Below are 72089 nucleotides of genomic sequence, written 5' to 3' on the forward strand. Positions count from 1 at the left end.
GACTTAGAACTTTTAGATGAAAAATTAAGCGAGAATACCCAATTTAACGAACACATAATATTGAATACTAGTTTAAATAAATTGAACCTTAAAACTCCTCAAATCAGTTGATTTGATTGAGGGATTATGATTCAAGGATGAAGAATTACAGAAAAACAATTATCACATTACTAGAAAATGATTTAAGGATGAAGAACAAGACACAAGTTTGACAAAGTATGCAAATAACCATTTTAAAGTCTGAATTCGTGAAAGATTAATGAATTGCGGTTCGTAAACAAGAGAGCATAAGCTTATGTCGTTGGCATATATAATAATTGAAGTATGACAACTTAATTCGTTAATTATGGGTTTTGGGGTAAAACCCTAACATGGAGAGAAATTGTAGGTGTATATTACAAAACATATATAATAATTAATAATAAAAAACATTAAAATGCGGTCAACATTTACAGTCTGGTCTAGTTACATATGGCCGGTTGCCAGTATAAACCGCGAACCAACCGTTCACTACGTTTTGAAAATTTTGAAACCGACCAACAAACCGAAAGTAAAAAAAGAAAAAGAAAAAAGAAGTTAAACCAATGACCGGTTTAAACGATTTCAAGGTTTTAACCGAACCATAAACACTTATATTTATTACGTGATTAACAAATTCAAACACCCGCTGCATCGCGCGGACACCCGTATAGTATATAAAAGAAAAGGTAAAAAGTAAAAACAAAGTCTAGTTTCAACTTTATTAATTTTTCCCTCTAGTCTCCCTTAATCATCTCCGGCGTAACAGATCGCCGGAGTCCGATCAACGGCTACTAGATACAACCGCTATGCAATTTATTGACCAAACTTCTCAATTTCAGGTATCGCTTTCTATTTATTCACACTCTAATTCATATCATTTTGCTTTTGTTCTTATATTACAGAAGAATAATAAGTAGATTGAGGTATCGTTTCATTTCTGGTGAATATTACGTTGCTTAATTAACTGTCACATGATTACTCGTCAATTACAAAGGAGCTTTTATTCAATTAGAGTTTGAAGCTTAATTAGGAATTAGGTTTTCTTCGTCAGCTTACCAAGTAATGTGTAATATCATATGTCCATAAGTTAGAACGTGTCATTTTGACCTATAGCTATTGATTTCCTTCATATGTTTGATGCTAAAGCAATCTACACTTCATTTTGAGTCATAAGATGATCTTTTCATGTACGCCTGCCAATTTCTGACACCGAGTTAAACACGTTTGGGTTTGTGCTTAACAGGTTTCGTGTCTAAATGTTCCCGAGTCTCATTTAATGAGGGGAGGGGAAGGAAAAGAGAGGAAAATATAAAAAATTCATGTTCCAGAGATTTTTTAAGAAAGGGAGGGGAGGGGGAAGAAGGGAAAATGCTAGAATATTTAAGCATATTATCATCCTCCCAAATTGGAGAGATCAGGAGAGAAAATATTTATGTCTAATTATAACTTTTGTCAGTTCCTAAATTACCCTTATATCTAACTTCATGTAATGGTTTACTTAAAGGGTATAATAGGAAAATGTATCTTTCTTTTCTTTTCCTCTTAACTCGGGAACACCTAAAATGTTTAATTTCTCTCCCTTTCCTTTCCTTTTCATTAAACTCGGGAACACGAAATAAAATCACATATTTTTCTTCCCCTGCCTTTCTTTCCTGTCATAATTCCCCTTCCTTCCCCTCCCCTCGTTAAATGAGACTCGGGGTTATATCTTTTATTTAAAAAACATAAAATAAAAATATGCCCAAAGTTCATGTTATGATTTGATTTTAGACTTTTATGGATTTTTTATTCAAATATGTTTTATGTATTAAGACTTTATTAACTTTTGGCAACTTTTGTTTCACTGCATATGTGATATTTATCGTGTCGGTCGTGTCGTGTACCCTGTCTCTTAACAGGTTCGTGTTCGTGTTTGGAAAAAAAGTGACACAGTTAGTTATACTGTGGTGTTCATATCTTATCGTGTCATGTCTGACACTCTGACCTGTTATGTCATCCCTATTTACCTGATAACGGGAAGCATAATTGCCAAATTTCATGCTAGATTTCAGTCTTATATACCTAGAGTGATCAAAGTTTACTTGCAGCAAAAAGATTAAAACAGTTGTAACTGTAACCTCACTGACCTTATACAGATTATGGCACATTCTGAACCTGTAAGAGGAGTAAGTGATGCAATGCAGGTGACTAATGCTTCTAGAAGGCCTCGAATTCTGTTAGCTGCAAGTGGAAGCGTGGCTGCTATAAAATTTGGGAATCTTTGCAACTGTTTTTCAGATTGGGCCGATGTGAAAGCGGTTGTAACACAGTCGGCTTTACATTTTATTGATCAGTCAACACTCCCAAAAGATGTGATTCTGTATGCTGATGAGCACGAATGGTCAACTTGGTCAAAGATTGGAGATAGAGTGCTTCATATTGAGCTCCGTCAATGGGCTGATATCATGGTTATCGCCCCGTTGTCTGCGAATACACTCGCTAAGGTAACATATAGTTGGGTCAAAAAGAGTCAAACCGGTATGAGCTGGAACTGGTTCGGATTGGAACCAATTTGAAGAAAGTCAAAGATCTGGTTTGACTGACTTGAAACCGGGTTTTGACGGAGTTGGTTTGGGTTTGACTGGCTTCAACCCATATGGGTACAACCTGGTTTCAAACCTGTGGTTGTATGGTTGTATCCGGTGGGTTGTGCAACGGGTTAAAATGGGTAATTATTATACGCTTCGGGTTGACTTGAAACATTTTGCACATTTTTCTGTTTTATAATAAATAAACTGTGTGTTAAATCTGAAAGTATGAACTAAACATTGTTATGAACTTATGACAATAATCAATTTTGTTGAATAGAGCATTTTAGACACGAATGTCGAAGTGCGTGCATTAAAAATACACTTTGTGACTTTTGATCTGTCATACCTGTTCAATCCGCAAGACTATATTACTATGATGATAATTTATAACCTTTGAAGTAAATGATAAAGAAGTTGTTATGATTTGAATACATTTTGGGATAAGGTTTAACTTGTTAGCCGCTAAACTACTAAGGCATAACCTAAGTTGACCGGTTGACCCATTTGTATATAATGAGTCAAATTGCCATTATTCTTCAGAATCATGATAAGAATTGCTTTAATATGCTAAAACATAACCTGAATTGACCCGTTTGCATATAGACGGGCCAAAGTTACAAAAGATCAAAATTCTTTTGATATGCTAAAACATAACCTTAATCAACCCATTTGTATATAAACGGGTCAAAATTGCGTTGATATTCTAAAACATAACCTTAATCGACCCATTTGTATATAAACAGGTCAAAATTGCGTTGATATGCTAAAGCATAACCTTAATCGACCCAATTGTATATAAACGGGTCCAAATTCCCATTATTCTTCAGAATCATGATCAGAATTGATTTCATATGCTAAAACAGTAAAACATAACTTGAATCGACCCATTTGTATATAAACAGATCAAACTTGATCTGCAAAAGCATAACCTAAATCGACCTATTTGTATCTAAACGGGTCACAATTACCATTATTTAAAAAAATCATGATAATAATCAGTTTTAATATGCTGAACCAGATTGCTAGTGGACTATGTGATAACTTGTTGACGAGCATAATACGAGCATGGGATTATGAAAAACCGATATTTGTGGCACCGGCTATGAATACTTATATGTGGACCAATCCTTTCACAGAAAAACACCTTATGATGGTTGATGAACTTGGAATCAACCTTATACCCCCGGTGTCGAAAAGGCTTGCTTGTGGGGACTATGGGACAGGTGCCATGGCTGAGCCCTCAATCATCTTTGGTACCGTAAGACTCTTCATGGAATCTAGACAAATTCCTAAGGATCTTTAAAATGTTTTATGAAAGATTAAGGACAAATGTTTGATTATTGATGTTTGCAATATTTGTAAATTGACCATCCCAAGATGAGTATGTTGGCGCCGAATTGATTTGCCTGGAAGAGATTATTTGAATATAGTTGGAGAACAATGCTTATGGGTTTGTGATCATAAATGACAAATGATATCTAATTGGGTAGTTTGAATTAAATTGGACCTCATTGTAGTCAAATATGTTTTAATAGTGGTAAGCAATTGAGTTCTTCTAGTAGAGGCCTTAGGTGTGAATCTAGTTTTTACTGGTTCTGTCTTTTACAGTTAAGCCCTTTTGTAGGCCACATGCCCCGCACAAGAACGCGTTTCATCTGATTCCACGTTGCTTAGTAAGTGGGGTAATGTGAGTTTTCTGATATCAAGTTTTCATGTTGTATAGTGATCATTGTCGTTTCTACCATGTAGGAGCGGGATTAAAAGATCACACTTAAATGTCATAATCCTTGTTTTTGTACTGTGTTCATAGATTACAAGATCATACTCAAATGTCATGATCTTTGTTTATGTGTTTGCACACCCTGCACATGGGCCGGCCGACCCTGTCTTTCAGTTTTGCCTTATCTACTTCCCTGTAGAAAAATGTTTGGTTAAACTTCGAGTGTAGAAAAATGTTTGGTTAAACTTCGAGTGACGTTTAATACAAATCAGTTAAGTAGAATCATATAATGACATGTATTTGTGCATGGTTGGACAGAGAAATAGACACTCATGCAGTAAGCACACGCGTTTATAGTTCGATTTGAAACCTCGCAAGCTAGTCATTGCCTATTCGATTTGGCTTCAAGATTAGTTTTTTTTTAACATTGATAGGTCACTTTAGAATTTTCACATAGTAGTGAAACTTTTGGGGTGTGTGAAACATTGATAGAACGGTGATTGACTCAAAAGTAACATAATATTAGATTCGAAACTGATAACATAACAAACACACCAAAAACATAACCTAAATTACACCATCAAAAGATGCACAAACGGCCATAGAAAACCATTCTCATGGTAGCTCGTGCATCTTTTGAGTTCATCCACTAATTATATCTACAACACCTCGACGATTCGATCCGCTGCAACTGTTGCCGACACTTGATTTTGCTCTTTTGAAACCATCTTCTTCATCTTGATCAACCACTTGAACAAACTGACCCCATAATCATACATATTAAGAGCAATGTACACCCCGATCCCTCCTATAATCCCGTTCGAGATCGAATACGTTAAAGGCATGAGCAAAATGGTTACAAATGCAGGCACACCATCCTTGATGTTGTTCCAATCTATATCTTTAATCACCTTCATCATTAAAGCCCCAACAATCACTAAAGATAGGCCAATGGCCCATGGTGGCACACTAGTAAATATTGGTATGAAAAATATAGACAAAAGGAAATAGAATCCGACAAAGATCGCGGTTAATCCTGTCCGTCCACCTTCTCGAATCCCAGCTGAGGATTCTACGAAGGTGGCAATTGGAGAGGCCCCGATTGCGGACCCCACAATCGAGGATGATGCATCAACCATGTATGCTACATACTCCCCTTGGAACCCACCTTTTCCGTCTGTAAAACCGCCTAGCTCTGCCATAGTGTATAGCGTGCCAGTCGTGGCGAGTATGTCTACATATAGTAATGTAAATAAGGCTACCCAAACTTCACTTCGGTTAAAGTTAGTGAAGCTTATTGCACCCAAAGTGGGCCCCATTTTATGAAAATCCACCACTTTTTTGAAGTATTCGTACTTCGTATCGCCTACTGGCGTGTCGGGGAAAACAGTCACTGATGTGTGTCGGACCCATGATATCAGGGTTACGAACGAAATACCCAATACCATGCTTCCTATAACATCTTTCATTAGCCCATAACATGTGATCAAGAACCCGACAAAGCCCAACCAGAAGGTTGGGCTTTGCATGATCCCATGTGTGCATGCACCCGTTATATTATCTTTACGCGTGCATGCAGCAAGAGTAACCAAGGTGTCAGGATTCGGCCCTACCAGACCAACACCTTGGTTACCCTGCAAACCCACAAACGCAATAAAAAGCCCAATCCCCGCCGCGCTGGCTAAGCGCACAGAGCGCGGCATAAACTGCGCTATCTTGGCACGCAGCCCGAACGCTGCGATGACAAGAAAAATACAAGCCTCAACCAACACAATGGCCATGGCGGTTTCATAAGAAATGGGGCCAGACCCATGAAAGCCCACCAAGTTGTAAGCCAGATAAGCATTTGGCCCCATACCCGGGGCCAACGATAATGGCAACTTGGCGAAAATGCCCATGGCTAATGACCCGATCATTGATGACAAGGCGGTGGCAACTATGAGGTCATTTTTAATATTGGAAACACATTGGTCATAACCTATGTTGGGTTTGAACTTGCAGTTGGAATCATGTGGTGGTGTGCAGTCGGAGACGGTGCACGTGCCACCGGAATCCGATAGAATGGTGGCGTTGACGGTGATGATGTAGACCATGGTGAGGAATGTTGCGGTGGCGGCCCGAAGCTCCGTGGTGAAACATGTCTTTCTAGCTTGTAGTTTGAAGTACTTACCAATCTTGCTTTTTGAAATTGAATCATTCATGTTTGACTTCATGTTTGCACAAACACTAGTTCCTAATAATATTCTTGAACACAACTTACCTTCTCCCATTTTTAACTCTCTATGTATATCTATATGTGTTCACTTGTGTTAATGTGTGATATATATGAGTCTCTTTTTATTGGGCATGGTGGATGTTAACTTGAGGTTTAAATAATGAAATATGACTTGTGCATTGTTTTGTAACTTTTGAGGTTGAGGTGGTTCTTGAGTTTGTGAAAGTTTATGTTTTTTAGTTTGTGAAATGATTGGTTTTTTCACTTTTTAGTAGGACATATAAATGTGTAGTCATGTGACTTGTTGACAAAACAGATTTTGCCTTTTAAGGTTATGTGCCAAACATGTGATAGATTTATCTATTTAAGAAAGGGACTGTAACATGGTCGTATAAACTAATCAAGGGTATGTGTGTGTTGTTTTATTATTATATTAATATTATTATTAAAAGTAGTGTTTTGATTTATGGGAATGAGTTTTTATTTTATTGCTTCTTATTCTTTCATATTTTTTAATCTCCCACTACTTTCATAGCTAAGCATGTTTATGTGAAAATTGTATTAAGATAGGTGATCTTTTGAGAAGTCTCTATCGAGTTAACGCATATTCGTGATCAGAAACAAAGCAGACAATATTGATGATGCGAGGGGCAGATGTTACAAAACGCGCGATCATCCACATCCCTACTCTCATCCTTTACCCTTCTCCCATTGATTACAAGAATCTCTCTCATCCATGGGTGAAGCTTATATTGAGACCCGAGGGATTCCAACCCCTTGTTTTGCTGCTCATGAGTGTAACCAAAAATTTTAAGCCCCCTTTATTTGTGTTTTTGTTCAAATTTCACCACGAATCTCATACCCTCCACCGTCAATTCATCCCGTCTAATTACTATTCATTCATATATGAAATTGAAGCCTCAAAGAATAAAAGTGAAGCTAAATTGAAAGATAGCACAGATAAATGACGATTAGAAGATATTTAATATTTTTTTTGTTACTTATGTTACTTTTAAGTTATTCTAAGGCATGACCGTATTTGAGGCATGGCAGGGTAGTCGACGGCCATAGGCCCGACACCCAGCTAGGCCCGAATTTTTTTTTTTCAAAAAAAATATATGTATTTTTTTCAAAAACATGTGTATAATCAATGTTTCAACTCAATTACATAACCACTAGTTTGGTTTAATGGTAAAAGGGTATGACATCTAACCAAAATGTTGTGAGTTCTAGTCTTATTTGAGACAATTTTAAGCTTATTTTTATATACAATTTTTTACACAACTTAAATCATAATCAAATAAGCTCATTTATAATTAAATGGTTTAAACCCAACAAAATGTTTCTTTTACTTAAGACCTAAAAAAATTTCGCCTTTGGCCCAATTTTTTTTTCGACTTTTCGGAGCTGGCCCTGTTCTAAGGCTGAGTGTTATGGGATGTGATGGGATGCGCGAAGTGTGGTTAGGATCAATTATTCGGTTGTGGTTCTAAATGTGAGTTTCAATGCTACTATGGTATGGTCATGGAAGTGTAGATGACCATAAACTAAAAGCATTTTAATGCTACTGTACTAAGAGGAGTTTTTTTTTCTAATATAGTATTTGTGGAAAAAATATTTATTAAAATGGTGTTGGTTTAAAAGTATTTATTAAAATAGTGTTTCAGTCATTTAATTCTCCCTCTTAATTTTATTGGATTGTATTAATTAAATAACTATTACTTAATTATTTTTAAGTCAATAGTTTATAACTCAACTTTTATCATATCTTAACACTAATATTTTTTACTTTAACATGGATAAAAGAATAACAATTATTTAGTCAATATTTTTTAGAGCATCCACAATGCTAAAGCAAAGTGGATGACCTAGTCACCATTTCTCTATCCTCTCTCTACTTTTCACTTTTCTCTCTCTACTTTTTATCAACTCCTCACTCACAAACTTATCCAAACTCATACACTTTTTTAAACATCATACACTCTCTCTCATATATTTCTCTCTCATCTCACATCCAACTCATTTGCCACCTAGACCGGATGACAAACTAAATATATGGTTGGAGATGCTCTTAGTTTTACACTCTTCTTTTTATGCATACTAATACGAAATAAGTAAAATTCCCAAATGTGCCATAAATTGCTATATAATTAAAAACTAATAGTTAACTTGTTATAAATTTTATAGTTTGTAGATATGACAAAGCTCACAATATTTTTAATTTAAATGTGAATTTTATACGAATATGTATAAACGATTATGTTTATACTTGTAAAGCACGGTTATAATTTCTCTTCTTCTAGTGTATTTTAGCACCGTAGGTTTAACTAGGACAAAAACATATTTTTTAAAAACTTTTTATCAAAGTAAACTTGTACATCTCATGTTATATTTATATCACGTTAGAAATATGCGCTCCTAATTAGGTTTATCAAGTTTGATGCTTGCATGTTAGGAATACGGGCTCCTAGTTTGGTTTATTGTTGAATATTATCTAGAGATATAGTAATATACAGTTTGTTTAAAATATAACAATTTTTTATCAAAATTTTTGTTGCACACAACGAACCGATAATGATTTTTCTAATAAGCTGCCATATCATTACAAAGTAAGAACTTAAAAATACTAAAAGAAAATTCATATCTTAAAACTAGAGATTTATAATATATATGATGTACTTTTATTTTACTTATATAGTTATATAATAGTAATATTTATGAAGTAAATGTATTTTCATGAAACAATGAAAAGAATCATACGAATAAATAATACGGAGTACTGATTAACAAGAGAGATGTTTTGTTCCAGGTACAATTTTAATATTGGGACACCATGTCATAAATAATAATCTAATTTACTTTATAATTAACTCAATAGTCATTAATTAGTTGACATTAACCAATAACATTAGGAGAGAGAAACTAACATATAATTAAATCACTAATTTGGTAAATATTTTTCATTCAACACCATTTTAGTAAATATTTTTTCCATAAACTCTAGTTTGGGAAAAAACTCGTACTAAGAGTTCTAAATTTTAACTCTACATGTATAAATGGCAATAAATGCAGCCATTTATAAATGGCAATAAACTGCTTTCAGTTAGTTTTTCTATGCACAAACTGTAGCCATGAACATGTGGTTCTATCTGAGAGTTGAGGCTGCGACATTTTCTGAATAGGCAATGATTCAATACACCGTTAATTTGCAGCTAATTCTTTGGAAAATATGATATATATCACATTTTTTGGACAAGTATATGCCTTCAACTGAATAGAATGTAATAACAAATTTCACATTTTAACATGTAGTGATTCAATAAACCTTTCTGAAATTTTAATACGTTGTGTATATTTACACGTTTTTATTTGAAAATTTGCTCCATCATATCGTCTTATGCATCATTCTATGATTTCTATCACTAATGGATTATTTTCCAAACTATAACATGGTATCGCATTCTTGTGAGTTTAATAAAACAAAATAACCTTTTAAATATTGTGACTTTAATAACTGATTTATATTAATCTTGAATTTAAAATAAATGGAGTATTACTGACTATGAGTAATGCGCATGCAACTGGTTGTGATTAGGCTCACCGGGTCTTGTTTGCTATAGGCTTTATCGGGGACATGTTAATTAAATTATTTTAGTTGTCGAGCTCTTTATTATCATTTCCCCCCTTAAAATATGACGTTTAACGGCAATATTTATGTTTTTTATAAGATAAATTATTTTATTACTGCATGCGTAAAGATACCATTGTATTTTTCTCAAAGTACGTAATTAAGGTTCATCTTTTGAGAAATTAGTGAATATTTTGTGATTTTAATGGAAACTATGCTTTGAATAATAGCTTTTTAATCATTACTTTGTATCCATTTTTGGAAAAGCCGAAATTAGTTTTTTTTAGTTATTATTTTGTTTTTTGTTTTTTATTTCATAGGTTGAATATGTATTAGAGTATAGCAACAGACCGGGTCCAGAACTTAAATAACTTGTTTTGCAAATTGTAGGGGAAATCATAATATGAACTATTTGCCTAGAATTTAAGTGAATGAAAAAAAATAAATAATGATTATTGCATAAAGAGATTTGTTGGAGTTATTCTGTCTACTGAAAATATTATTCACTAATTATCCTCCCATTTATCGCTTATAATTAGTTCTAGCTTATCACTTGATAAATTAAATAATCATAGAAATGATACTCCCAAACTTAAACAAAAAATGAATTTTAGATTAATGAGACTTTATATAAAAAGTTGTGAAGAAACACTAACCGGACCCCGGGCAGATTACTGGTAACCTGGGGGTTGGAGAGATGTTTCCCACGAGGGGTTAGACCCTTGGAAGATGGTTCTTCTGATAACCTGCAAAACAGACACCGTGAGCTCGTCACTGAGAAGGGGGGGGGTTCCTCCTTGTGACCACCCTCCGGCGTGAGAATCAGACTAGATTGCTCTTTAAATATAAAAGTATATTAAGAGATTGCTAGAGCAGATATCAGGTATAATATGATGATAATGTAGTAAGATATGTTGTGTTTAGATGATCATACCATTTGGGGTATTTATAGCCGGATGTAGGTTTCCAAGGAGGTATGGCCGGCTGCAACAGTGTTCCTGTTCATCAACAGTAGCCTACGCACGTGCCCTGCTGGTAGTTGGTGGGTAGGCAGCGGCTGATAGCGACCAGGCCTGCTGTATACTATTCCCTTTCCACCAACTGCCGGCTACGCACGTGGTATGACAGTAGTTGGTGAGTAGGCAGCGGCTTAATAGTGATACAGTACAGGAGCATGCTGCTCGCCATACTGTATCAGTGAGCTGTCGTATCCCTGATCAGATCTTTCGCCCATACCTCGTCAGGTACAGTAAAAGGTCCTTCAGTATACAGACTGGCTTATTTGGGCGGGAGTATTTCCCCTCCCGCCTCTGTGCGGGATTGCTCCCGGCTTTGCTCATTCCTTCAGGTGACACTGAATGATCGAGAGCTAAGTACCTAGTGCGTGTAGCCATGCTGCGCGGGTGGCCTTCCCTCATGGCTTGTATCCGAGGCTGCGGGAACAGGCGGAGTCCTTCACCATGGGAGGCATTTCCTGCGGGACCAGCTTGCATACTGCGCGTAAGGACGTCACGTCTCTGAGCATGGTTGGTCCTGCGGATCCAGTTGGTCTCTGCGCAGACGTCCCTGTTTAAGGTGAGTCTTGCGGGTCCAACTGGGCTCTGCTGGGACCTACCTCTTCAAGTCCCCCCAGTCCAATGTTCTTCTCATGCGTGTTTAATAAAGTGAGGTGAACTTTTGGACTTAAGCAAAGGGTTTTGAAAAGGGTTTTGTAAGGTTTTCCATGGGAAGTCCTTGTCACTTGCAGAAATGCCCGAGTTTCCTGCTTGGTCTTTGGGTATGATGCGGGTAGGTCTGTAACCTCCTCGCAAGTCAGGAGCATTGAGTCCTAGTTGTGTGGATTCTCCATGAGGTTTTGGTAGTTTTGAACATAGTGATCAATTATGTTAAAACCACCAATTCCATCCTGGAGCTTCAAACAATGTAGTTCTCAACGTTCCCGCTATGCGGGGATGTTATTTCCGTTTCCGCAAGCATTGCCCAGAAGATCCTTCCTGGTTTCAATTCCCAGCGGAGCGCTAGGTATGTAAAGGGTTTTGCCTTAACACTGTACCAGCGCTCGTCTTACGGTTACTTTACTTCCAAGGTATTCCTAGCGTCAATTCCCTGCAGGTGCTAGGTATGTGAAGGGTTTTGCCTTTACACTGTACCCGCACCTGTCTTATAGTTACTTGGTTGCCGAGGAATATTTGGCTTCAATTCCCTGCGGGTGCTAGGTATGTGAAGGGTTTTGCCTTTACACTGTACCCGCATCCGTCTAACGGTTACTTGTTCGCCAAGGTTTACTTGGCTTCAATTCCCTGCGGGTGCTAGGTATGTGAAGGATTTTGCCTTTACATTGTATCCGCATCCGTCTAACGGTTACTTGTTCGCCAAGGTTTACTTGGCTTCAATTTCCTGCGGGTGCTAGGTATGTGAAGGGTTTTGCCTTTACACTGTACCCGCATCCGTCTAACGGTTACTTGTTTGCCAAGGGGTAAGGGGTATTTTCCCGCTTACTTTTTAATATTTTTACATTTTGAATTTTGAAATTCGAAGAGTTGGTGGAAAGATAAGAACAGTCCAAACCTCTGAAACGTCGTGCGACGGTTTCTTCTGACTGTGTCAGGACGTGCAGGAAGTTATGGTGACGTGACAGAACATGGTCATTCCAGACGCTTTTCCTGGCGCGTGGGCACGATTTTTCGGGCGCGTGGCCGCGAAATTACTGGCACGCGTCCTGTCAACAGCTGTTGCCAGCCTGCTTTTTGCCACGTGTCATAGTTTCATTGCACCTTCGATTTCTCTCTCCTCCGCATTAAATTCACCGCATTAATTGCGATTAGTATATAAAGGGGGAGAGGCCCCTTTGTAATCCACACTTTCACCTCTCTTCTTTTTCTTCTTAGTGATTTCCGGCAAATACTCCCCTTTTTCAGGCAAGCATTTTCCCGAAATCACTCTTCTTTCTGCAAAAATGTCTTCTCATGATGCTGAAGCTGTAGCCGACGATAGGAGTACTGCTGGCGAGTGCCAGTGTGCTCTACCTCTCGATCAGTACCAGTACATAGTCAGGAAGTTCATGCTCGAGTCTCTCGAGCCTGAGTTTCCTGAATCCCACCAGACTGTGTACGATGCCCCCAGTGGCAAGATCGGGGTATATGCTGCATTCTTTGTTTATGGGAACCTTAGGTTTCCATTGACAAAGTTTATGTATCGTGTCCTGGAGAGGCACGGTGTGCACCTGACCGAGGTGCATCCGATGGCGATTGCCAAGGTCCGGCACTTCGAGTGGGTGTGCCGGATTCTGGGTATTGAGCCCTATGTGGACCGCCTGATGACCTTCTATACTTGGAGGTGCGTCCAGGGGTGGTACACCCTGACAACCCGTATTAAGGGTTTGAAGATCTGCGTGACCGAGCGCAGTCTCCGATCGTGGAAGCGGGAGTTCTTCTACATCTCTGCCCGCGCCATCCCCATTGCTATGAAGTTCAAGAAGGGTCAAGCGCTTCCGAGCCTTCATGCTTCCAGTTACCAGGAGGCGGAATGGTTCGCGAAGATATCCCGGGTCCAATCTCCGGTTTACCGGTTTGCGGAGTCCGGGATGGTGCTGCTGGGGATGAGCCGGGTATGGAAGGATGCGTCCCGGTTTCCTATCCTTCTCGAATACGGTTTGAACTCTATTCCTTATGGTATGTCTTGTCTTTCTTGCTGATATTAGTTTATTTTCTAACTGTTTCTTTTCTTTTAGAGGGGAATAATTTGGGGTCGCTCCTGTTCCCGCGGGAGGCTGACAGTCCCGTGCGGGTGGGCACTCGTGCTCTGGACGACAATGAGTTGCCCATCCTGGAGCAAACGGCGGATAGGTTTGTGGAGGTCTATCCGCCGGGCCAAGAGATCCTGAGCCACCGGCGGCCAGGTAAGGAGATATTCTATCCTGAACCCCTCAATGCTGTACCCGTTGCTGGAAATCCTTACATCCTGTCTTCTTCTGAGGAATCCGCAGATGGTCCTCCCCTTGTGCGGAAGAAGAAGGCTGCTGCCGGCGTGAAGGGGAAGGAGAAGGCCTCCACAGCTGATCCAGTGGTTCTCTCTGACTCGGAGTCAGATAGTGAAGAGGTGGCGGGGAAGCCCGGTGGTGAGAAGAGCACTGCTCCGGAGGCTACGACCGTTACCTCCGGAGAACCAATGAAGACGACGGTGACCGGTACCAAGAGGCCGGCTCCATCGGGTTCCTCCCCGCCCGTCCGTACGTTCAGGGTCAAGAAAACCCGTAAGTATAATCATAATGTCTGCAGATTTATCACTATAAATTTAACACTTTCTTCTTTGTGCAGGCGTGGGTGTTGACGCATTCCGGGGTGAACCGCAGGGGAATACCTCCCCGCCAATGACGGTAGGCTCGGTCAGCCTTCCTGAGGCGTCGACCCAGGCGCCTGCGTCTGCATCCGCTGGTCCAGTTGCTCATTCCTTTGAGCCAGCTGTTCCGGTAGTGATGACGTCACCGCCGGCCGTGAGTGCGATTTTTACAGCATCCTTCACGGAACCGGCGGTTACTGCTGCTTTTAAGGAGGCGGCGACCGCGGCGGAGACAACGACGGCGACCACGGCGGCTGCCACCATGCCCGCGCCACCGGCACCGATGGCCGGACCATCAGGTACGCGCAGGGCTTCACGCCGATCTTTGCCACCTTCCCGTCTGCCTGACCTGTTGGATGGATTTCCTTTAGGTTCAGGTGATGGGTTTGGCGGCTATCGGCCTGTCATTGACCCTACAGGTGCGTAGGGTTCCTTTCTTTTTCCCTTATGTTTTTCATCATCTTTTCCTTACTGCTTTTGTTTCTTTTGCAGTGTCGGATTCCAATGAAGTGTATGTTCCTCGATGGAACATACGCCGAGGAACAACCCTTCGCACACCCGTGGAGTGCGTGGACTGGGCTCGCCACGCTGCTCCTCCGGGCGCGTTGGGGGAAGCCATGGTTAGCTACCAGGAGGGTAGGCTAACTAATGAGCTTCGGGTTCTCCAGGCCCGGATGCAGCCGCGCGTCGAGTTGCTTTGTCGTGAAAACGACAAGTTGAAAGCAGCTCACGCCAAGGACATATCTGAGGCGCGTGCTCTTCGGGAGGAGAACCAACAGCTGGCGGCAGCTGCCGCCGACAAGGAGAAGGCCTTCAAGGCCCTCGAGGTTGAAGTTCAGGCGCGACTCGAGGCCCGCTCCAAGGCTGCCCAAGCTGTGAATGAACAGCTTCGGCTGGCCAGGGAGACTGCGCGAAATGCAACCTAGAGGGCTGCCAAGGCTGAAGCCGTTGCTGAGCCTTTGCGTGTGGAGAATGAGGAGCTCAAGGCCAAATTAGAGGCTCTCCAACGCGCTCATGATGCCTTGGCAATGGAAGATGCCAAGAAACTCCAGGAAATCCTGGACCAAAGGGGGGTGCTTGACCAGACCCAGCGGAAGCTTAAGGGCGTCGAAGAGGCTGCCGCTAAGGAAGTTTTACTTGCCAACCTTAACAAGAGCGAAGCCGAACGCGCCCATACCGAAGCTCAAGCTGCCCTCCGATGGCTTCTTCGAGAAGCGTTGCCTCAGGTATGTTTAGATTTATCTTCACGCATTTCTTTTGTAAGAAAAGGTTCTAATACTTGTGTTTTCTTTGTAGGTTGTGCGTCGGGTCTTTTCAGAGACCTCTTACGATGATGCTATGACCGCAGCCCTCAACGCTTCTCATGATGATGGGGAAAAGGCCGGCTTCATGCTTGGTCTAGGGTTTGTTGAGAAAGGCGTCCCGCCTTCCAACTTCCCTTTGTTCAATGTGGATACTGAAGCCATTTATGACCAAGCATTGAACCAATACGCCGCCTTCCCGCATCCAGTGGTGGAGAAGGTGGACGAAGTAGCTGCTGCTGATGATGGGTTAGCTGTCCTCAAAGCGTTCCTCGAACCACCCCGTTCTTCTGACGGAGCGGGTCCAAGTGGAAGCGGCCCTGAGGCTTGATCCTGAAGATCCCTTCCCATTGCTAAGACTTGTATAGTTTTTTATTTTTTCTTTTAGGCGGGTAGTTACCCGGCCATTCTTGTAATATATTCTTGAAATATTAATCTTTTTGCGTATAAGATTGTTATTTCCTTCTTTGGGTTCCTTGCTTTATAAACTTATGACTTGCATACTTAGTTTAAATTAGCAATTTTCCAAGTGTTTAGAATAAGAACCTTTGAACGTGGTTGATAGTGGGTTAAAGTTTCGCTTCCTCCTTCGTGATTGTGCGGGTAGAACCGTCACTTGCACTTGGTAGGATGGCTAAACTTTAACTTTTATCTAACCTGCGTGTAGGTTTTTCTTACTTTTTGAGGATAAGTTAACCTTTGAACGTGGTTGATAATAGGTGTGAAGTTTTGCTTCCTCTTTCGTGATTGTGCGGGTAGAACCGTCACTTGCACTTAGTAGGATGGCAAAACTTTACCCTTATCTGACCTGCGTGTAGGTTTTTCTTGCCTTTTGAGGATAAGTTAACCTTTGAACGTGGTTGATAATAGGTGTGAAGTTTTGCTTCCTCTTTCGTGATTGTGCGGGTAGAACCGTCACTTGCACTTAGTAGGATGGCAAAACTTTACCCATACCTGACCTGCGTGTAGGTTTTTCTTGCCTTTTGAGGATAAGTTAACCTTTGAACGTGGTTGATAATAGGTGTGAAGTTTTGCTTCCTCTTTCGTGATTGTGCGGGTAGAACCGTCACTTGCACTTAGTAGGATGGCAAAACTTTACCCATACCTGACCTGCGTGTAGGTTTTTCTTACCTTTTGAGGATAAGTTAACCTTTGAACGTGGTTGATAATAGGTGTGAAGTTTTGCTTCCTCTTTCGTGATTGTGCGGGTAGAACCGTCACTTGCACTTAGTAGGATGGCAAAACTTTACCCATACCTGACCTGCGTGTAGGTTTTTCTTACCTTTTTAAGAATTTTGTTTTGAACCGTTCGACGCGCGGTTGTCGATAGGTTAGTGTTCATTTTCCTTTCATGATTCATGCGGATAGACCGGCACTTTCATTTAATGGAATAATTGAACTCTTCTCCTTCAACTGACCTGCGTGAAGGTTTGCCACGTTATTGGGTTCGTGCGGGTAAGACCGCCTTCCCACGCAACGACTTCACGTAATGTGAATGCCGTCACCAGTGTTGGATAGTTTTAACCGTTCGACGCGCGGTTGTTGATAGGTTATTATTTAGTTTCGTTAATGATTCATGCGGATAGACCGGCACTTTCATTTTTGGGTGCTGAACTTTTTCCCCTTCAACTGACCTGCGTGAAGGTTTGTCACGTTATTGGGTTCGTGCGGGTAGGACCGCCTTCCCATGCAATGACTTCACGTAATTATGCGGTGAAAACCGGCATATTAGTGTCCAGAAAAGTATTAAATGTAAAATCATCAGCTTCGATATTCTTAAGAGAATCATTTCCATTAGAAGTGGCTCTTGGCCTTTTCTTTACAAATTGGAATTGATTTACATGCAAACTGTGTAAATGAGCTCCCTTCCTTGTTGGGATGGGAGTGCCATCGAGCCGATACGCACCTGGTTCGGGATCTCGTTCTTTACGCAGCATGTAGTCTCGATTTTGAAGCTGGAATTGATTCGTGTTTTCCCCAGCTGGGGTTCTATACGCACCCGCCTGCTCAGCCTTTATTACGCCACGAGGTGCGCGAGCGTCCCATCTCTGACAAATGCTTCGACCATATCTTTTACATCTATGCATTCTTCAGTGTTGTGGCCCTTTGTCTTGTGAAAGTCACAGTATTTGCTCCGATCTGCATCGTGACGATGTCGGATTATTGGCGGTTTTGGCCATGGGAGCCCTTCAGTGGCGAATATCTCAGTGACGCTTTTGGTGAGTGGCGTCCATCTGGAGTTCCGGTGCGACTGTACATTATCCCTTCCGCCCAACCGATTTTGCAAGCCGGATGAGGTGTCAAAGTTTACCCTTGACTGCCAGATGCCTAGCTTTCGTTTTTTATTTAATCGGGCGGTGAGGACGTTGTCTTCTCTCGTCCTCTGGGTGTAGAGGTTTGTGCTCTGTGGGTTGACTTGAAGAGGTAGGTCCCAGCAGAGCCCAGTTGGACCCGCAAGACTCACCTTAAACAGGGACGTCTGCGCAGAGACCGCCTTCCCACGCAACGACTTCACGTAATGTGAATGCCGTCACCAGTGTTGGATAGTTTTAACCGTTCGACGCGCGGTTGTTGATAGGTTATTATTCAGTTTCGTTAATGATTCATGCGGATAGACCGGCACTTTCATTTTTGGGTGCTGAACTTTTTCCCCTTCAACTGACCTGCGTGAAGGTTTGTCACGTTATTGGGTTCGTGCGGGTAGGACCGCCTTCCCATGCAATGACTTCACGTAATTATGCGGTGAAAACCGGCATATTAGTGTCCAGAAAAGTATTAAATGTAAAATCATCAGCTTCGATATTCTTAAGAGAATCATTTCCATTAGAAGTGGCTCTTGGCCTTTTCTTTACAAATTGGAATTGATTTACATGCAAACTGTGTAAATGAGCTCCCTTCCTTGTTGGGATGGGAGTGCCATCGAGCCGATACGCACCTGGTTCGGGATCTCGTTCTTTACGCAGCATGTAGTCTCGATTTTGAAGCTGGAATTGATTCGTGTTTTCCCCAGCTGGGGTTCTATACGCACCCGCCTGCTCAGCCTTTATTACGCCACGAGGTGCGCGAGCGTCCCATCTCTGACAAATGCTTCGACCATATCTTTTACATCTATGCATTCTTCAGTGTTGTGGCCCTTTGTCTTGTGAAAGTCACAGTATTTGCTCCGATCTGCATCGTGACGATGTCGGATTATTGGCGGTTTTGGCCATGGGAGCCCTTCAGTGGCGAATATCTCAGTGACGCTTTTGGTGAGTGGCGTCCATCTGGAGTTCCGGTGCGACTGTACATTATCCCTTCCGCCCAACCGATTTTGCAAGCCGGATGAGGTGTCAAAGTTTACCCTTGACTGCCAGATGCCTAGCTTTCGTTTTTTATTTAATCGGGCGGTGAGGACGTTGTCTTCTCTCGTCCTCTGGGTGTAGAGGTTTGTGCTCTGTGGGAGATCTCTGCGGGTAAGACCGCCTTCCCACGCAACGACTTCACGTAATGTGAATGCCGTCACCAGTGTTGGATAGTTTTAACCGTTCGACGCGCGGTTGTTGATAGGTTATTATTCAGTTTCGTTAATGATTCATGCGGATAGACCGGCACTTTCATTTTTGGGTGCTGAACTTTTTCCCCTTCAACTGACCTGCGTGAAGGTTTGTCACGTTATTGGGTTCGTGCGGGTAGGACCGCCTTCCCATGCAATGACTTCACGTAATTATGCGGTGAAAACCGGCATATTAGTGTCCAGAAAAGTATTAAATATAAAATCATCAGCTTCGATATTCTTAAGAGAATCATTTCCATTAGAAGTGGCTCTTGGCCTTTTCTTTACAAATTGGAATTGATTTACATGCAAACTGTGTAAATGAGCTCCCTTCCTTGTTGGGATGGGAGTGCCATCGAGCCGATACGCACCTGGTTCGGGATCTCGTTCTTTACGCAGCATGTAGTCTCGATTTTGAAGCTGGAATTGATTCGTGTTTTCCCCAGCTGGGGTTCTATACGCACCCGCCTGCTCAGCCTTTATTACGCCACGAGGTGCGCGAGCGTCCCATCTCTGACAAATGCTTCGACCATATCTTTTACATCTATGCATTCTTCAGTGTTGTGGCCCTTTGTCTTGTGAAAGTCACAGTATTTGCTCCGATCTGCATCGTGACGATGTCGGATTATTGGCGGTTTTGGCCATGGGAGCCCTTCAGTGGCGAATATCTCAGTGACGCTTTTGGTGAGTGGCGTCCATCTGGAGTTCCGGTGCGACTGTACATTATCCCTTCCGCCCAACCGATTTTGCAAGCCGGATGAGGTGTCAAAGTTTACCCTTGACTGCCAGATGCCTAGCTTTCGTTTTTTATTTAATCGGGCGGTGAGGACGTTGTCTTCTCTCGTCCTCTGGGTGTAGAGGTTTGTGCTCTGTGGGAGATCTCTACCCAGTTGTTTCTCTGTTTCCGCATAGCGTTTTGCTGCTGTCATGATGCCATCCCATGTGGATGGCATGCCATCTTTACCCGTTAGGGTGCGGATGAGCTCTGGGTCATGTGCGCCCTGGATGAAGGCAGCGCGAACAAGATCTTCACTGATATTGCCCAAACTTAGCTTCTTTGAGTTGAAGCGAGTGATGAAGTTTGGCAGAGATTCGTCTTCCTCTCGTATGCATTTGAGGATTGTCCATTGCTCCTCGGTATACTTCCGTTGCTGGCTGAAGTGTTGGCTAAACTTTTGTTGGAAGTCTGCCCAGTCGTAGATGTGGTTGACCGGTAGACGATCGAACCATGCTCTAGCAGCCCCAACCAGCGTCATTTGGAACATGTAACACCACGTTGGTTCCGTCCAATTGCTGACGGTTGCCCCTGCTATGAACCTGTTCAAATGATCGTCTGGATCAGATATACCGTCATATGTGCCTATGTTGGGCATTTGTTTGGCACTCTTTGGGGCGATTGCTTCAGCAATGTCCCTTGCAAATTTGGACGTTCCTGCATTTGCAACGTTTGGTCTGAACGTTTTAGAGAAGTCTCGTGGACTTCCACCTGTGCTTTTTGGTTTGAAGGCTTGTCCAAAATGCCTTTTCGGTTGGGATTCCGTTTCCTTATGCTTCCCTTTTGCCCTATGGCGAGGGTTCGCGTCGGAGTCGGATTCCTCCGAGTCATCCTCCCAGTATTCGAATTCGTCGGCCTGTTGCACGGAACGCAAGCGTTCGTCCAACTCAGCCTGGAATTCCTTTTGTCGTGCCTCCGCCCATGCCTTAACTTCATCGAGAGTTTGGCGGGGGAGTCTTCGTTTCTCAACCTGGGTATCAGTGGATCCCAGTAGGCGATCATTTACTGCACTTGCCCCAGCTTTGGTAAGTGGGGTAGTGTTCGTAAAATTTACTTCACTTGCCCCGGCTTCGGTAGCCGGGGTAGTGTTCGTAAAAACTGTGTTGCCGGTATTCCCCCTAGTAGCAGGGGTTATGGTTACCGGAATTTCTCTAACCATATTTGTAGATGTTTGAAAAAACTGGAGAAAAATAAAGTTCTAGCTTTATGCACGGATGGCGCCAATGAAGAAACACTAACCGGACCCCGGGCAGATTACTGGTAACCTGGGGGTTGGAGAGATGTTTCCCACGAGGGGTTAGACCCTTGGAAGATGGTTCTTCTGATAACCTGCAAAACAGACACCGTGAGCTCGTCACTGAGAAGGGGGGGGGGTTCCTCCTTGTGACCACCCTCCGGCGTGAGAATCAGACTAGATTGCTCTTTAAATATAAAAGTATATTAAGAGATTGCTAGAGCAGATATCAGGTATAATATGATGATAATGTAGTAAGATATGTTGTGTTTAGATGATCATACCATTTGGGATATTTATAGCCGGATGTAGGTTTCCAAGGAGGTATGGCCGGCTGCAACAGTGTTCCTGTTCATCAACAGTAGCCTACGCACGTGCCCTGCTGGTAGTTGGTGGGTAGGCAGCGGCTGATAGCGACCAGGCCTGCTGTATACTATTCCCTTTCCACCAACTGCCGGCTACGCACGTGGTATGACAGTAGTTGGTGAGTAGGCAGCGGCTTAATAGTGATACAGTACAGGAGCATGCTGCTCGCCATACTGTATCAGTGAGCTGTCGTATCCCTGATCAGATCTTTCGCCCATACCTCGTCAGGTACAGTAAAAGGTCCTTCAGTATACAGACTGGCTTATTTGGGCGGGAGTATTCCCCCTCCCGCCTCTGTGCGGGATTGCTCCCGGCTTTGCTCATTCCTTCAGGTGACACTGAATGATCGAGAGCTAAGTACCTAGTGCGTGTAGCCATGCTGCGCGGGTGGCCTTCCCTCATGGCTTGTATCCGAGGCTGCGGGAACAGGCGGAGTCCTTCACCATGGGAGGCATTTCCTGCGGGACCAGCTTGCATACTGCGCGTAAGGACGTCACGTCTCTGAGCATGGTTGGTCCTGCGGATCCAGTTGGTCTCTGCGCAGACGTCCCTGTTTAAGGTGAGTCTTGCGGGTCCAACTGGGCTCTGCTGGGACCTACCTCTTCAAGTTGTGAATTTTAAATGAACTAAAGGAACTAGAAATTAAATATGTTATTAAAATTGTTTCCTAAAAAAATTAACAAATAACTTAAGAATAAAAAAAAAAGAAACAATTTATATTAGGTACACAACTTAATTGAATAAACATTAATTAGAAAGTATAAATATGTCTTTAACATCTTTCTTGATCAAACTGAATTAGGCTTTAGTACCTTTTGAAATAATTGAATTTTGTCCTTTTCAATTGTGCTTCTTGTTACACCATTTGATTTTATGTTATTTGGTCATATGATCACATGCACTAGTTGTTACAATAACGACCATAGCGCGATTAAACCATGCCGTTCATATCTGTTATGCTTAATGAACATTCAGTCACATTTTATTATGGATCAGTCCTATGATATATTTACATTGTTTACATAGACGTATGAAACGATGCTAGGATATTATCTAATTACTATTTAATGCAAGCACAAACTCTATACACTTTCATTTGGTTATCATATATTGTTCTGTCATGAGAACAACTGATATACACAAATTGTTCCTTTACAATTGGATTACATATATGGCACGATCATGCGAGCTCGTCGATAACGAAGAAATATAAACAAATTATGCAGCAAACCAATAACCCATTGTAAGCGACGAAGAAGAACGAATCAGGGGAACTAACTACAAACAGTAGACATATCAGAACAAGATTTGGAAACGAAAACCAATGATAATGGCGATCGATTAGCTCATGAGCTCCGAGATATATGGCAGCAAGGAAAACCAGTAACAATAAAGGACCCAGGTTGATCTCGGGCGCCATCTTTGAACGGATTTTGGTAAGATTTCTAAGTGAATTTGAAAGATGTTGTATGTTAGTTCATTGAGGTTAAATTATTGATAGAGGTAATCTAACTCAACAGTTATTAATCAAACTCTTTGATAATGATTTCAATTGATTTCTTTAGATTTGGATGTGTGTAAATTAATTATTGTTCTTCTTTACCTTCTTTTTCAAATCAAGCAACCCAAATAGTGGGAAGAAGTTGGTAGGGAACGATGGGCATAGTTGTAAAAATCTCGACCAGGTGCTGATGAATCGTTAGTCTCTAGTTAACCGCCTGACTAGCGATTACAAGACTGACAATGGGCATATTAAAGCCTTTTAATTTGTCTTACGTCGCATAAAGTTGAAAACTTTTAGGAGAAACAAAACCACGTTAACCGTAAAATGGTTAAGATTTGATGAAATGACATTCCAAACGTGCAAAAGTTAAGGCCTGGATAATTGCTTTTAATCAAATAGGGCATCTTAATTTTAATTTGAAGTTGTCGATTAACGATCAGTAGCATGTCACACGAGCAAAGAAGTCTAGATAACAAATGTGATGATTGTCCTAGTAACCAACATTTACCATTTATTTGACTTTTCATGTATCTTAAACGAGATCATGTAATAAAGCGTATGGTTTTTATGCAATGCTAAAAATGAGATCAAATCTGTTGGCATTGACCAAACCAAAATTTTCGCACCCTAGTTAGTAGTTAGTACATACAAGATATCAATGTTATGTCTCTCAAGAGTGGGTCCCACACAATTAACCTTCAATCGACTGTCCAGTACAAATCATATCAAAACTTGGGGATTTAGGTACTCAGTTGAATGTATCATAATGTTCCCACTCTTGAATAGTATCATATAATACATGAGCTTCACCTGCAACGATTTAGAATTAATTACACGACTGGTCCATGTGGTATGCATTGACTTTGGTCCCTAAGTTTAAAATATTACACCTTTGGATCAATAATTTGCGCAAACGTAACAGTTTTGGTCCCTAAGTAGACAAAGGTTAACTTTATTATTATTATTATTATTTTAAATAACCAGAATACCCCTTACTATTGAATATAAGAAAAATAAAAAACCTAAATCCTTTGGGGCGTTTGGTAAAAAAAATGCGCTAAATTCCAACAACAAATTTCTTCCAATTTTTAGTCTGGCACTTTCATTTTTATAAAATTATTAGCTCAAAACTTACCAACTAAGACGGCTTTTTCTTTAGATTCGGTTTTGAGATGCGCCTTAATACTTGCGTCCCCTTTCTCATTTCTCTGCAACATCACAAGTATAACCAGTTGTATTATTACTATAATTAAAAGAAAAGTTAAACGAGACTAGACCGTCAGTCGCACCTTTGGTACAAAAACACCATGATATAAAAGATGGGGAGCAGCATGAGAATTAATATTGATATAGCCAAGTAGAAAATGTTGGTATGTTTCTGCAAAAAAATAATATAATTAATCAGTTATACAAAATAAATATTTATACAGTGTGCATGACTTTGCTTTGCCATGTTAACCTTTTAGATTTGAGATAAACGCAACCCAAATTGACCCATACATCATTACACGGGTCAGAATTTTCACTCTTAAGCATATAACGTATGCTCATTGTGACCATTCTATAACATTTAGAATTCTAATGTCTAACATTTGGTAGACCTTGTTCATTAAACAAAACATATTAAATATATATTAAGGACAGATACAGTTTTGTCCTTTATGTATAAGGTAACTTGCAGATCGTGTCCTTTAACTTCAATAAGTACTAAATATGTCCCTGGAGTTCATATATTGTCACACTTTTTGTAATTTCCACCAACTATGGTTAAGATTTTCTGTTAGATTTTTTTAAATTAACCAACCATTTTGTCTTTACAACTATAGGACAATCGGTTCAAAACAATTCGCAACGGTAATTCTTTTATAAACATATATAAAAAGAATAAAAAAATGAAAATTACGCATTTTGCCCTTTAAATGTAAAGGTAAAACGGTCATTTTTTTCCAAAAAAAAAAACTAACAGGAAAAGCTATGTGGAAAGAACGAAAAGTGTGACAACAGATGAACTTCACATTCTGCAAGTTACACCATACATAAAGAAAGAAAACTGTAATTTACCCTAAATAATATAACAGTGAATGCTTAGTTTCTTACCCTTCCACCTCTAGCAAAAGGCTTGACGTTGCGTGAACAAGTATGCGCGTCACAAAATTGGCGCAAAAATAGTTCTGCAAGTAAATCATAAGGTCTTATTTAATGTAAATGGTAAAACAACATAAATATTTATATATACTAGAGGCAGCAAAATGGGGCGGTTGGGTAACGGGTCCAAACCGGGTCAAACCAATACGCTTTAGTATGATCGGGTGTGTCTCGTTTTGAGCTCTATTTCTAAAGCTCTAGCTCGATTAGTTTATTATTTAGTTATTAAGTTATATAACTTATTATTAATTTTTGTATTTGTTTAGTAACGATTTTTATACATAATATATATTATCTATTATTTTATCATAATATATGCATAATAATTAATATATAAATATGCATAAATCAAATAACAATTATATAAGTAATTAGCTCGTTAATGCTCACGAGCCATATCAAGCTTGATAAGTAAAGCCGGTGGCTCGGACTTGGCTCGCTTACTAAACTAGCTTGTTTTTAGGCTCGGCATTTAAGCTCGATTTGAGCTTTTAGTGAGACGATCTCGAGTAGCTCACAAGCGGCCTGGCTCGTTTAACCATTTCAATAAAATCTAATTTTTGAGTGAAATGATTTAGCAACGTTTGACATGTTTGACCCATTAGAGCTAAACGTTAAATGGTTACCATGAAGTCGACTTGCCGATGGACCCTGATGAACAGGAAAACAGCTGTCTGCAAGACTCTGTATTAAAATAAAACAACTAGTAATGTTAATCATAAACTTTTGTAATAAAAATTATATAAAATTAAGCAACTAACAACCTCACATAAGTGGCGGTTTCTTGCTGCAGCTGCAGGGTTGCATTTTGTTTTGGGAACAACAGAATTTCCTGCATGATCACAATGCAATGCGCCACATAGATCCGCCAAGCAATTATTATGACTCTGCGATTTTATAAAATATATATATGTTAGGATTAAACGCACACACGAAACTGAACACACACACGAAAGCAATAAACGAACACGAGGATTTAACGTGGTTCAGTCTAAACTGACCTACGTCCACGGGTGGCAACTAGGTATATCTTTATTGAGTGACAAATATTACAAGTACATAATGTTGTTTATATAGAGACTGAACTAGGGTTAGTAAATTATTATGCAAGAAATCTAAACCGGGCCGGGCTTGGGCCCGACCGCCCACACCCGTCTCCTCTTTTGACTTCATATAATAAACCGGGCCAACAAGGCCTACGAACCCAACAATCTCCCACTCGGAGGCCTTGAGTACTCTCGTCTGCACTCCTGATTGTACTTCTGTAATCTGAACATTAAACTTCTTCTAGTTGCCACCGCCTTCTCATCAATTAACCAGAAGGCCCGTTGAAGCTCCCCGGAGCTCCAACACGTCAGTCATGGCTGAAACTGCCCCTGACCCGTTCTTTGTCCCTACCGGCTCCCACTGTAACGAACTACCGGATCCTGAGATAACCTGAGAACAAACACTCTCCATATTCAGCAAGTAATTCATTGGAGAGACTTTTACAGCTGGAATACTGGTTTTCTTAATCCACTGTCGACCTGGAACTGTAACTGAAACACGACCTGTGCTCCCACTGTCACGATGTCCCCCAACTGATTTAACCTTCCTAGCTCGTTCATCCTGAATCTTCACTTTGGCTCTGGGTTTGTTACTTGCAAAACGAACCTTCTTCTGCCCACGAGATTCTGTGAACCGGACTTTGTCTTTCACCAAAACTGGATCCACTCCTTTCGGTGACATATCGACCATATACAACGAACCCATTTTCTTGCCACGAGCAACCACGAGATTCCCTTTGACTACTTTCCACTGCCCATTCCCGAACTTAACATCGTGCCCTTGGTCATCCAACTGCCCAACTGAAATCAAACGTTTCTTCAAACTTGGAATAACCCTCACGTCTTTCAAAGTCCAAGAAGTACCGGCTGAAGTTATCAAATCAACGTCTCCCATACCTGTAACCTCTAAAATATCATCATTCGCTAGTCGAACCTTTCCAAAATCCCCAAATTTAAGATTCTTCATCGTTTCACTACAGTGAGTGGCATGAAACGATGCACCAGAATCCATCACCCAAGCATCAACGCTACTCTCAACACTACAAACCAAAGCCTCATCACTACTGACCCCGTCATCTGTGTCGTCTTCTGTAACGTTCACCTCTTTCTTACCATTCGGACACTGATTCCTGAAGTGTCCTTTCTCTTTACAACCCCAACATTCAATATCCTTACGAGTCTTAGACTGACTCCTCTTCCTGCTCCCACTGCCTCGCTGTTTTCCCCTACCTCTACCTTCTGTGACTAGCATATTGCCTGATGATTCACCTGAACTTCTGCGTCTTGAATCTTCTCCCAGAATCAGATCTCGAATCCCATCGAAAGTAATATTTGTAGACGAACTACAAACTGCAGTCACTGTTTGCGACCAACTGTCGGGCAAAGAGGATAATAACAAGAGGCCTTGAACTTCATCATCAAACTTAATGTCAACTGACACTAAGCGGGACAAGATCGAATTAAGATTATTGATATGAGTTGTAACTGACCCACCCTCTTTCATTCTTGTTGTCACTAGCTCTCGGATAAGATAGACTTTATTCGCTGCCGAAGGCTTCTCATACATGTTGGATAGTGCGTCCATCATACCACGGGCTGTGGTTTCTTTCATGACGTTAAACGCCACATCTTCCGACAACGACAATGTAATACAAGCCCTAGCTTTCTTGTCTAACTTCTTCCAATCTGCTTCTGACAACTTTTCTGGTTTTTCATCCTCAAGCACTACATCCAAGTCTTTCTGACAAAGTAGTGCCTCAATCTGCATCTTCCACCAACCGAACTTCTGTATCGAAACCTTTCCGTCTTCTGCCATGGCAATGACTAAAACGAAAAACTGGATAAAACAGAGACAGACACAGCAACACGAGCCTGAACTTAACGATTGTTCTACTGAACTCTGTTAAAAAATCAACCTATTTATACGCAGCGGAATATCGAACTGAAAATCAGAAACTGAAACTTTAAACTGAAACGATAAAACCTGACAAACGCGGTTGGCACTGGTTCTCCGTTTCTTTAACGCTTCTTCTGACTTAAAACTGTTCTTCAACGAAAAATAGGATCTTTATTCAACTATTCTTGACTCGTACTTTGCAAAATAGAATCTCGACCCTTGCTTAAATGGATCTCGGGCCCAACAAAATAAACAAGCTAGACCCTCTCAAAAAATTAAACAATCTGGATAAAGTTGGTGGCCATTGAACTCCCTTGTCAACAAAATAATATTGTTTTTCCTTGTCTTTTCCTAGTCTGGCATGAATCTCAAGAGAAAAATAATAATACAAACCCTTCTTTTCTTCTCTGTTCAAACGCCACTAGCGGAAACAAAAGAGACAACCTGGAATCGAACAATACGATGCTTACAGCTTTCAAACGGAACCAACAAAAAAACGCAGATCGCGCGGGCTGGGTTTAGTAGCGGCGAAACGACGGCGGAAACCCTAACGGCGATCGGAAAACCGTAGGCGGCGGCGGAACCCTAGCGCAGTAGGGTGGCGGCGGCTGGATGGTTTGGCGGCGACTCGGCTGGTTCCCGTGTTCTTCGTGTGATCTCGAACCTAAGCTCTAGATACCACTTGTTAGGATTAAACGCACACACGAAACTGAACACACACACGAAAGCAATAAACGAACACGAGGATTTAACGTGGTTCGGTCTAAACTGACCTACGTCCACGGGTGGCAACTAGGTATATCTTTATTGAGTGACAAATATTACAAGTACATAATGTTGTTTATATAGAGACTGAACTAGGGTTAGTAAATTATTATGCAAGAAATCTAAACCGGGCCGGGCTTGGGCCCGACCGCCCACACCCGTCTCCTCTTTTGACTTCATATAATAAACCGGGCCAACAAGGCCTACGAACCCAACAATATATTTATTTCTGATGCAACAATCTAGTAAAAACAAGTTTTACCAAGCCCGCAGATACCCAAATAACAGCCATGGAAGGACTATTCAGTGAAGAATTAAAAACAATTACAACGCTGATGTGGCGGTCTTAACAGGTTACGGGACAGTGTTGACCAAAACCAAATTTTGTCAAGATTTTTTTCAAAGTATTTGAGAGTCTCTAATAGGGATGTGCATGAAACTAATCGAAAAAACCGAACCCAATCAAAAACAGACAATTTGGATTTTTATTTTCCTGTAAAAACCAAACTATCGGTTTGGTTTCGATCTTGCGTGTAATTAAAAGCGAACAAAGCAAACGGACCGAATTTATGGACTTTCATTTTAATTTTGAATTTTAACTAATTTATAAGAATTCCCAAATGTATAATAATTAATTAACTATTAGTTAACAAAAAGATTCAGGCACACAATGTTATGTCCAAATTCATTTATTTTGAACCAATTTTTTTTCCGTCCCAAAATTTTAAGCTCATATGGTTTTAAAAAACTCAAAAAAAAAACTTTCGGTTTGAGCCCAAAACCGACCCATGCACATTCATAGTCAGTCTCAAATATGATTACAAAACTTACAGAACTGCATTTACAAGTTAACTTTTGAACAAAATAGGTTTATGCATATAAATACATTTCGAGCAAAAAATTATAAAAGTTTTGATATGACAGATTGCACATACAACATTTAGAAGATTGTTGTGCCTGTTGTCAAAATGCTGATCAAGAAATTTCTCTGCACGAAAGCTTTTCTTACAATATCCACACCGCCATTCATTTACATCCACATGAATCTTGTGTTCTTCTTGATCCCTAAATATGTCATTATTGGGATGAAGCTTACACTTATGTGACATCTGGTAATTTTCTTGTTCCACAAATGGAATCAAATACTGCAAAATAAAATAAAGTAAGAAGAATATGCTTACTCATTTAAATTAAATGATCAAAACATAGTTCACTTGTGAATATTGATCACGGTCAATATCAATAGCAGATGCCATCTGAATGTAAATAATTATTGATGGTGAAATAGTAAATAGTTATATACCTCCTCTATAATTTTGTGTGCAGTTCTACTTCTTTCTCTAGAACAATGGACTTCATCAGCATGTTCTTCTGAACTCTGGAGCAAAGAAAATTTTATTGAAACTAATAAGCGGAATGGCTTAAGTTGTGATTGATGTTTTGAAATCAATGACACATGCATGTTCCACATATATACAATAAAACAACACACGTACCCAATATAAATCATACTCATAGCAGAGATACTGACAGGGTCTAGAGAGGGTGTGATGGGCAAACCTTCTTTTTTACGTGAACGATATAGAGTCTAGTAATCCAGATGACATAAAATGAACCTAAGAGAATCCGAGCAAACAACCATACGAAAGTACTGATAGTGGAAAAGTGCACTACCAGTTACATACAGCAATGAACGTACTATAGAAGCTACAGATAACAAAGAAATGAGATAGAAAAAATAACCACTAACCCTTATGCAAGTACCTTATACACTCTCCTAAAAAGGTTTATACATCGAGACTAAACTAAGATAAATGATAAAATACAGGAAAAGCTAAAGCCCCAAGACAAATCCAAGACGGGACTATACACTCCCAAAAAAGTCCATAACCCTAATACTTAATCTCCAAGAGCTCCTATCCCAGATCATGTCCTTAGATTGCAAATCCTGTCTAATCCACTCATGTCAGTTTGGGCCTGCCTCTGCTCCTCCCCCCATCTATTGTGAGGGTTTTCATGGTTCTTACTGAAGTTGTAATTTGTCTCCTCTTCACATGCCTAAACCATCTCGATCTCCACTCTCTTATCTTATACAAGATACATGCTACATATATGCATACAAGAAAAGGACCAAAAAAGATCATCACCAACTCATTTTTCTTGTTTCTACCGAAGTGACAAAAATATCAAAATTCAATACTTTCATCCTGAAAATGCTCAAAGTCACATGCTTCACATAGCTATCTTATTCGAGGCGTTTAGGCTCCTCAATATCCTAATTCTCAACAACTTTAAATCTGATGAAATTCAAACTAAACCTATCAACTTTATGTTGTCTTTATAAACTCCATAAAGTGCAGATTTTTCCAAATAAAAGCTATTGCTTCTTAACAACAATGAGTTCCAAATACAAAACCCTAATAAAATTATATATAATAAAAATCTATTAACAGAAAACAACCATAAGATCTCCTATAATACCATCAAATTAAGCTTCAAAATTCATCAAAGAATAATCAATAACAACAATTTCAAACTCCGAATAATCTCAATCAGCTGTACTTCAGATCAATTGAAGATTAAAAGCTTAATATAATCACAAACACAATTAGATGAAATTAAACCTAGAAATTGAACTGATCGGATAAATTGGGGGAATAATAATAATACCTCTGAAATAGCGAGTATTGATTGTAGAGAAATGAATAAGACGATGAGTTTACATGCAGCACTCGTCATCGTCATCGTCATCTGATCGTTTGTTTGTTTATGCTGGATTTTGGCAAATTCAACAGGGAGATAGAAAAAAGATTTGTTAAAAGTTTATAGAAATGGATGAAAAATGTTACAAAGTTGAAGGGTCAAAATGTATTTCTTTGTTTTTCTTTGTGGTCCTTGAAGTTTTCAAAGTTCTTTTAAAATTGGTATCACACAATAGTTGAAGTAAATATAAAAATACTAGTTTTTATCTCTTGTTTTATGGGGTTATTTTATAATATTCGTTTCTAGTATTTATATATATTTTTTGGATTTTAATTTTATTTATTTTAAGAAAGTTAATAATATAGGATTTTCATATCAAATATTTAGTATATCCCTATTTTATAGGATTTTAAACCGATTTCTACATACATAATCGATTTTAATCTGATTCAGTTTCGGTTTGTTTTTCGGATCAATTCAGTTAATCAATTCTTTTGCCCACCTACTTTATGTGTGGTAGTGAGACAGGTATTGGTCACCCTGTCGTTCAAAAAAAAAGATACTGGTCACCCAACTTATGAAAAAATTTTAACAGCAAATCTTTTTATACGTAGGTTTACTATAATGATTGATTCTGGCTACACAAAAATCAAAAACATGTTTGTTGAACATTATTGCAATATAAAATATCTTTTTATTTCAATAAATCAATGCATTTATATTTTTTAAACTTTTTGCCCTTTTGAGACAATGCTATTTATCTTTTATAGTTAAGCTTTGAAGGATAGATCATGTGCTTGAAATTAATCAATGTAACATTATTTGATTATAAAATATCTCTTTATTCTTATCATACTTTATGTATGGATCATGAGGTAATTATGTCTTTCTATTTCATCTTTGAGTTCTCAATTTAGGTATTTCATCTTCAATGTTTTGTCTAAACAAATACAAACTAGTTTTTTCTTTTTACTTATTTGTTTTTTTTGATAATTACTAAACAAATCTTAATTAGTCTTTCATAGAAGACAAAAGATATCATAGAATGGGAATTGACAACAACTAAATGGGTTTGGAAATCCGTTAACGCGACACGGTCAGTTTTTTTATTAATAGGGTATTAGCAGGTGACTTTTATTGTAACTTGACTTCCCAAATTACATAATGTAGAGTAGTTAAGAGTTGTTTACAAATGCTAACTAAAACCCATTTGTAATTTAACTAGCATGTCCTAAAAATGTTAATCACAGATGAAAGAAATGAAAATTATTGGCAAGTACCAAGTATGCAAATACCCAAACCAATGACCATTGATGGAAGTAGCTAGGTACATTTTCTGTTATGACTTAAAATTTAGACATAAGACTTGTTACCAATTACCATTGATGGAAGTAGCTAGGTACATGTTCTGTTATGACTTAAAATTTAGGCATAAGACTTGTTTACCCTCTAAAACATAAATAAATAAGTATATAAGTAAATACATATATGAACAAGATTATATACTTATGGACCACATGCGATGCATGCTAGCAAGAGGAGGGCGGAAGAAACACCATCCTCTTTAAGATGGGAGATGCTTCTCTTGAACTTGGCGGTGTTGCCTTTGTTATATTGAATTATTGCCTCTTTCTGAATGACTGACTTCCGGTGGTGGTGGTTATGATGATGATTTTTACTTGTTTGTTTTTGAGTTTTCTTTGTATGCTCTAACTTTGAAACCATCTTGTCAAACCCTTAAATTTGTTACTTTTGAGGATTCTATGTGCTGATGTGAATAGAGAATTAGAATCCAAGGTTTATATAGGCAATTAGGCTAACTATGATTTTGGTGTGAAGTTACACTTCTGCCCTTGAGGGACAATGGCATTTATTTTTTAAAGTTTGATTTGAATGGTGGATCATGTGCTTGGGATAAATCAATTCAACATTATTTGATTATAAAATATCTCTCTATTCTTTTTTTTTAATAAATATATATTTATTCTTATCATATGTTGTGTATGGATCATGAGATATTTATGTTTTTATTCTTCATTGAGTTCTCATATGAGGAGGATAAACTTAGGAATTCCATCTTCAAAGTTTTGTCTAGTCATATACAAGTATTTTTGTTTTTTACTTATTTGCTTTTTAGTAAAATCTTATATTTTTTTATAAAAATATTATTAGGTAGTGTTTGGTATACAGAAATGATAAATGAAATAAACTTGGTCATCGTTTTGTTAATAAATAGAATGAAATCACTTATTACACAAGAAATCACATTTCCATTAAACACATCAAAACAAATCATCTGCACCGTTTATTTTATTCCCTATTTCACCATACTTTCTCGACATTACCATCATCACCGTCGCTGCCGACAACCCAACACCACCACCAAGACATTTATCTTAGAAAATGTGATGTTGGCTTCTCCAAGGGCAGTCCATTTATCAACATTGACTATTTTGTTAGTTGATTTTAACTTCTTTGTCACAAATTATCTATTTTTGTGGAAAAGTCAAGTGTAATAGCAAATATATTTCGACAAATCTATTATTTTAAAATCAAATGACAACTTAGTTTAAGTTTCCATAACTATAAGTAATTTAGTAAGAGCGCCATTTCTTAATACGAACTGAAACTTACATCTAAGGTGAAGTTTGGATTAAGCACATGTCTCAATTGTTTAATATATAAACCGTGCTTGTGGAAACTAAAAGTAAACATTTTTACTTGTATAAAATTAAATTAAAGAAATTAAAAAGTATAAAATTAAATTAAAGAAATTAAAAAGTATAAAACAAAAAACTAAACCAACCAACCTAATTACCACCCATTGGACAAGTTAACAACTTGTTTATGATGTTAAATTGTTTCGGCTTGTCAACCCGTTTGATCCTATAAGTAGACGTGTTGTTATAAGGCCATGTTTCAGTTACATTGTTTTTAATGTGTCTGAATTAGAGTTAAAATCTTTGATAGAATTACATTATACGTGTCATGATTTGGCCGTCAATTCAGCTGGCATAATTTACATTGGATAAATTAGTTTAATGACCGTCACGAGTGGACAATATCACTGTTAAAGGTAGTTACTCTCGGTGATCCGTCCTGATCCGTCAAACACGAATAGCACGAGCTGGTGATACTTTTCTTTTCTCTAGTATTGTAATAGTACCAAGTTTTATATCAACGTGTTAGCTAATCTTGTTCTAGTATAACATGCCTTTGCATTTTGCTTCAGCTAAATTTTGTTCAAAGTATAACGTATGATGAGTAGTTAAATTTCTAAAGATTTTGTTGATCGTAGGGTACATCATTGTAATGCAAGGCCATGCCATATATATACTTATGACTTAGAAAAGCAAGGGGGTCATACTCATGTTGTTCAAATACATATGTATAATTGCCCACATAAACAGAGTGTCACAAGTACACAACATTCAAAATATATCCATACTATAATGTTTGAACATTTAAAAACGTTTAAAAAAATGAACAAAGAAAAAGAAAGCATAAATAACCCCCAAAAATCCTCACCTTCTTCCCACAAAAACCTAACAATATGCATGGCCACACGTATATTCACATCATAGTAACCATCCATGCATACACTTGACTCGATCTCAAGTTCCTCATTCAAACTCTAAAAAAAGTAATAAGAGACACTATATAAATGTATAGTTGGATCATAATCAACGTGCCTTCACGACCTCAATCTACATAGTTGATTGAGTGTCACCAGTTATATATCTCTTTCATTGTTTACACTCCATAATTAATACGTTCATTTTAATATATAAGACAAGAGAAATGGAAATCAGTAAGTCCATTCTTTACTTTCTTTAGTTTTGATTCTAGGAGTTGCGGATAGCTTCGATTACCATGAGAAAGAACTCGAATCGGAGGAAGGCTTGCAAGGCATGTACGAGAGGTGGAGACACCACCACAAAGTGACTGAGAAAAGCCCCGAGCGGTTCAATGTATTCAAGTACAACGTACACAATATTCACAGAATAAACAAACAGAACCTACCATATAAGTTGGTGATAAACCACTTTGCTACCATGACCACCCATGAGTGGAGGAACACCTATGCCGATTCGAAGTCTCACCACATCAAGGCACTTCTCGGAATTCATAATAACTACAACAACAACTTAACCACGACTTATGGTCATGTTGATTTTAACAGTCTCCCACCAAGAATAGACTGGAGGGAACATAACGCCGTCACCCTTGTCAAGAGTCAAGGGCAATGCGGTAACATATTTATTTACTCATTAGTGGTTTGTGGTTATAATTTATCTTTGTAATTGACATACGTTAATTTAGAAGATTTAACTAAGAAGTTATTGTTTCATATGACTCTAGGTGGTTCAACAACTTGATTACTAAAAGTACATTGAAATGATTAATACTAAACCTACAATTAATATATGTTGAAATAGTAACTTTAGATATTATACTTGTAATGATATGATGTTGTAACACAAATAGTTGTCTACATTTAAAACAGTAATGTTATGTTTTTTGTAATGACGTATCTAACACAAAATGTTTATAACTATGTTTGGTGTTGAGTTTTACAGCAAGTTGTTTTGCATTTGCTTCGGTGGGTGCAATTGAAGGATTAAACTCCATAAGAACCGGACAACTCATAGGCTTATCTGAACAACAAATTCTAGACTGTGATTTAAGTGAGAGAACCCAAGCTTGTAGCGGAGGTTTAACATGCGGTGTATGCGATTGGGTCGTAGAGAATGGAGGTTTAGCTACGGAAGAGTTCTACCCTTATACCGGCAAAAAGGAATTCTGCGATAGAGCCAAGGTACAAACAAACTTTTATATAAGTCCAGCAATGCTAACTTGTTATACATGTTGGGTTTCAACGGTGGATCGGAACGAAAACGGTCAAATACATAAAACCCGTTTTAGTTAATAATTATTTCGTTTCGATAGATATTAATCAACATTAATATATATGTATAAACGAACTATAAAACGCAGCGGAATATAAACGATTAACACGAACCAAAAACCGAAACCCAAAACCCGGATCCGATTACAACTAAGTACGAGCACGAATAATAAATAATAAACAACCATAGATCTAGTTTGTCGATATACCTCAGTTATCGAAACCGGGAAGACACCGAGGCTTAACGAAAGTGCTAGACTTGACACAATCAAACGACCCGCGAAAGATCCGGCGGCGGCAGCTGAAGGCGGCGGCGGCGGAAATTCCGGCAGGTGGTGTGGCAGCGGCTAACGGCGTCAGACAGCAGTGGACGACAGCGGACAGCAGCTCCACCCAGTGCACAGCAACAACAGCGAAGAACGTGGCTGGAAAAGGGGCTCGCCGGAAAATCGGGCTCACCAGAAAATAACCAGGTCGCCGGAAACTTGCTGCAACTTGCGGCTGAACCAAAATAGACACCAACAGCTCGTACAGGACGTCGGTGGTGGTTGTGGTGACCAAGGGACGGCTGTAATAAGTGAGTGGTGGCCGGAATCGACTAGGCGGAAAACCGACTTGCCGGAAATCGGTGCCGGAGGCGGCGGCTGATGAGATGGTGATGATTAGGGTTATGTTTTTGTAAGGTCTAAGTTTAATAATACTACCATATACTATATATAGTAATATTATTAGGGTTTAAGCAAGTTAAACCAATTGAGCTTGAGCCCAATTAACTAAACAAATCCTTTAACCATCATCCGGTCCATCTAATAGATTGTGTCGGGCCCAATAAACATTTTAGTGGGTTTATAATTCGTTAACCCCCGGTGTAACTCATACCCGGTCACATTCGGGTCGGTCGCGTTGACTTGACCCGAACCGACCATTAAATCCAACAGTCTCCCACTTGGACGGATTTGGGTCAAGTATCACAACGCAAACAGCTAGAGGCGTTCTAGCTACACATAGCTGTCCCCAACCAAATATGACATTTTAAATCCATAACCAAAGTATCTTGGAATACCTTATTGCAACATAATAAATTTATAGTAATCGTTGTCATCTATCCTTTCTGTATAAGACATCAATTGAGCAATGAGACATGGATCAAATCAATCTCATATAGTGTTCAATTATTGTAGTTCTCGATATAGAGTCAAAGTGGTCCAATCAAACATACAGTAAGTTTGGGTGAGGCCTCACACTTTACCAGTTTGAATCAACGAGGGCGCCAATATGTCTAACTGTTACATTTTAATGTAAGAGTACATAATCTCATCTTCACTACATACAACTCCCACCGAACTCTAGAACATTTCCAACTAATGCCTTTATGGCTGGCAGTTACGCAACAGTGGTTGACATGATCAAAGAATATTCCTCGGTAAACGAAAGTTCTAATATGTATCTCAAGTCTAAGGATACTAAATGAGCATACTATTATCAAAACATCTTATGATCAAGATCCATGAAGATGATTTGATGCGAGTTACATCCAACGTCATTCATAATGAGGTCTGTGAGTTTGGAAGTCAACTGCTTGAGTCCAAAGTCAGAATAGTCTTAGTTCAGAATCGTTCCCACGAGTCTGGCCGACTACGGATAATTTAGAATACAATATTCACGGATTAAACGTATTAAAATGAACACAACTGTATTATTCAACGTTTGCATTTACCCATTAAATCAAAAGTGAACAGAGAAGTACAACTGATTAAACGTCCATACATCCAAATACTAAATCAAAATAAATCACTAGCAAGTCTAAGCCCGATAGCATCTCTATGTTGATCATGCTTGTCCTGAGTCATCGGCTTAGTGAACGGGCCAGCTAGATTTTGATCTGTGTCTACTTTGCTTATCACGATGTCACATCGCTCCAATATTTCCCGAATAAGATGGAACTTCCTTAGAATATGCTTGGTTCTGTGATGAGACCTTGGCTCTTTGGCTTGAGCAATAGCACCTGTGTTATCACAGAATATCTCGATTGGTTTGTGAATACTTGGAACCACATCGAGATCGGTGATGAACTTCTTCATCCAAGCAGCCTCCTTAGCAGCATCTGATGCAGCTATATATTCGGATTCGGTGGTAGAATCCGCCACTACACTCTGCTTGGAGCTCTTCCAATAAATAGCTCATCCATTTAGAGTGAAAACGAAACCCGACTGTGAGCGAGAATCATCTCGGTCAGTCTGGAAGCTAGCATCAGTGTAACACTTTACAGTGAGCTCCTCTTCCACTCCCCCAAACACCAAGAACATGTCTTTGGTCCTATTCAAGTACCTTAGAATGTTCTTCACAGTAGTCCAATGGGCAATGCCAGGACTCTGTTGAAAACGACTGGTCATGCTTAAGGCATACGAGACGTCAGGTCTAGTACACAACATAGCATACATGATAGAGCCAACCGCAGAAGCGTATGGAATTGCTTGCATACGTTTAGATTCAATGTTCGTTACGGGAGATTGCGATTTGCTCAACACGGTTCCCTTAGTCATTGGAACAGCTCCTTTCTTGGAGTTTTTCATTGAGAAGCGTGCCATTACTTTGTCTATGTAAGTACTTTGACTTAGCCCTAGAATCCGCTTAGATCTATCTCTATAGATCTTTATTCCCAGAATATATGCGGCTTCTCCAAGATCTTTCATTGCAAAACAAGATTCCAACCATTGCTTAACTTCCTTATGCATAGGAATGTTGTTTCCAATGATCAGTATGTCATCCACATACAAGATGAGGAATGATATAGTGCTCTCACTGGCCTTTCTGTAAACACAAGGTTCATCTTCATTTTTGACAAAACCAAACTCTTTGATTTTCTCGTCAAAGTGAAGATTCCAGCTTCGAGATGCTTGCTTAAGTCCATAAATGGACTTGTTCAATTTGCAAATCCTATTAGGATATTTTGGATCGACAAAACCTTCAGGCTGAACCGTATAGACATCTTCAGAAAGATGTCCATTAAGAAAAGCGGTTTCGACATCCATTTGCCATATCTCATAGTCATAGTATGCAACAATGGCAAGTAATATCCTAATTGACTTGGTCATAGGAACGGGCGAAAAAGTTTCATCATAGTCAACACCTTGAGTTTGAGTGAAACCTTTCGCGACTAATCGTGCCTTGTAGGTTTGCACATTTCCATGCATGTCGGTTTTCTTCTTGAAAATCCATTTGCTCCCTACTGCCCGACTATCGGGGGTAGCTCAACCAAGTTCCAAACTTGGTTATCATGCATGGATTGCATATCTGCGTTCATAGCATCTTGCCATTTCTCGGATTCCGGATCCAAGATAGCAGATTTGTAGTTAGTAGGCTCATCGCCAGACTCGGCTACTAATAAGACTTTGGGACCATCTAGATGACATAAGTATCTAGAATTTGGTACGGGAGTCCTACTACTTCTGCGAACGCTTGTGTTCACGTCTGATGTATCAGCAACAACAACTTGTTGATCAGACTCTCCAAATTATCCATAGAAGGAACAACGCGTATTATCCATAGAAGGAACAATATTTATTATCCATATACAAGGAACCCTATATATTATCCATACAAGAAACCCTATATATTATCTATAGAAGGAACAATATTTATTATCCATACAAGGAACCCTATATATTATTCACAGAAGGAACAACGTTTATTATTGTTGGTGCATAATGTCAGTAGTTCATAGTCTAGTGTCTGTAATCGAGTCTGTAATGTTAATTATGTTTTATATATGTTTTAAGCGAAGTTGTTAACAAGTTCGCCTAGGCGAACTTGTTAGTCAAGCGAAGTTATGGACAACTTCGCCTGAACATGCCATGCGAAGTTGTCGTGTATTTATATACCTAGCTTACGGCTTGGTTAGGCAGTAAAAAAATCAGTTGTTTGTGTTAGTTTGTTCGAGTTGTTACGAGAGCTGTAACGTGTGTCTGTAACAGTGATATTACATCACGTGTTTGAGTTATTATATAACGTGTGTTCGTTTCGTGTGTTCGTGTGATTCGTGTTCTATACTTGTAACGATCTACGCAGGGATTCCGCACCTGAGTTGATCGAGATATCTCGTGCGATCCGTCCAGGGAACCTACAATTGGTATTAGAGCATGATAATTACTATTAGGCTTATTCTCAGTTTTAGTAGGCCTTACACCTCTGAATCGCTGCTTCATAGGGCAATCTGCAACTAGGTGCCCTAATTGATTACACCTAAAACAACACCTATGCTCAACCTTTTTATCAACCGGTGTTTTAGATGTCGAGGCTTTATTACCGCCCGTTCGTCTCACATATGGTGGGACGTACGGGTTTAGTGGAGTACTCTTTTTATTCGTCTTATCTTTCTCTCCACCATTGGGTAATACCACCTCCTCTTTTGCCTTACCAGACTTGGATGACTTATCCAAATCCGATGAGACTGGACTTGGATCAGAAATTTTAACACTTGAAACAGGCGAACTTGTTTCGCCTCCACTAACATTTGGTTCTTTACAAGTTACTTTAACTGGTACTGTCTGAGCAACCTCAAAGTCAACAGATTTCTGAACACTAGGGTTAAAAGTGTAATTGTGATTATAAGGTGGTGGAACCTCATGATAACCGATTCCTCCTCTCTTAGCAGAGGAACCTTGATCACTAACAAGGTGATCAAGAATAGCAGAGGAATTTCTGAACTGCTCTAGTTTTCTATTCAGTTCCACCACTTTTACCTGGTGATCAGCAATCTGTTTTTCTCTATCAGCAATTAGTTTGGTTTTTTCTTCCAAAACTTCATAGCTTAAATCAATCACTTCAATTTTTTCAGCAAGTTTTGATTTTAGACTTTTAACATCTTTTTCACAAGCTTTTATTTTGACTTTATAGCTATTTTCTCTTGCTTTTGTAAAATGATGATCTTCTTTTAGGGTTTTAAATTCAGCATCCAACCTAACATACTGATCGGTTATAGTTGCTAAATGCTCAGACAAGTTTTTCACATTTAGAACATGTAGGTTTAGAACCTACCTCAGAGAGCTGGTCTTTAACATCTGCCATGAAAGCTTTTTCTTCTCCGGTAACCTTCTCACTTTCTTCAGTTTCAACCTTCGCCAAATTTGCCTGCTCAAAAGTTTCTTTAGAATGCAGGTTCCAGTTGTATTCACCATCTTCTCTGGACATCATGGCACTATAATCTTTTCTACCCTCATTATGCTGTGTAGACTTTCCTTGACCACGTTCTACACGCTCATTCCTGCACTCCTTAGCAAAGTGGCCGTTTTGCTGACAGTTGTAGCATCTCACCTTCGTCTTGTCAAACCCTGGCTTTCCACCGACAAACTTTCTTCCGGTCTTTCTCATAAACCGCTTCACTCTTCTTACGATCATAGCCATCTGCCATTACAGATCCATTTCCTCCAGATCATCAGCATCAATCTGGTCATAGTCTTCATCCAACATAGCTGGATCAACAATCTTCCCTTGAATGTAGTTCTCATAGGAAGCAATAAAAGAAGCATAGAGACCAAACTGCTCTTCAGCAGACTTGACACTCATAGGCATCTTGGAGTAGTTGTTGCTGGGAATACTTGGAGAGCAACTACTCTTGCTTACCTGGGGTTGAGAACCACTCGATCCACCTACTACATAGCAAACATCACCATTTGTGTTGACTGACACATGACCCTCATGTGATGAGTTTGCGCCCGACTCTCCCTTCGAGTAGTAGGCAGCAGATTCAGTCTTCGATCCTGAGCTAGTGTTGACTTTAGCTCCATACATACCTGGATCTTGAACCTGATCCATAGGTGTCTCCTTTCTGACCATATTAAGCTCAAAGGTTCGGAGCTTGTTAACTGCCGTTTCTAGATCATATGTGGGAAAGTCTTTGTCTTCCCTCATCAGCACAGTGTACATCTCCCATTTTGGTGGGAGAGCATCTAGAAGCTTCTCAACTATTTCTTCTTCTCGGTAGGAAATTGAATAGTTGCTCAATTCAGTCATCAGATGGTAATATCGAGTGATAATATCATCTAAAGATTCATTCTTCAAATACTTGAAGACTGAGAACTGGGTTTTGAGCAATTTTATCTTTGAAGCACGGATTCCTACATTCCCTTCAAATCTGTTCTCAAGAGCTTCCCAAAGCTCTCTTGCTGACGTGTACTTTCTAAACGTATGAAGGATCTCTTGTGGAAGAGCCATAGTAATAGCAGCATGAGCCTTGCTCTCGGCCTCATACATCTTTTTCTCTTCTTCTTCCATTTTGCTATACTTTTTGATTTGATCACGACCTTCATACTCCATAACTGGTGGAATATAACCATCCTGGATGCATACCCACATCTTCGCATCCTGGTATTTGACGTATTGTATGAACCGATCCTTCCATGCAACGAAATCGGTTCCCTTCATCAATCTTGGGGCCTAGTAGCTGACCCTGCTTCAACTTCCATCTTCACTAACTCAGAGATGTAAATCGACGACATCTTTCCCGAAAAGTAAGAAACCCGAAAAAAATCAAAAAATTTTCTGAAAAGTACTGTAGGCGAAGTTACGGATAACTTCGCTTAAGCCTTAACTTCGCCGCTGATTAACTTCGCTGAAGAACTTCGCAGATGATTAACTTCGCTTAAGGTAAGCGAACTTAGGAGGTAGGCGGAGTTGTAGAGAACTTCGCTGAGTTAGGCGAACTTGAGAAGGTAGGCGAAGTTGTGGATAACTTCGCTTAACCTTATATCTTCGCCGAAACCCTACGTATCCTGACGGCAACTTCGCCTGATGAACACGGACGTTTTTGCAGATCTGAAATCTGGATTTTACGAGGTTTTTGACGGTGCAAAGGCTTGAATACGATGGTAGGAGGTAAGATTGACTCAAAAACACAGAAAACACGTCCCGCGAATAGTCGAAACGGGACGATTTCTACACCCGCGTGAATATCCCGAACCACACAATCGAGCAAATGCTCTGATACCAATTGTAGTAATTAACATGCTGCTAAAAATGAAAACCATTCAAAATTCAAAAATGTGACTAATTCAGGTTTTCATAGAAACAAATCTCAGTTTTACACTGCTAATAACCAAACCACAAGCTATAATTCTTTCAATTCACAAAGGTTTGGAAGGCCTCACAATCAATCTTCAAGGAGATATCCTAATAGGACTTACAGGAATTATCCAGAGACTAACTTTGGAAAGCCAAAGTTTAGGATGTATAGATCCAAGACCAATTGGTCTTGGGTCCCTAGATTCTAATCTTTTGCTTTATTGTGCAGGAACAGTTGAACAGGGCTGCCAACAATCTTTGGGTTGTGGATAGCGGCTGTTCCCGGCACATGACGGGTAACAAATACTTGTTACACGATTTGAAACCTGTTCAAGGAGGGAGAGTGAGCTTTGCCGGTGAAAGTGGTGGCAAGATTACAGGAATGGGAACGGTGTCGAACGGAAAGATGACATTGGAGAAAGTTAACTTTGTAGAAGAATTGAAGCACAATCTGCTGAGTGTGTCGCAGATCTGTGATAAGGAGTACACCGTACATTTTACAAAGAATGAGGCGATTGTGTTGCAACCTGGTTTTCAGTTACCAGAGGAGTGGATTGTGATGAAAGCTCCACGTGAGAGGAATACGTATGTTATGGATATGAGGTCGACTGAAATGGCCACGGAAGAATCATGTCTTATGACAAAAGCGAGCGAATCGGAGTCCGAATTGTGGCATAGGAGAATGGGGCACATTCATCTTCGGAAGATGAACCACATTGTCAAGAATGGACTTGTGCTGGGCGTTCCCTTGAAGAGTTTCAATTTTGAAGATAAATGTATAGCGTGCAAGAAGGGAAAGCAGCACAAGAAATCCCATCTCACCAAGAAAGTCAATTCAATTGTCAGTACCCTAGAATTGCTTCACATGGATCTCTTCGGTCCCGTGAATGCAAAAAGTCTAGGAGGTACTTCTTATTGCTTGGTGATCACTGATGATTACTCACGATATTCGTGGGTATATTTCCTGAAATCAAAAGATGAAATTGCTCAGATGGTGAAGAATTTGTTTACCAAAGTTGAGAACGTTATGGATAAAAGGGTTAAGTTCATCAGGAGTGACAATAGAACGGAGTTCAAGAATTTTGAGATGGAGATCTTCTGCCTTCAGAAAGGGATCGAACACCAATACAGCGCTCCGTATACACCGCAACAGAATGGAGTGGCTGAAAGGAAGAATAGAACATTAATTGAAGGAGCCAGAACTATGCTGGCTGATTCAAAGCTTCCTGTGGTGTTCTGGGCTGAAGCTGTTGCTACAGCCTGCTATATCCTCAATAGAGTCTTGATGGTTAAAAGACTTAATAAAACGTGTTATGAGCTTATGCATGGGAGGAAGCCCAACTTGAGTGGTCTTGAACCATTCGGGTCCCCTTGTTCGATTTTAAAGACAAATTCTAAATTTGGTGAAGTAGCCGATGAAGGAATCTTAGTCGGTTATGTTGTTGGGACTCCAAACAGACGTGTCTTTAATACATCGACCAGCAAGGTTGAGGTGGTGTGTAACACCGATATCACAGGTTACCAACCGCCAAAACCGAGCAACGGACCTGCTGAGTTTTTCGACTATGATAGACTTTTTAAGTCTTTTAATATACCGTTTTTGGATAGTGCAGAAGAAGAAGAAAGAGTTGCTACGAAGATGATCCTTGATGAGGAAGAAAATCTAGTGCAAAGACAGCTGTTTGATAAATGTCAACCTTCCTCATCAAATGCTGTCAATACCCCTGCTGCCTCGACTGAAGAAGAATTTTTCAATCCGTTTCACTCTCAGCAAGAAACAATCATTGACGAGCTCTCTTCTAACTTGGAAGACAATCTGCATGTCGGTTCGTTCCGACCACGAGAATTCATAAAGATCACCCTTTGGAGAATGTGATTGGTGATGTGTCCTCCGGTGTACAAACAAGACGTAGCTTGAATGAGCACACCTGTGCTTACACAAGCATTAAGGAGACAGGCATAATCAACGAATGCTTGTACACCTGCTTTATCAGCCAGATTGAACCGAAGAATTATCAAATGGCTCTCAAGGACAGCTCGTGGGTCGAAGCTATGCAAGAAGAGTTGGCTCAATTCAAGAAAATGGAAGTTTGGACTTTGGTTGAAAAACCAAAGAATGTGCATGCGATAGGCACAAAATGGGTGTTTAAGTGCAAGAGAGATGAGAAAGGGATTATCATAAGAAACAAGGCGAGGCTAGTCGTTAAAGGTTTTAATCAACAAGAGGGGATTGATTATAATGAAGTGTTCGCTCCTGTGGCAAGGTTGGAAGCCATTAGATTGTTTTTGGCGTTCGCTACTTATAAGAAGATGAAGGTATTTCAGTTGGACGTGAAGAGTGCGTTTCTGAATGGGAAAGTTGATGAGGTTGTGTATGTTGAGCAACCTCCGGGTTTTCCTGACCTAGACTTTCCCGACCACGTGTACAAGTTAAGAAAGGCGTTGTATGGACTTCATCAGGCACCTCGTGCCTGGTACTCAACTTTATCAGATTACTTGCTTGAAAATGGGTTTGAAAGAGGGAAGATTGATAGCACGTTGTTCTTCAAGAGAGAAGGAAGCGACTTCCTGCTGGTGCAAGTCTACGTGGATGACATTATCTTTGCTGCATCAAAAGTCTCCATGTGTCAGAAGTTTGAGGCTGTCATGAAGAAAAGGTTTGAAATGAGTGCTATGGGTGAACTAACTTTCTTTTTAGGATTGCAGGTTGATCAGAAGAAGGATGTGATGTTCATTCATCAGACCAAGTATGTCCATGATGTGCTCAAACGCTTCAAGATGGAGGACAGCACTCCATTCGACACTCCAATCTGCGTCAATCACAAATTGGGTGCTGAGTCAGACGGTGATGCAGATGTGGACCCAACTCAGTATCGGGCTATTATAGGTTCTTTAATGTACTTAACTGCTTCTAGGCCTGATATAATGTTTGCTGTTTGTCTTTGTGCACGCTTTCAGGCAAACCCAAAAGAATCTCATCTGAAGGGTGTGAAGAGGATACTGAGGTATCTCAAGGGCAAACCGAAGCTGGGGTTGTGGTACCCGAGAGGAGGAGACTTGGAGCTAGTCGCTTACACAGATTCTGATTATGGAGGGTGCAATCAGAGTCGGAAGTCAACAACTGGAGGATGTCAGTTTCTTGGTGGCAGATTGGTGTCGTGGCAATGCAAGAAGCAGACTTCAGTTGCAATTTCAACCTGTGAAGCAGAATACATGGCAGCATCCAACTGCTGCTCCCAGGTTCTTTGGATTCAACAACAGTTGCGCGACTATGGTCTGAATTTCTCACTTACTCCTATTTGCATTGATAACACAGCTGCTATCTCAGTAACTAACAATCCCGTGAAGCACAGTAAAACTAAACATATTGACATACGTCATCATTTTATACGGGATTGTGCTGAGAAGAAACTGATTGTGCTTGAAAAGGTGGATACGCTTGATAATTTCGCTAATTTATATACTAAAGCGTTTGACAAAACAAGATTTCAAAACCTTATTGAGCTGAATGGGATGATCAATCCCGAGTAACCATGCTTTTTATGTTTGTTTAAAAAAAAAAAAAAACAAAAAAAAAAAACGTCACTATCGCTTAGAATTATGTCGGTTGCCTCAGTTTGAAGGACATGTCTTAGGATATGTTTGGTCCTTATATCTACTTGTAGAATATGAGGATAGCCATTAACCAGATGACTGAAAGTGACCGGGGCGGTTTATGATGAGTTTTCATTCTTTTGCTTAAAATTAGTCGATCATACTTAGTTAGAAGGACACATACTAGTATGTGGTCGGTCCAGCTGATCCATTGGATCTTCGGGATAGCCGTTTACCTGAAGACTTTGTTCTGGTCGGGGCGATTAATGTTAAAATTTTTTAAAGGGAAATGAAATTATTTTTCAAGTCTACTACTTCGTAAGAAGTTCGTTTGCTATGTTTAACAGAAAATTGATCCAACCTTGGAAAATGATAGATATACTGATTCTGTGTGCTTAACTAGTGAAGTTATTAGGCTTAAAAGGCTTTAGAACAGTCATTGTATGTCATGGTAGCTTTTTATGGTGCGTAAAAGTAGATGTGATACAAATTAAATCTACTCAATTTTACGTGGAAACTCCTTAAGAGTTTTGCATGTCTTCATATATATCTTTCCGAATGATAGGCAGAAAAGCCATTACCCAGTCATACACGAGCCCGTAAGTGTTCTGATTCCCGCAAAGATAGTGTGTGAAGAAACTGCAGTGATCCAGATTCGAGACTTGCAGTTGTTTACTACTCTGAAGTCTATGTAAATGTTTATCATAAAAAAAAAAAAAAATTAGGAGTTATTGAAACATTCTATAGCTGAAAATGTCAAGACTTCTCAATCATAGAGTAAGAAAGAGAACGGGAAGCAGATGAAGAGTACTTACAAACTTAATCAGACACTATGGGTCGAGGTCAATTCGGGGTGACTTGGGAAAGCCAAATATGCTTTGAGAATAGATAGGAGGCATCATAATCTCTGAGTTGTTGCCCACTTAAATTTTGAGGCATAATTGAACCTAACTCGTATCACAGAAACGATGAAAACCATCTTAACTTATCTACCTGCTTACAACCTGTTTCTTTATGTCATAATACAGCTAAATACGGTTCTATGTGACAGTCACGTAATTAGTATGATTCCTGTTCGGATCTTTTCTAAAACGTAGTAGTCCCTATCGAGACTGAAATTTGATCCCTTGTACTTTAATTTTTAAAAGTTTTTTGTACTTAGGTAGTTTTATGATTTTGTATCTGGTTACTTGGACTTGATCGTGTCATTTAAATTCTTAAAGGGAAGTTCTAAAACTTAAATGCAAAATGTTCGAATTATAAGGTTTGATTTTGTAAATATAGGCGAAGTTGTTAAACAGGCGAACTTGTGAATAACTTCGCCTAGGCGAAGTTAACCGTAACTTCGCCTGTATAACATCGTCCCTATATAAGGATTTTCAAAGGTCAAACTGTTCATATTTTTCAAAATCAGCGAACTTGTCTCCTAAAACCCTAAGCGAACTTCTCGATAATTTTCGCGAAGTTATCTGTCGATTCATCATTCATCTTTGTTATCTTTCTTCGATTTCAAACCGATTTAAAGGTGTGTTTGGGTTCTTATATCTTATAATCGATGTTCATGTTGTTAATCCTAGGTTGTTTCGACAACCGGTTAGTGACCTCGGACGTTCGATCCTTAAACCCGGTTTCAAACTTGTTTTTACGTGGTTGTGAACAACCTGAACGTCTAGACCATCATAAAATCGAGTTTTACGGAATCCACAATCGTTGAAATCGCCAACTGCACGTCGTTCGAAATCCTTACTGTCGCCGATTCAGATTCAGGCGAACTTACGATTTGGGCGAAGTTATCTGTAACTTCGCCTGAGGCTTAACTTCGCCTGAGGCGACGTTGTGGTGAGACGAAGTTATCATTAACTTCGCCTGGACCTTTTTACTTATTAGTTATTAGACGAACTTAAAGATGAAGCGAAGTTGTTCCCAACTTCGCCCCAACTTTAACTTCGCCTATACAGATTTTATCACAACTTCGCTCATGGTAACAAGCGAACTTGTGTTATGCCTTAACGTTTATCTAACTTGGTTCGTTTGTTGCAGATATGGCTGCTGTTGCCGGTGCTGGAGGTGCTGGAGGAGATGACGGAGATAATCAGAGGCAATTCTTCCCGGGTCACAACATGTATATCACCTTAGACCCGGAAGCGAGCGGTGTTGAGGATTACCGCGAGATAATCACATTCCTCCTTCGCTCGAGGATATTCCATGCAATCACTACGACTCTGCCGATTTCCTTACCCAATATTGAGGATTTTTGGCAGACAGTGGAATACGATTGCCGCGTTGAGCCCCCGGTTATGCGAGCAACCGTCAACAATCAAGAAGTTCAGTTCTCGTCTGAACAAATTCGGGTGGCTTTACGTTTTGGAGAGGAGACTAGGGATGACCCTACAGAGTTTGTTGCTCCGTTCCGCGATGGAGCATTTCTACGAATGGGCTATTCTGGTCCATTGGGCGATACACAACGGAGGAAGAGTTTCCTACTTGATCAGTGGCGCTTCCTCATGCACGTAATGATTGTCTGCATGTCTGGGAGGAAGGCGGGGACTGATGGTATGGGTGCGACCATGCAGTCAGCAATGACTGCTCTGACTTATAACAAACGTTATAGCTTTAGTCAGATGGTCTTTTACGAGATCGATAGACAGAGAAGAGCGATGGCCCGTGAGAGGTTCATCATGTATCGAAGATTCATTCAGATGATCTTGAATCATGTTGCTCCCATGTTGCCTCAACGACGTCCAATACGATACGTGGAGAGTGTGAGCAAACGTATCTTCGCTCAATGCCGAACATCCAGTGCGAGGAGCAAGCCTGAACTGCGTCCAAGGCATACTCCACTCTTTGGGTACTTAATAAACCCGGGGTATGTGCCAGCTCGTGGGGATGAGTTCAGAGACCCGGCACCACAACAGGCAGGAGCATCTCAAGCTATACCTGCTGCTCCTGTTGTGTCACCGGAGGAGGAAGTGGACCTTGATGCAGAATTCGGAGGTCAAGGATTCTTCGATATGGATCGGGTGGATCCAGAGGAGAACGTTCAGATCCCAGTTGAACGTGTCTCGACTGTGCGTATTACTAAAGCAGCTACGACGGTGGCTGACTCAGATCTTGATGATGTTATGGATGAGGCGAGAAGGATGTTGGTGACTCAAGAGAGGACGTTTGGGAAGAGAAAGAGGACAGATGCTGATAGTGAGTCAGAAGAAGAAGAGGATATTCACAAGTTGATTAGACGTTCAAGACGGGAAAGGACAGGTGCAAGTATGGGAGCTGGAGAGACTTCAAGAGTTGTACATTTCGCTCCGCTCGCACTGTCAGGTATGTCGATTGTTCCTACATCACTACAGGTCACAAGTTTAAGCGCCGCGGATGTTTCCGTGGTGGCTACATCATCAGCTTTCGGCATTCCATCTACTACTTTCCAGAGGACGACTCCGGAGATTGTGTCTTTACCACCTCCAACGCTTACTCCTTCAGAGGTGGTTGCACAATTTGTTGAGTCGACAGTCGTTGCAACTGCAGGGTTGTCGGTCACGATACCACCTGCGGTTACGTCCACAACTACTTCTGATGTCCCGGTTACATGTGAAATCCCACCTCTTCTCAAGACATATCTCACATGAGGTTCGATTTCGATGCAACCCTATCAGACTCGGAGAGAATAGCTGCACTTGAGCGGGTCGTGGTAGAACAATCAATGGTGAATCTTGTCCAGACCCAGGCTATTCAACGCCTAGTAGCAGAAAATCAACTACAGTCGTCCCTCCTGGTTGAACATGGAAGAATTATAGATGCTATGAAGGAGTTCTTGGCATCTCAGGGGGAGACAAGCTGTAAAGGCGACGAGCTCAGGACAAAGAAGAGGAATGACAGAGACGATGATCCCAATACATCGAAAGGTGCAGGTGGTGAGTTGCCAAGAACTACTCAAGCTCTTGGGACTTCCACAGCTCAGGGGGAGTCTGCAGGTGCAGTTGGTGGTTCTGGTGGTGATGAGGTGGTGATGGTTGATGACGAGGATGATGTGATCGATGCCTTGAAGGAATTAGATGATGATATGTTGGATGATGAATTTATGTGTGAAGATGATATATTGCCAGTCGAAGAGATTGAAAAGATTGGTGAACAGATTGTGATTGAAGATGATATTGAAGAAGGTGAGATAGTTGAAGAGAATGTTGAACACGAGCTTCCAACAGTTGAAAAGTCAGATATGGATAAAGATACAGTAAATGATGAGACTGAATGGGAGGAGCAGCCTAGGTGGAAGGAAGGCTATGCTCATTGGTTTATCAAAACGAAGAAGCCAGTGGTACCAACCATGTTCAAGAAGAGTTATAATATTAAAGGGTACGCTGAGTCAAAGAAAGGAATTATCTGTTGGCTATATGATGAACAGCTAAAAGTGTTCGTGGTGAAAAGATATGATGGGATACAATACTTTAAGAGGACGTTGAGATCTCTCAATACCTTACCTGAATGTGAGGTGAAGGATGGCTAGATTGGGGTTGATTAATAGAAGCGATGACAACATGGCCAGAGTTATTGGGAAGATCGTGTGGAAAGAAAGTATTAAAGAAAAGAAGTTTGAGTTATTAAAGCCACAGAAGGGAAAGCTAGTGGAAGATAAAGAAAGGGGAATGAGAGCAGATGGCAAACCTTGGATGGTAATGAAGTACAAACCGATTCGGTGTCTTAAAGATGTGCCGATGAAGACAATGCCCAAGGATGTGTTGAAGAACCTTAAATGGTGGTATGTTGATTGCCAGACTGCTGAAGCCGTGATGGAAGACGAAGAAGAACAAGAAGTGCTAAGAGTGTATGATCCGATGCATCTTGTTAATTTATCGAAAGCTGATCTGCAGGTGTTAAATGAAAAGAAGATATTTTATATTCCTGCTTGGAAAGACGAAGCAAGGAAATATCAGCGAGTAGTCACGGTATGTGTGAGAGAAGGAGTACATGCATGAAGACAAAGAGATTGAAGGTTACAAGACACGTGCTTGAAGATCAAGACATGAAGCTACTGCCAAGGGGGAGTCTGTTGGTGCATAATGTCAGTAGTTCATAGTCTAGTGTCTGTAATCGAATCTGTAATGTTAATTATGTTTTATATATGTTTTAAGCGAAGTTGTTAACAAGTTCGCCTAGGCGAACTTGTTAGTCAAGCGAAGTTATGGACAACTTCGCCTGAACATGCCAGGCGAAGTTGTCGTGTATTTATATACCTAGCTTACGGCTTGGTTAGGCAGTAAAAAAATCAGTTGTTTGTGTTAGTTTGTTCGAGTTGTTACGAGAGCTGTAACGTGTGTCTGTAACAGTGATATTACATCACGTGTTTGAGTTATTATATAACGTGTGTTTGTTTCGTGTGTTTGTGTGATTCGTGTTCTATACTCGTAACGATCTACGCAGGGATTCCGCACCTGAGTTGATCGAGATATCTCGTGCGATCCGTCCAGGGAACCTACAATTATCCATACAAAAAACATATACTTAATTATATAATAATATCCATTTAAGGAACACTAACTATTATCCATGTAAGGAACCTATACTAACAAACATGTACTTACTGGCATACATTTAACTTACACACATTCTTTCACGACACATGTAAAATCCGAAGATTGTTCACGCACCGACAAACTTGTTCTTCCATACATTCAATATAATTAAATACATAATATTTATATAACATAACATACAATATACGTCACAAAATTAAAGCGAGGTACATCAACTTTCTTCCTACGAGTATGCATACAGCCCAAAAACGTTCAAAAGGAAAAGGGGGCCTAGAAACTCACCTGGATTCGTAAGCGTTCTGAATTAATAGTAACTCCTTTCTTTAACTGCGTAAGGCTAACTGTTTAAAAACAAGTTGTCAATTAACTGGACTAACGAAACCATATGGGTGACCTCCTGGGAAGTCTCCACCTAGGCAATCAAAAGCAAATTCATGAGCTCTTTGTAGGCAAAGCGGACAATATTGGTGATGCGAGGAGCCAGATGTTACAAGTGGTATCAGAGCCACTCTTGTGTCGTTCGGGATGGTGGGGCAAACCTCATTAAAAACGGTGAGTCCCCGGGGTTGTTGTAAGGTACACCTTAGGCAAATCCCACATCCTGGATGGGATGGTGGGGCAAACCTCATCGAGGACGATGAGTCCAAAGGGGGGTGTTTGTAACATCCTAGGCAAATCTCACATTGGTCGTGGACAAGAGAGATCCTTGATTCATAAGTAAATGTCCCGCCTCTTAAATCATCAACGCGTTTTGGGATTAATGGTAGTGGACGAGATAAGTGCTCCACAGTTAAGCGTGCTCAGGTGAGAGCAAGGTTGCAAAAGTCGCTAGGCGATCACAGGGCGGTCGACTAGGGAGTTTCGAGTACTCGGTCTAGGCGGGGTGTACTCGGGGAGTATTCGGACATGGTATTTTATAAAGGAATTCATTTTTTGGAGATTATATATATGTCAAATATGAAAAGTTTACTATATTTTCTACAAAATACAAATAAAAAAATACAAAAACAATCAATAACACGTACATATTAGTTCAAGAACATGTCTTAGTTGATGAAAGATGTACCTCAATCGTACTTTAATAAAAGGTTTGCGAGTTTATAACTTCGAATCGGATGATAACAATGGTGGTTGCGAGTTTAAAACAATAATTAGGTTGTGTCTTAGCGTGAAAAGGAAAAAAAACAATGGTGGGCTCTTGAAGAAATTGAATTTTTTTAATAAAAGTCAAAATTTTGTTAAGACCGAGTTGGACCGCCTAGCCCGAGTAGAGCCGCCTAGGTCCGAGTTGGTCCGCCTAGGACCGAGTTGGACCACCTAGGGCCGATTCCGAGTTTTTTTACCTTGGAGAAGAAAAGCGGTGCAGTGAAGTGCCGAGGAGCGCCTAGGCACCGAGTACTCGGCCGCCTAGACCGAGTTTTACAACATTGGGTGAGAGTAATAGCAGAATGGGTGACCTCTTGGGAAGTCTCCACCTGGGCAACAAAAAACAAATCCGTGAGCTCTTTGTAAGCAAAGCGGACAATATTGGAGACGCGTGGGGGCGGATGTTACATCTTACGCTGCCACATGGCAAAATGATGTTTAAGGGAATAAATTTGGATCCAGTCACCATAGATGTACACGTCGACTCTTACTTAGAGTGCCACTAAGAGAGATAGGGTATGCTTGGCAGGAAGCTTTTAGAAGTTTCAAGCTTTTAAGAAAAAACTCCACCTCAATTAAAAGTCTTGTTGGTTCAAGGAGCTTAAGCTTTAAGGTTTAGAGAAAAAAAACTTAAAGCTTCTACTAGTAGCGTTTAGAAAGAGCTACAAGTTTTTAGTATTTTAATTTACTTAAATAGTCTTCCAAAATAAATACATTTACTATTATTGTTTTTAGTTATACCCATTTTAATAATTTTATACATTTTATTAAAAGTTCTAGCTATTTTGCCAAACATTTAAATATATCTAAAAAACTACAGCTACCAGTTATCAGCTTCAAGCCACCAGCTACAACTACCAGCTAGTTTTGCCAAACATACCAAACATACCCATAAACTCAAACCAACTATCTTAAATGACGGGATACGTAGCCACTTTTTTTAAACAAACCTACTACTTTAACTAAAAAATCGATTTTTGGGTAACCACTTCAGTATTCAAGGTGATTAGGCCCACACTTCAGCATCAAGAAAATCCTTTTATTCCTGAAAGTGTTATTTTTATGAAAATACTCACCAGTTATATAATAACCTTAAGAATATAAAGAACTTGCATTTTGTAAGCCAGCGGATATTTCACAGGCCAATTCACCATCATTCTCACTTCTCAGAAGCAATGAGTTCATGCTCAACTTGCGTTTCTTCAGCCAATGTTTTCAATTGTATCTCTTACTCTCTTAGAGAATAAATTTAACCAAAACTACTTACATACCTTGGAAGGAACTTCCAAATGACCCAAATCTTGTACGGCAGCTTCTCAGCAAAGAGCTAATGAACATATCAAATTTATATATCTAACCAAAATAAAATGATTTCTAAATTGAGAAATATTTGTAAACTCACCTTTAACATAAATAATGCATCAGAGTCATCTTGTTGTTCCTTGCACGTGTATCAGACAGTTTAAGAAAAATTTACAATTTAAAATAAATTTATGCAATATGTACATAATGTGTATGGAAAAATATACTACATCATGACATAAGATTAATGAGGAAGAAGTGAAAATTTTAATTTGTATAACCTACAAAAGTCAACTTAGCGTGTGAAAGTCGTCAATGTGAGGTCTCGCCAGTTTCAAGCTTGAGCTTGTGTTTCTAGTGCGTATAAAAATATAAGAACATATATTGAATCAGAATAAGAATTGCTTGCTTTTTTTACCACGTTTGAAAGTAACTCCAATACTCGGGTGGGTCTTCCTAAGACAATATGTCAACCGTCCATATTGATTTTGAGATCTCGTCCTCAAGTGGAAAAAACCCACTTGAGTTAGGATTCCAACCTGAGACAAAAAAGATGTCAAATGTATCACTCTCGCAATATTAGACCATAAGATCAATATGTGTATATTATGTATATATATGTGGATGTGAGATAGGGAAAGAGTAAATATGCCACCCCAAAGTCCATTTCATGTTTGTAGCGAAGAACTTCTAATCTAGGGACTTTACCCTACAATGATGGACTTTGCTTGTCTTGGGTTTGTAATTAACTCGCCATGTAGATTTAGACCTCGGGAACTAAAGCTGGTTGTGAATGCTCTAATAAGAATTGCTTAACGATATTAGATTTAACTTTGTTAGGATGCTAAAGAAAATCAAATTTAGCCCAAAAATTAAGTATTATAATTAGCAACACATTAACTACATCATAATAACTAGATAAAGTAAAAGTAAAACCTTTTGAATTCTAATATCCAAAGCGGGTATACCATACACATTTGAAAGAGTTGCCACAATGGACTGCGCATTAAGATATGCAAGAACAGATGGAACATTACATTTTACCTCCAACACAATCTAAAAAAGGATACACAAAAAGTGAAAATTTTATCCAATTCACTTTTGAGTGAGTTCGTGTTATTATGGAAATGAGTCAACGAGGTCAAAAGTCACCAAAATTGTATTTTCACTGTCTAACAAATCATTAGTGCATGTGTGGAACCTTCTAAATTGGTTCATTCAAGAATAAAGATTGATACTGTAATACTATGGTAGATATAATGTACGTTAATGCCTTAACGTACGATAGGTACGCGAGACGCTCAAAGGCAAAAAAACAAAGGCAAAAGTACTAAATGCTCAACCAAACCCTAAGACGTTCAGCCAAAAACCTATAACGCTCAAAAAACACTCAAAAACGGTTTTCGTAAAAAAAAGTGAAAAATTGATCGATTAACCATCGAAAACTGTTTTTTCGGTGAACCAATGATTAATTGGATATGTATTGACGATTCCGAGATGTTTGGATGTGATTTCATGGATAGATTTCGTGAAAAAATGGATTCGCGTACCTATTATACGTTAAGGTATTATTGTATTGGATCTTTTACCTGTAATACTATATCGATCAGTAGATAATTAAGTAATAACATTTAACCAACAAATTATTATCGGTTAAAGAATTTCACAAAAGAGTGTTTTAAATCAACTCAAACCCCCAGCAAAAAAGTTATATGTTTCAACTTGAACCTATTTAACCCACTAATAACTTATTTTCCACCTTTTGAAGATACATGAAATAATAATCTTAAATAAAAATGAAAATTAAACGTGACAGTGAACTAAATGAACTGCAAGCCAAGATGGAAGCCATGAATCGTGGACTTGATGCACAATCAATATTTAAAAGTGATGAGTACAACTAGTCCACCAGTACGTAGCATCATTCAATAATTTCTGTAATTCTTAATGCAGAGGATTTTTAGTCAGGTTACTAAAAGGATTAATCCACGGACTGTTAGCCATTGGAAGCGATCACTTAGACACGACCTTATAAGTTTATTGGTGATATGTGGCTAAGTTGTGTGTTATTGATCTCTAGGAAGAGTTATGCGTCAATAATCTCTCGGTAAAGTTGACTGTTTTAAGTCGATCAAAATACGATTGTAAATTTTGAGACGGTTACAATATTCGACTGCTAACGCTACAAAATGAATGACCTTCAAACAAGTTGAATGACCTTTACAATATCATTGGTAAAGGTGGTTACCCTTGGTGATCCGTCAAACAAGAATAGCATGAGTTGGTGCTGCTCTTTTTTATTTTTTTTTCTAGTATTGTAATAGTACCCGGTTTTATAGTAAAGTGTTAGCTAATCTTGTTCTTGTATCACATGCCTTCGCATTTTGGTTCAGCTAACTTTTGTTCAAGTATGACATATATACCCATGGGTAAATAGGTAATTAAATTAGTATTGGAAGTTCATGCTATATTTATAATTTGGAGAGAAAAGCAAGGCCATCATGTTTAAAAATACATATAAAATTTGCCCAAATAATAAAAGAGTGTACACAACATTCAATAGATATCCATTATATATGCATGGCCACAAGTATATTCACCTCACAATAACCATCCATGCATACACTTGACTCGATCTCAAGTTCCTCATTCAAACTCTAAAAAAAGTAATAAGAAACACTATATAAATGTGTAGTTGGGATCATAATCAATGTGCCTTCACGACCTCAATCTACATAGTTGATTGAGTGTCACCAGTTATATATCTCTTTCATTGTTTACACTCCATAATTAATACGTTCATTTTAATATATAAGACAAGAGAAATGGAAATTAGTAAGTCTATTATACTTTTACTTTCTTTGGTTTTGGTTCTAGGAGTTGTGGATAGCTTCGATTACCATGAGAAAGAACTCGAATCGGAGGAGGGCTTGCAAGGCATGTACGAGAGGTGGAGACAACATCACAAAGTGACCGAGAAAAGCCCCGAGCGGTTCAATGTGTTCAAGTACAACGTACACAATATTCACAGAATAAACAAACAGAACCTACCATATAAGTTGGGGATAAACCACTTTGCTACCATGACCACCCATGAGTGGAGGAACACCTATGCCGATTCGAAGTCTCACCACATCAAGGCACTTCTCGGAATTCATAATAACTACAACAACAACAACTTAACCACGACTTATGGTCATGTTGATTTTAACAGTCTCCCACCAAGGATAGACTGGAGGGAACATAACGCCGTCACCCCTGTCAAGAGTCAAGGGCAATGCGGTAACATATTTATTTACTCATTAGTGGTTTGTGGTTATAATTTATCTTTGTTATTGAGATCCGCTAATTTAGAAATTTTAACTAAGAAATTTTTGTCTCATATGATTTAGGTAGTTCAACAAAATGATCACTAATTAAAATGCATACTAGACCTACAAAACAATATATGTTAAAATAGTAACTTTAGATTATACTTGTAATGATATGATGTTGTAACTCAAATAGTTATCTACATTCAAAACAATAGCGTTATGAATATTGCAATGGTATCTAACACTATTTTGATGTTGAGTTTTACAGCAAGTTGTTTTGCATTTGCTTCGGTGGGTGCAATTGAAGGATTAAACTCCATAAGAACCGGGCAACTCATAGGCTTATCAGAACAACAAATTCTAGACTGTGATTTAAGTGAGAGAACCCAAGCTTGTAGCGGAGGTTTAACATGCGGTGTATGTGACTGGGTCGTAGAGAATGGAGGTTTAGCTACGGAAGCGTTCTACCCTTACACTGGCAAAAAGGAATTCTGTGATAGAGCCAAGGTACAAACAAACTTATATATAAGTCCTGCAATGCTAACTTGTTATACATGCATATAAATAAGCGTTTGCTATTTCTTCTTATTGTTTTTCAAATCCAGTTTGGTCACCACGCGGTAACTCTTGATGGACGTGAGTATACAGTGGTCAATGATGAACAAGACCTAATGAAAACGGTTGCCGGCCAACCATGTGCTTTTATGATGGATCCTGGTGGTGATAACTTCATGTTCTACAAAGAGGTAACCTTTAAAACAAGCCTAGCTAAGTAAACCGTTTGGATGTTTCTATGATATGTAAACATAGCGATTTAATCATTCATGGTCATGTGTAGGGAATATATAACGGGCCGTGTGGATATACTCTAACACACGCCATGTTGTTAGTGGGATACGATCAGGCTCCTGACGGAACAAAGTATTGGATTGTTAAGAACTCATGGGGCGAAGGATGGGGAGAGAAGGGATACATTCGGATGGCACGCATTGGTGATTCACAAGGAATGTGCGGGATGAATGCCGAGGGTACATTCCCACTCAAATCTCCAGAAACGCGCAATATTGAACTCTAGATCTACTCCATGTCCATGCATGCATGCATCCAGAAATTTGGAATAATTAAGGATGATCAATCGTTCTTCATTGATAAATGATGGACACTAGAATAAACTATTGAATTGTATTATCTTTTATTTTTTATTCAACCATCCAAGAGAGGAACTCAGACATAATTTTGTATTAGATGACATTTTTGTTATTAATTTCGTATTTTTATTATCGAATTTGTTTATTGAATATCTATACTACTATATAAAGCATAATGGAAGGACAGGTTGGTAATTTGCTTTCAATTTATGTGAGGCATTCGATCGCCATGCGAAGAAGCTTCTTAGGATCATTGTCGTCGTAGTGAATGATTGTTTCTGTCGAATAAACCAGAGAGTCAGCGAGACAGAGACTGTATAGTAGCCGGCGAGAGGCGAGCAGAGTGATGAAAGTCGCCCAAGAAAGTTGCCTACAATAGCCTTTTTACTTGTGCGGTGAAACTCCAAAAATGACCTTGTTATTCGTTTAGAATCAATCGCGGTACAAAAGTAGTATTTTAACTAGTTGCATAATTACACAACTTAATCCAGCACATGTATGTTCAGTGTATAGTTGGATTTATTTATTTCTTTTTGGTCTCCATCCAGACTACTCGTGGGCGATCAAAAATACTTGCAATCGGATAAAATAATTAGTGTAAAAAGATTTAACATATACAGTGTTTGCTAAAAACAAAAAGTAAAGAATCTATGGCATGTGGTGTCACTATTGTTTTTTAAATTAACAGCAATCTAATATACTTTTAATAATACCTAATATACTTTTAATAATACTACACCAATGTCTGCTATACATGACTCGAGGTATTTCATCATTAGCCACGTTTTAGACGGACATAAGTCACATAATAAACAAAACCAATAAAGATATGGACGTGTTTAAACTTTAAACCTTAATGTCACTACTAAAATCAAAAAACAAAACAATCTAGACTTGTTTGCATAACCAATGTATGAAAGAAATTAACAAATATGTACATACTAGCATATGACACAAGGTTGAAACACGCATGTCATGTCCACATACATATGACTCCATTCCTGTCTGACGTGGCAAGAGGTTTTCCAAGACCACTCCAAGAGCAGCATAGCACCGAACCCGTGTGTTCCTTAAGAGTGCTAACTATCTTACCATTAGATATTGACCAAACGTGGACTGAACCATCAACCGATCCCGCAGCAACATAACCATTATCAGCACTAATACACGACCGACTCCAATTAGACGCAACTCGATTCTCACTCGCTCTTAACGTCCCACAAACTTCAAGCGTCCGCGTATCAAACAAATTATGCAAATTATCACGTCCACTCGTCAACACCGTATTACCATTCCTAGATAAACATATAGACGTAACTGCAAGCGAATGCGCGCAAACTTCACTTAATAATTTCCCCGTTTGTATATCCCATAACCGTAAATGCCCGTCAACATGACCCGAAAAAATAGTTTGACCATCAGGGCTAAACGATAACGCGTTACAATTACTCGGAAACATAATCGTGTTAACACAATACCCTTTATTAAGATCCCAAACTTTAATCGTCCGGTCGTAACCCGAACTAACAATATGCCGGGCCGACAATCTGCTCACGTCAACCGCACATACTTTATCTTTATGGCCCGTGAGTGTATGACGCGCACGGCCTGAATTCGCATCCCACACGTATAGATTGTTAGAACTACTCGCTGCGATTATGCATTTATTATCGTGGGTGATACTAAGATCGAGAACCGAGCCTAAACAGCCAGTGTATGTTTGGGTTAACCGGCCCTTGGTTGAGTCCCACATTTTGACAGTATGGTCTTGACCGCCACTGACTAGTTTACCAGAGCTGTTTTCAAAGACTATAGATGCACAACCGCCATCGTGGGCTGGGATCCGGTGTTTGCAGGTCTTCGGTATGACGGGTTCGACATAAAATTCAGCACCTTCTTCACTTTGGCGCACCACACCGTCCACTTGTTGTCTTGCGAGTTGTTCTAAACCGCTCGCTTTGAGCTTATCGAGCATTTCTTCGTATAAAGCATTCGCCTGTTAAATAAATAGATTAAATCCAAACTGAAAAATATATGTGTTAATTGAGTATATGAATGTGAAATAAAGAGAAAAGTACATAAAATAATAATAATAAAACTGAACTTTACATTTTTTCCTGATTTGGTAACGACTTTAAATTAAGTATAACAGTTAAACGAACAGGGTTTCCTTGTTTGTGTTCGTTTATTCTTAACAGGAGTGTACGAGTTCATTTATGTTCGTTTGTTAGCAGTACTAATGAAAGGTTTACGAACATAAACAGACATAACTTAACATAAACTAGCAAACATCAATTAAAATTAAACGTGAACGTCAATCTGCCGGGCCTAAAAAAATTAATAAAACTAGACTAAACTGTAGTGGGTCTAAAAAGTTAAACTGGATATATAAACAAACGACAACGAACGAACTAGCACACACGTTAACAAATGAAAGTAAACGTACGAACATAAACAAGAGTAAATGAACAAAAGTTCAACATAAATGAACGAAGGAGACGTGTGCTCATGTTTGTTCATTTAACTAACCGAACAAAAGACTTTGTTCTCCTTCGTTCATTTATTATATAAACGAATTTCCTGTGGAACAGTTAACGAACGATTCACTGACCATTCGGTTAGTTTACAGGCCTAAAGTGACTTGTTCAACGAGTAACAGGTCACCTTTTGCTGATCTTTCTAAAATTGCTGGTGTGACTTCTTGTTGTCATGTTTATGTGTGTGAATATCCCACACGGATATCTATGAATTAATGCGACATTAAATAATACTTTATAACTAAATTTCTAAAAGACTCATTTTTCAAACTTGTAATACTTTTTGTGCAAAGTTGGTTGCTAAAATCAGCAGGTTAGTATCTGAGTATGTATAAGTTGGGTTCTACTTTGCACAAAGCTGGTTGTCAAAATTGAAAAAAAAATGCAAACTTTGTTTCTATAATTCTATTTCATGAAGTTCACCCTAAAATAAGACCTGTAGGTTATGATGATGAAGTTTACTGGAAAAGATACATAAAAAACAGGTGCCATATTATATCCAAGTACTAAAAGAAATAAATTAGAAAAATTAATAGTAAGCCAAACCTCATTAAGGCGTTCAGCATCCTGCATTTTCTGCAACATCCATCGATCAACCAATGTCTTGTTTTCAGTCTCTGCATTAATAGCTCTAGTTCTCATTTCTTCATATTGAGATTTAAGCTCTTTATTTTCACCAATAAGCAATTCAATAGCTTTAGTTTTATCTTCTAAAAGTGCTGTCAAACGAGAGCATTCATCTCTGAAACATAAACATAATCACATTTATTAATATGATAATACTATTATTTGCAGCACACTCAACTGTAGTATAGAACCTTGCTTGTTGAAGATCATGCTCAAGATTAGGAATTAGGGCTTCTTTTTCTTGAACTAAAGATTTTGCAGCTCTAGATTCAGCAACTTCCACCACAAGCTGCTCAGATAATCGAGCTTGAGCTTTATAACATTGTTGAAGTTCTAATTCAAGATTTTCTGCTTTATCCTTCCATTCAGAACCCTAAATGTTGCATATGAAAATTAAATCAGTTATACTGCTTTTATTGTAAGATTTGATGTTAGCAAATTGCAAGACACAATGCACTTTGATAAACTTTGACATCTATGCTTCAAATTGGTTAAAACTTTCTTGAAAACAGAGAGATTAGATGATTAAAAAGGATAAGAATGTACAGACTTTGAATCAAAATAACATCAACAAAGTATTAGCGTGTAACAAACAGGATCAACTGTTAGGTTTGTGGTAGTTTTGTTATTTATATGTCATCCTGTACTTGTAACCTCACGAGTGTTGAGAGCATAAAGCAACAAGAAATTCCTTGTTTACCGCCCGTATTTCCGCTTAGACAGAACCACGTAAAATCCTCGTGTCTCATGTTCGTTTAATTTCTGCATTTGATTGTGTTTGTGCGTGATGGGTTTGTGACAGTTTATGTTTTCTTATGCCTCTAAGCTAGAAACCATAACTTGTATCTATTTATATGTCATCCTGTACTTGTAATCTTTCATCACGAGTGTTGAGAGCATAAAGCAAGAAGAAATTCCTTGCTCCAGCCCGTGACGTAGGTCATTTTAGACAGAACCACGTAAAATCCTTGTGTCTCATGTTCGTTTAACCTCTGCAGTTGATTGTGTGTGTGTGTGTGCTAGCGTGTTTTACTTAACCGAGATCCTAACATCAATCACAAAGAAGATGAATACATACACTCCTAGAAGTTGAAATACATATGAATAATATGGCCATAACATGCTTAACTTAAATTACTAACTAACTAACAGATTTACAAATCTCTAACAAGTTAAACACATACAGTAAATATTAGAGTTAAATAAATACTCTAACTATAATTATAATAATAATAATAATAACCTGAGAGGCAATAGGTTTAGAAAGAGCAACAAAGGCCGGTGCGTGAGCTCCTTCCTCAACCAAATGCCGCTTCCGAAGAGCCTTTAACGCGTGTTTTATCGCCTCAAGCGCGATTTCTTTGTCTGACCTAAAAAACAACACAAAGTCAATCGAATCAAATCATTCGATGGATAATAATATTACAGAACTAAAGAAAGGATTACTTACATGATGAATTGATTGGTAATCGGAGTAATCAATCGATAGGATTTGGGGATTTAGGGTTTTGAGATGAATGACAGGGAGGATCGGAGGTAACGTACCATCAACCAATGATGACGACCAGAAAAGGGCCCACCGAATTTTATGACTCGCGAAATAATAAGTTAGAGACCCGCGCGTTACGGCGGCTAAAACTTGAGTTGTGAATGAACATTTACGTGAGTACGTCTAAGCCAGTTGCCTCGCTGAGAACCTGAAAGAATCCAAACTGACAGGTTGTGGCGGGGATAACTTGTTGGTATCAGCACGGTTTGTTATGGCATCGAGAAAAGTATTTTGTTAGTTTTGTGTTGTTTGTAAAAAACGTAAATGCTTTATGACCAAGGTTAAAATACTAAAAGTCTTATACCAAAAATGTAAATTTAATGGTTTTTAATGTTTTATGGCGTGAAACTTTGAAAAACAACTAACTTATATGTCCAAAGTTGGAAGTTTAATGTTTTTAACATTGTGTTGAAAGTGTAAAGTTTTAAATTGTACACTTTGCCTTTTAATATATAGTAATAACTAGTAAATGACAGTGAGAAGGTTGATGAGGGGCGGACCTACATAGTAGATACCGGGTTCACAGGAACTCACTGAGTTTTAGTTTGTTAATACAAAGTTTATATAAAAACTGCAGTAAACCCATATAAATAAATAGAGTGAACTCATAAACAAAATGAAAAAGCAGTCTACTGGTTAAAACCTTTGATTGTGTTACAGTGGACCCGGGTTTGATTCTCTTCTACAACGAATTTTGCTGATTTTTTTAAAATACTAACAAAAAATTTAGAGGGTTCTAGCTTTAATTGTGGTCCTGTGTCCATTTTATCATCAGATCTGATTTTATTATATTCTTTTGTAAGTAGATTTGTTGTTAAAATATGCCAATTTCATATTTTAGATCTAGGGTTGTTTTTAATTGCTTTAAGAATGTAGCAGCATAGGTAGGAGTTGCAACTTGCAAGTAGCTCAATTGTTTTAAGTAGTATAACCATTATGAGTCCTTAGATTTCATATATACGAGACTATAACGATTATATTGTTCTTAGGTATACTTTTGTTTGATCTCAATTTGATTCTTAGAATATATGAAAATGTTTTGCATACTTTTTGTCACTTTGTTAATGAAATATTGAGGAGATGAATAAAATTTTTAGTGATAATCTATATGATAAGGTTATGACTTTTAGGTCATTATAACGTGATGAATTAATCATTTTAATACTTCTTCTTTCTAAACTGGCATGTGCTAATTTTGTTAAAATGCATTCCGACACGAAACAAATATACCACATTCTAAAATTACTTTTAGCGCACCTGCACACCCCCCTTCTAAAAAAAACCTATTTTGCCACATATAATCACCAGTCTATGCCATAAAGGCCTCAACCACATGATTAGCCGACCCGACTCGTTGAAGGGACCCTGAATTTTGTTTGTCCGGTCTTTATAAAATTAGAGTATCTTAATACAGTGAACCCACTGGAAAAAATTCATGGATCCGCCACTGAGGTTGATATCTGTTAACTAGTGTGCCATGATGAAATGTTGATAAAAACATAAAGTTACTAAAGGATGTATTTATATAAAATTAAGTTTGCGTGAAGAAAACATATGGATATTTTATGTTTGACGTATGTGTTTTGGTCATGCATTATGTCAGCTTGGTGTTAAATCGAATTTATATCAAAACATGCATATAAACGTTGTCGTTTGTATTCGAAATTTAGAAGAACACTACGTTGTGAAAAAAAGTTGAAAATATGTTATATATGAGCCAAATCGGTTTTGAACGAAACATAAACTGAAACACATTTATATTCAAAAAAGTAAAGTTATGTTGTGAAAAATGTTAAAAATATATTATATATGACCTTGATCGACATTGAACGAAACTTATACTAAATCGTAAATATTAATAAGCACGTCATAGTAGTATATTTGGAATTCTAAAATAAATCATATTTTAAAAATAGAATTTTTCAAATATTAATTTGAAAAATAAAAAAAACATGAATATAATATTAAAAGTTAACTACTTAGCGCATATGTGAAAAATGAATTGGTTAAGGTTCATGAATAGTAATTTATGTGTGATAACCACTAAATGGTTTTTAATATATACATAGTGTTATTCTTTATAAAATTTTATTAACTTAAACAATACTGGGAATTATATCTATGTATTGTACAAACTTAAATAAAGTTTATAATGTGTGAATAAATTGACGATACTCTGGGTTATATCTGTAGAACATGGGTCACAATATTATTTAAAAATTATAAAATAAAATAAGTATAACGATACTCTCATTATACAAGAGAAATACCGTAGTACAACACCGTTTATAGAACCAACATGATATAAAATAAAGTACAATTTACATATTAATATAAAGATTCATGCCGATGTTTTTGATGAGAATTTGAACAGAAACTGCTTGACTCAAGTCTTCCACTTGTTGAGTATCTTCGCATTCGTATTAGTTTTCCTTGACGTGGCTAACTCCATTGACTGCAACAAAATATGAACAAAACAATATATATTGAGTGTGGTTGAGGCATGTATTTAATATGCTTCCTTTAAAACAGATTTTGGGTCTATATTAAAGAGTCGTATGTCTCCCAGGGTACAAAAATCGGAACAGTGTGTATTGTCAGAGATGGCACTCGCACCCGCAATTGCACTAGGTATATAATGGTGTTCTTGAAAAGAGAAAAAGTTAGAAGAATAATATGTTGATGTAATCGAGTAGAAAATATCATCTCTATGAGTTCTCAGCATATGAGCCTTCAAGTGTTCTTCATGCTCCTATACCTCTCTTGTATATATTTCTATTTGTATACCCCCCCCCCCCCCCTTCCTCAAATGAGGCACCAAGTCTACTAAATATACAAGAGTTGTAGGTGAGTGAAAAGTCTCACTTAATTAAAGACTTAATACTCTAATAAAACTCATCACAAAGAAACTATACTCAATAGTTTCAACATATGAAGAGTTTAATATTAATAATTTAATATATTAAATTTCATTAACCAACTTATAATTTTTCAACAATATCTATGTATTATACAAACTTAAATAAAGTTTATAATATATGAACAAGTGTTATCAGACGTAGAGTAAAGAGTTAAAATGTTATTTTAACTTTGAATCTAAGCCGGTTAAATGATGTATTTAGTTATACTAGACGGGTGTCCGCGCGATGCTGCGGGAAACACTGCTTTGGTAATCACATTACAAGTTTATGTGTGTTCATTGTTAAGTTTGAAAATGTGAAACATTTCAAACTGGTTATTGGTTTGATTCCACGATTGATTTTTTTCTTTAACCTTTGGCCAACCGATTTCATTTTTCAACGGGGTGGTTTCGGTTTTCGACGACAAAAAGACGTTACTAACGTTTTGGTTCACGGTTTAATTTAAAAACCATCAGAAACAAACCACAAACACTCATACATAAAATGTTATTTTTTTTAACTGAAAAACTATAGCAATATGATACTCATATTAAAGATAATAAAATGATTGTTTTATGGTGCAATGCTTTATAAAAATATTAACTTATAAAAACGTTATGGCCGTTCAAATTTCGTGGGGGGGGGGGGAGTTGGGTTAAAAGTGAAAATAAAAAGAGTATATAGGTAAAAGATTAAGGTTCATAGTTGTAAGTGTTGTTTAAATTTACAAAAATTGATTAAAGTTAAGGGGGGGAATTATAAATATCTTTAATGAATTGAAAATGCACGTGATAATATAATTCAAAAGACAATATTGTCTTTTTCAACATGCTTTGTTGGTTGTAAGTTATGTATTAAGTTTTGTAATTTACTTAAAATTAAACGTCTTAATTTGCTCATTTTTCCCTCACTATAGTATAGATATTGATATAGATTGTGGGGCTTCATAACGATATTTCAGAAACCTCGTCTTTGAAGTGGGCACGCATTCTTTTTTCTAGTGATGTGCTTATGAAAATGACTGATTAACCACACTTTTTTATACGATTAAAAGTTTATATAAGATGTGTTAAACAAGAATATGTTTTGTGGGGTGGGGCCGTGGGGGGATTATTCTTCCTTTCTCTTTACAATTCACAAAGGGATTGCAATACAATGATACATTAAAACTTATATTACTCAAGAAATATATTATTAAATAATCTATTTTATTGATAATAAAATAAACAACTCTCCTTTCATGATAGTAAAATATACAAACTTGTATTCCCATATATTCATTGTATATTCCTTCGTCACATGTAGGAAAATACACAACAAACAAAACACAGCCACAAACAACTAGCAATTTACTCGTTTGGTGGTTGAAAACATAACGCGAGAATATAACGACTAATTAATTCAGTAACACCCCACTCCACTATTATCCGTACAACACCCCCACTATTATTTATGTGGAAGCAAAATGGGCTGCTACAACGGATTAAAGTAATGATCAAATTATTCAACATTACTTTCACAAGTATATAAACAATCAACTCGTAACACAATATAACAAAAGTGGAAATAAAACTTGTTGATTGAAAAAAGTTGCAAATCCAAAAAGATACTTGACAGATACATAAATATATAATAAGATAGAAAAACACACATAGGATATAGGCCACCATCAAAATTGAGTCAGTGCATTAACTGTAAAACTGTTAAGCAAAAACACTATCACAAGTGGATTGCAAAGTGCCTCTAATTTTTCTAGATAGAAAAGGTCCACCGTTTATATTATAGACAGGTCACGTATATCTTGTATCAGCCATCGAAAGCACGAATTCAAACAAGATCGACCTGTATACAAATTTTAAAAATGAATGAATGGATCAAGCTGAAAATCAATAGTCAACCAAATCCTCTTCTCCCATGATCAAAAGAACCAAACCATTTAGTAACCAGAAAGAATCGGTGATAAAGATAAAAATTAAAACCTCACATGGTTTGTCCCATTATAACCAAACCAGATCAAACCATTTTTACCCAACACATATATTCTTGATTATTATTTCTTTTGATTGTTTAATCATGATTCATTATCGAGGCTATGCTTTTGAGATTGTTTGGCCGGTTATGTTGTTTATTATTGGGGATTTAAATGAACAGAAAAGAATATTGTGTTTGAATTGCACATTCAAATCTTAAAAAATAGTTAATTAAATAAAAAGTAAAAAAATATGAGAATAAAAGGTATAAAAAATGGGGTGAGAGAGGCTCGAACTCTCGACCTCAGGATCACTCTATATTGCTATGAGACCTACGCGCTAGCCAACTGCGCCACCACCCCATGTGATCATTTTTTTGTTACGTAGATAGATCTATCTTCTTAGACCAAGTTGTTTTCAGTTTACTAATTTGCACTAGTGTTTCGGCTTTTTCATTTTGTTTTCTAGGAAATTTTCTGCATTATCAACTTCTGGAGTTTTACCGTGACATTATATAGATTACAATTTACGACCCCCTATTTGGTATCCATGATGGTATTCCACTTAATAGGATTTCAGACATAAAAGGATTCGTAAGATAATGTGTCTTGAGATTTATACATCATCCAAATCTTCAATACATGTATGATTTTTGGGTGATTTATTATTGAGTTAACAATTTGATTAGTATAAAATTCTTAATATGATAGTATTCGTAACCATACTGCTTGGATGTGTGCCTAATATATATACCGTAAATAGAAAGTATTAAGTCCAGTGGTATTGATGTAATAGATGAAATCCAAATGGTGAGGGTGTATTTTTTTGAGTGGAGGAAATTGGTACAAGTTTTGAAGTAGGTTAATAGCAGGGGTGACCGAAATATTTGGGGGCAAAATGACAGGATGAGAAACTGTTATTTCGTAGATGATTATTTAGTTTGACACATATGTTATTTTATTTTATAAAGTCAAGCATGCATTGATAAATAATATAGATATTAAAAATATTTGAAAAATTTTGCCCCCATGCAGGATCGAACTACAGACCTCCAGTTTACAAGACTGGCGCTCTACCACTGAGCTATAGGGGCTGATGTTCTAATAAGGGATTACTATATATTTAATAACATATTTATATTACAATTGAGCTTATTTTTATCACAAAGTCAACTGTCATACGATAACAAAATTGAATGAAAAAACTTATGGAAATCACATAAATATTTCAATCTGTTTCAAGTGCCACGGAAGCAATCACATTCATGCACATGATCAAGAAGATTTGGGGATTTAAAGTTAACGTGTAATTAGGGTGTGCGTGGTGCAATTTAATTTAAGTGTGGTTTTGAGCAAAAACTGAACTGATTCAACGAAAAACTAGTTTAATAAATTGGTATTTTCGTTTTTTCACAAACACAAAACCAATATTTCAGTTTTCACAAAAAATTAAAACTGAACCATCAGTTATAATTTGGTTTGATTTTTTCTGTTTTAAGTTGGTTTTTTTCAGTATCATGCACATCCCTATGTGTAATGCTTAAATAATCATCTCATTTTCATAATGGTATGAAGGATTTATGAATTTACTTGTTGAGCACTTTGATTTTCCTTGTTGAACTTATGCTTAGTTCTAGACATTTGGCATGTCGTTAATTTTCATAGACAATATATCATACACCGCTCGATCGTGTGTACACCTATAGTTGGCTTAGTTAGGGAACATACATTTGGTGTGTAGTGTAAGTATATGGATTGTGCTCTGAGTGAGATTGAACCGAGTTATGCTATGTAACCAAATCAACATTAAATAAACAAACTAATAAACCATTAATTTCTTTCTCCTATTAACATAACTAATAAAAGTAAAATAATTAAAAAAAATAAAGAAAAAACCATTATAATTATTTTTTAAACTATAATAATTAAAAAAATAAAACCGTGTAATTTATTTTTATTTTTTATAATTTTTGTATTCCCCCTCTTCATTTTATTCTACATAAAATCACAAATACAATTTATTCATTCAGTATAACTTCTTTCAACCTAAAAACAATTTCTTTCAACTTAATTTATCAAAATTCATCAACGCGTAACTTTTATTTAATAGTCATCAATATATTTATTTTATTCTCAGTTGACATGCCAACAAAAATCATTGTGATGGATAATACAAAAAGTATATATATTGTACACATGTGTCGATTAAATATTAATATTAAATATACAACTTACACAAATCATTTAGCATATACTAGTTTTTAGCACATAAAACCTATAACATACACAAAAAACATGCAAGTTACCCTGAAATTCGGCATTAACCATTATATAAACTACACAAGAATAAATATAATAACTTTTAATATGGTTAGCAAATTATTCCCCTCGTTTTTTAATTTTAGAAAAAAAAACTAATTAATCTCGTTTTAAACTTGATTAAACATAATCCCTTGTTAATGGTTCTTCCTTATAAGCAATATATTATTAGTGGATTTTTAGTTCAAAAGTAGTATTCTTCCCATGATTTTACGTTTGCAAATGATGGAAATAAACTACTATTATGGTAATATACTTAGGTAGTGTTTGATAGAAAGGAATGATATGTGAAATGAAATTGGTCATTTCAAAGGAATAAAAAAAATTATGTTTGGTTGTTATATGGTAATGGAATGAACCATTCCATAATTAATGAAATTCCTTCCAAATATAGGATTTTCATTCTTTAAGTAGTATGTGTTTTT

At 38.3% G+C, this 72089-nt stretch overlaps 3 protein-coding genes, 2 non-coding genes and 1 pseudogene across 6 annotated transcripts; 1 reads left to right on the forward strand and 5 right to left on the reverse strand.

The window, feature by feature from the left end:
• The first annotated feature begins 732 nt into the window (after positions 1-732).
• LOC143579632 (phosphopantothenoylcysteine decarboxylase HAL3a-like) lies at positions 733-4069 on the forward strand. Its single transcript, XM_077062880.1, has 3 exons — positions 733-860; positions 2157-2504; positions 3610-4069. Exons 1-3 carry the CDS (start codon positions 828-830, stop codon positions 3892-3894), a joined length of 666 nt encoding a protein of 221 aa, XP_076918995.1. The 5' UTR covers positions 733-827; the 3' UTR covers positions 3895-4069.
• A 724-nt stretch (positions 4070-4793) lies between these two features.
• Positions 4794-6587, reverse strand: LOC143579633 (adenine/guanine permease AZG2 pseudogene; annotated as a pseudogene).
• Positions 6588-23437: 16850 nt separating this feature from the next.
• LOC143579618 (uncharacterized) lies at positions 23438-31889 on the reverse strand. Of its 2 annotated transcripts, XM_077062870.1 has the most exons (9): positions 31728-31889; positions 30361-30435; positions 29993-30202; positions 26114-26236; positions 25976-26033; positions 25302-25375; positions 24494-24582; positions 24340-24412; positions 23438-24014 (listed from the first exon to the last, which is right to left on the reverse strand). In XM_077062870.1, the coding sequence occupies exons 1-8, from the start codon at positions 31806-31808 to the stop codon at positions 24343-24345; spliced, it is 780 nt and encodes a 259-aa protein (XP_076918985.1). In that variant the 5' UTR covers positions 31809-31889; the 3' UTR covers positions 23438-24014; positions 24340-24342. The 2 variants fall into 2 exon arrangements, with proteins under 2 accessions (XP_076918985.1, XP_076918984.1); XM_077062869.1 differs by lacking the exon at positions 23438-24014 and having other exon boundaries at positions 24030-24412.
• Positions 31890-60593: 28704 nt separating this feature from the next.
• On the reverse strand, positions 60594-64557 carry LOC143579619 (autophagy-related protein 16-like). Its single transcript, XM_077062871.1, has 5 exons — positions 64378-64557; positions 64171-64297; positions 63119-63300; positions 62847-63042; positions 60594-61759 (listed from the first exon to the last, which is right to left on the reverse strand). Coding segments are annotated over exons 1-5 (1530 nt in total). The 5' UTR covers positions 64380-64557; the 3' UTR covers positions 60594-60736.
• A 5064-nt stretch (positions 64558-69621) lies between these two features.
• Positions 69622-69708, reverse strand: TRNAM-CAU (transfer RNA methionine (anticodon CAU)). The gene is given in 2 exon segments: positions 69622-69657; positions 69671-69708. It is a non-coding gene; the product is annotated as a tRNA-Met (tRNA).
• Positions 69709-70367: 659 nt separating this feature from the next.
• On the reverse strand, positions 70368-70439 carry TRNAT-UGU (transfer RNA threonine (anticodon UGU)). The gene has a single exon. It is a non-coding gene; the product is annotated as a tRNA-Thr (tRNA).
• Between the last annotated feature and the right edge of the window lie 1650 nt (positions 70440-72089).

This window comes from Bidens hawaiensis, unplaced genomic scaffold (genome assembly GCF_021521415.1).
Source record: "Bidens hawaiensis isolate Kalapana, Puna unplaced genomic scaffold, B.hawaiensis_p1.1 tig00029887_1, whole genome shotgun sequence".
In the NCBI taxonomy this organism is placed as follows: domain Eukaryota; kingdom Viridiplantae; phylum Streptophyta; class Magnoliopsida; order Asterales; family Asteraceae; genus Bidens; species Bidens hawaiensis.

Coding starts and splice junctions, on each gene's coding strand:
- LOC143579632 (XM_077062880.1), top strand. CDS start 828: ATGCAATTTATTGACCAAACTTCTCAATTTCAG. Junction 861..2,156: donor ACCAAACTTCTCAATTTCAG/GTATCGCTTTCT, acceptor GACCTTATACAG/ATTATGGCACATTCTGAACC. Junction 2,505..3,609: donor CTGCGAATACACTCGCTAAG/GTAACATATAGT, acceptor ATGCTGAACCAG/ATTGCTAGTGGACTATGTGA.
- LOC143579619 (XM_077062871.1), bottom strand. Junction 63,043..63,118: donor CATGATCTTCAACAAGCAAG/GTTCTATACTAC, acceptor TTTATGTTTCAG/AGATGAATGCTCTCGTTTGA. Junction 61,760..62,846: donor ATGCTGAACGCCTTAATGAG/GTTTGGCTTACT, acceptor TTTATTTAACAG/GCGAATGCTTTATACGAAGA.
- LOC143579618 (XM_077062870.1), bottom strand. CDS start 31,808: ATGACGATGACGATGACGAGTGCTGCATGTAAACTCATCGTCTTATTC. Junction 30,436..31,727: donor CAATACTCGCTATTTCAGAG/GTATTATTATTA, acceptor TCTTTGCTCCAG/AGTTCAGAAGAACATGCTGA. Junction 26,237..29,992: donor ACAACAATCTTCTAAATGTT/GTATGTGCAATC, acceptor ATAAAATCGCAG/AGTCATAATAATTGCTTGGC.